This window comes from Oryza brachyantha, chromosome 12 (genome assembly GCF_000231095.2).
Source record: "Oryza brachyantha chromosome 12, ObraRS2, whole genome shotgun sequence".
Lineage (NCBI taxonomy): Eukaryota > Viridiplantae > Streptophyta > Magnoliopsida > Poales > Poaceae > Oryza > Oryza brachyantha.
This window is the reverse complement of record NC_023174.2, coordinates 3472380-3543970: the sequence shown is the minus strand read 5'-3', so window position 1 is coordinate 3543970 and position 71591 is coordinate 3472380. Positions and strand designations below refer to the sequence as shown.

Genomic DNA, 71591 nt, shown 5'->3' with positions numbered 1-71591 from the left:
TCTAATGGCTTCCATGTCAGTTATGCACATCCTAGAATTGATTCTTCTTATTGGGGTGTGTTTGCTTAAATGTCATGTCAGAGTGTTTTTTTTTGTAATTTAGGTGGATGGTTTTTTACATATATTATCCTAATGAGCATTCACATCCTTACATGATATGTAATAGCTATTATATACATTAATTGCTGTAACTCCATCTAGAACTATGAAACACAGTATCTAGCTATTCTATGCATGAAAGAAAGTGTGCACATATATCTGTCACATTCTCTAGAACAAGATAACTAATGATCCCTATACTAATAACATGATGCAGTAAGTTCTAATTATTCTATTAGTACATATATTCCCTTGGCAGACAGTGCCACACTGAGTGGACCGCACAAAGGTCGTGTCAAAAACTTCTTTTTTTCGTTGTAAGAAGATTTGTGTGTGCGACGAGTCTCCCCTGCGTAATATAAACAATCCTGTCATGCCGGTCACATTATTTATAATTCTTCAGTCCCATTTAATTTTAATTTTGTAAATTAAAGAATACCAGATTCCCTACTCTTGGTCTCCAAAGAGTCAGTGATGGAAGAATATCCCTGTGTATATATGTTGATGGTATGAGTTGTTGATACTTGATACTCCATGATGCATGGATCATATCTAATCTGACATAAATATGATCCATGTTCTGTACTGGCTGCCTATTTAATTTATCAAAAGTTCAGCTGTGTTCGGCTTCTCTTAATTAGAAACAAAACTAACTTTGAGCTAATGTTTCTTTCCTGAAAATAGATTAAAATGTGTGGTGTATTGTAAAAAGGTAGAAAATATATGACAAAACATTTAATGTTAAAATTAATACGAAAAAATTTCGCAAAAAGGTAATATAGAAATCACTATACCCGAAATATCCGCATTTTTTTACTGTTATATTTGTGCTAAAAAATTAGTGTGGCCACATTTCCAAAGGATGTTTTTGGTTAACGAGTCAGCAAGGGAGCATGCAGTCATGCATGAGTCAAATCCGTGGTACTAAAGTTAATTTAATTGGAGAGATAAATCAGTGGACTTCATAAATGGTGTTATATATATTTGAAGGAACGTGGTTGAAATTATGAATTGATGTACAAGTTATAAGACAAAACAAACAACCAAAATCAACAAACTAAGAAAAAAAGACAAGTAATTTTGTTGGAGATATTGGAAATTAGAATCCCCAAATTAAGTGTATATATGTTCATATTCATAATTATATATATACATCCATCCATGCATATAGAACACTAAACACTTCTCTCATCTGCATTAGTGCATCAGATCAACTTGTATATATAGAACACCTAGTGAAAAGGACCATATCACTACAAGAAAAATTACCTTTTGTTAAAGATAGGCATATCCTACATATAGACACTTCCAACTCATTTGCTAGCGGTTCTGGAACGCATAGGCTTGCTACAAAATTAAACTCCAACTTGTTTTGTTTCTTAAGGTATATATGATCAACCTAACAATTAAGATATCTGACAGGTGAATATCATTTACATGCTTAATTTGATAAAAAAATTGTTTTGTTCCATATTGGTTCCGGGACGAATATGTAGTTGCCTACAAGTTGTTTGATCAGTTTATAATGGAAGCCATACATGTTGTTCAGTTGTTGGAAGAAGAATCTTTTCCCAAAGCGGTGCTAATTGAGAATATATTGATATTCTTTGTTTTATTCTTTGCCAGAAGTTTGTTCTAGCCAGGCAAAGGTGGACATGTGTTTTTCCTGGGATTTTTTCTACTGCAGAGCCTGAAAAGTATATAGCTGTGAGAGATGCCTTTTAACTTTAACAGCGATAAGTTTCACTTTATCTCTTAAGAAAAAAAGCAGTGAAAGGATAATTATGGATGGGATGTACACAAACAATGTGGGTGACGATATATTTACAAATAAAAAATAATTTATGAATAAAATTTTTATATGTCTGTACTTAACGATCTAAAAGTCAAGATTGAAAAATAAATTATGACGAATAAGCCCAAGAATCTACTTTCAATTTAAGGGTGTAAAAATTTAAATTTTGGCATATAAGTATAAGCAGAGGTGGAAAGATAGTGTTGAATGTTTGTTTGAGTTGTGCACAATACATGCACCCTTATTTTTTACGTCAATAACGAGTGACGTGGTGGAAGCTTTGTTCCTTTTCTGTTTCTCTAAATTACATCAAATAATTTCCATGCCTTTTGTTTTGACTTAGCAAGCATGTAGCGTACCTTACTCTCTTAGGATATAGTAGGAAAGACGCAACAAAACTACCACACTGTCCATATATACTCTACAAAAGGGGAAACTGTAAAGATCTCGGATCATTTTCAGTTACAAATAATGGTGTTTCAATTACTCAAAACTCAATAAAGTTTACACTTTTGGAGGAGGATAGAAACCACTCCCACACATGCATGCTTGCATCAACCAACTTAACAACACAACTTAAAGGAAGATAGGTATCCAACAAAACAAACAATTCATCATAACTTCTATCCATATATATCTCAAATACGACAAATAGCAAGCTTGTTAGCAAGCAAGGATGATCAAGCAAACCTGCATTCTCTTCTCCAGCAGCAAGCTTAATTAGCTGATTACTCATAACTCACTCACTCATACTCTCTCTCTATCTAGGCATACGTCGTTGATAAAAGTCGATTGAGACAGCACCCCTAATCTTCTCACAACTTTGCAAATTATTCACTCTTTTTTTTCTTTCCATTTATGCTACAGTTCTAGTGAGAAAAATAGATTAAAAGCTGCCTAGTTTTTGCCTTTCCTGAGCTATATATATTTGGGTGGCTTGTGCATCGGCAGGCACTCATCTCACTCAATCTTGCACACTCACTTAGTGAAGGGAGAGAGGTGAGAAGAGTAGTAGGAGAAAGAGGGACAATGGAGAGGAGATCAGTAGTGTATGATGCTGAAGCAGTTGATGCTGATCATGAGAGGCAAGGTATGTGATGATCACCAAGCTTGCTAGTTTAATTTACTCTGGGCACCTAAATTGATTGACGTAATATTCAGACCCAATTAATTAATTGCCAAGAGTTTCTTTAAGTTATAGCCTGAGTCCATGTTTTCATATGAGTGTGTGTGTGTGTGTTTGAATGTGTTTTAAAAAGAAGTCTTTGCATTTGTTTTTGAAGCATGCATATATGTAGGGTTTTGGCATGCATGCTTGTTACTTTGCACAACATAACAGAATTTCAGAGGGATGCTAAACGACAGACAAGCAACCTTTCTGTTAGCAGTGACATGCATGCATAAATGATGCAGGATTATATTCCTGTCAAAGAGGATGTTACAGAAAGCTGCAGTTCAAAACATGGTCCATACACACATACACTACACCATCATGTCCTTTTTAGCTACTAAAACACACCCATCCTTATGCCAAAACCTGACCCTACCTGGCACATATATGCAAAAAGATTAATTAATGAACCTGCTTGAGCTAGCTCAGCTAGATGATCATACAGTTAATTAACCAAGCAAGTGATCAATTAAGTGTCATCGATGTGGTGATGATGACGTGGCGTATGCATGCAGGGACGGTGTGGACGGCGACGTCGCACATCGTGGCGGCGGTGGTGGGCTCCGGCGTGCTGGCGCTGGCGTGGACGGTGGCGCAGCTGGGCTGGGTGGTGGGCCCACTCGTCCTCGTCGGCTTCTCCTGCGTCACCTACTACACCTCCACCCTCCTCGCCAATTGCTACCGCTACCCCGACCCCGTCACCGGCACCGCCAACCGCGAGTACATCGACGCCGTCCGATGCTACCTAGGTAAGTAGCATCCCACGTCGTCGTCAAAATTTTACGATTTTTGAGAAAGTACGTGTCTCGAGTTAACGGTCGGGTTCGGGTTTGCTCCATGTCCAGGCCCGAAGAACGTGATGCTGTGTGGGTGCGCGCAGTATGTCAACCTTTGGGGTACACTCGTCGGGTACACCATAACGGCGAGCGCAAGCATGATGTAAGTCATTAGTATATATAATAAATTGAAAACATTTGTTTCTTGTATATTCTTTTTTCACATTTTCATTCTGATTGTCCGGTGCTTAATTCCTTGTAATTAAACTTTGTCTCGATCACACGGCACGTGGTAGAAGGGCACCGAAAAAGATGGCAGGAAATGTGGCTTTAATTAGCAGCCTACACAGGGTTAGCTTAGCTTAATATATAGCAAATACAGTATAAACTAGGAGCATAACTTCGCCCTGAAACGAGGACGAGAATCGGTTGCAAGAATGAAGAAGAAGAACCACCATGGATGGATCGATTTGGATGCATATTAACACGCTTAATGCGTGACGCTTCCTGGTTGGCTAATTAGCGGACCTCTGCACCTACGTACTAGCATGCACGTTTTGCGTGACTCATAGCCACCTACCTACAACACTTCATATTATTTGTAATTTCTGCTAATTAATCCTGCCAAAATCTGTTTGGACGTACTGTATGCGAAAACGATTTTTTATAATTCAAATTTTAACTTATAAGCATAAACAAAAGATGGTGGTGAATGTGTGTACCTCTTAATTATGCTATTAATCTTGTGATTAATTTTGATAGACAATATTCATTTTTACTTGTAATGGATGAATGAATTAATTTTATAATAACTAACTAACTAACTATATATATATATATTGATGAAAAGTTTTAAATTTGGCTCCGTGAAGTTTGAAATATGCCTATTGTGAAAACTGAACGTAGAGAGTGCAGAATCATGCATGTGGTCAGTGAATAAGTTAGTTTTGAGATAGAGATTAATTACTAGTGAAATTAATGGCGATCGATGTATGGCATGCATGCAGAGCGGTGAAGAGGGTGAACTGCTTCCACCGGGAGGGGTACGGCGCCGGCGACTGCGGCGCCTCCGGGAGCACGTACATGGTGGTGTTCGGCCTCTTCCAGCTCCTCCTCTCGCAGCTCCCCAGCCTCCACAACATCGCGTGGCTGTCCGTCGTCGCCGTCGCCACCTCCTTCGGCTACTCCTTCATCAGCCTCGGCCTCTGCGCCGCCAAGTGGGCCTCCCACGGCGACGTCCGCGGCACCCTCGCCGGCGCCGCCGTCGATGTCCCCAGGGAGAAGGCCTTCAACGTGCTCCTGGCCCTCGGCAACATGGCCTTCTCCTACACCTTCGCCGACGTGCTCATCGAGATCCAGGACACGCTCCGCTCGCCGCCGGCGGAGAACAAGACCATGAAGAGGGCGTCGCTGTACGGCCTCTCCATGACCACCGTCTTCTACCTCCTCCTCGGCTGCACCGGCTACGCCGCCTTCGGCAACGACGCGCCGGGCAACATCCTCACCGGCTTCGCCTTCTACGAGCCCTTCTGGCTCGTCGACCTCGCCAACATCTGCGTCATCGTGCACCTCATCGGCGCCTACCAGGTCACGCTCCCACGCTGTCGATCGCTGTCCGTCACGTCCTCCATTAATGGCCGGCGGCGAATGAAGCTTGATCTCTTTGCGTGCAGGTGTTCGCGCAGCCGATCTTCGCGAGGCTGGAGAGCTACGTGGCGTGCCAGTGGCCGGACGCCAAGTTCATCAACGCGACCTACTACGTGCGGCTGCCGGGGAGGTGGTGGCCGGCGACGACGGTGGCGGTGGCGCCGCTGAAGCTGGTGCTGAGGACCATCCTCATCATGTTCACCACGCTGGTGGCGATGCTGCTGCCCTTCTTCAACGCCGTGCTGGGCCTCATCGGCGCCCTTGGCTTCTGGCCGCTCTCCGTCTACTTCCCGGTCAGCATGCACGTCGCCCGCCTCGGCATCCGCCGCGGCGAGCTCCGGTGGTGGTCGCTGCAGGCCATGAGCTTCGTCTGCCTCCTCATCTCCATCGCCGCCAGCATCGGCTCCGTGCAGGACATCGTCCACAACCTCAAAGCAGCTGCACCCTTCAAGACTGTCAACTGATCGATCACCACTGCTTGCTTGCTTGCTTAATCATTCAGTTAATGATGGTTTAGTTATTGTTAACTGAGCATCGATCATCTCGTTTTGCTTCTCCCTTTTTTGTTTTAATTTTTGGTGAATGATTGATTGATCTCAAATGTACTGAGGTTGATTTTTGTTTTCTCTTCTTGCTGCTGGCTGATTTGGGCTTAATTTGGGTTTTGGAGTACCTAGTTGACATGTAATTCATCATGTTGAGGATGAGCAATGCAAGAAAGAAAAATAATTATTCGCCAAATCATGCCTGTCATTTTCTTTCTTTTCCATGGATAATCAAACTAAGGTCCTGTTTGAGGGAGCTTCTGGCAGTTGAAGCTTCTCGCAGAATGTTTAAAAGACAGAAGCTCTCCCAAACAATACTTAGTTTCTAAAAATCTAGAGTTACAAAATCCAGACAATAAACTAGAAGCCAGAAGGTAGGTTTTCTAGCTTTTTCAGATTCCGAGAAGTTGGTTTCTAACCAGCTGCTTCTCAAAATCTTAAACTCTCCCAAACAGACCCTAAAGTGTGCCCAAAAAGGCATGCAAGCTAGAGAGCTTAATGCATAATGCATCTCTATAAGCTATCTCAACTTGTGGTTTGTGGCCTTCAAGTAGCTTCTCACTATCATCTCCAAAGATAGTGTTAATTTTACCATTTGCAACAAAAATATATACACATTGCATTATTGCCATGACCACTAATTGTTGTACTTAATTGATTCAGGAAGAATCATCTCCACAATGTGGGTCATCATTGCTCGGTAGTACACTTGCTTTCCATTCCATGATATGTATATGCTGCAATTACACATGCCATCTACTCTTTAAGCAAAAGCTGATTGCTTCACTCCACATACATTGGCAACACAGTGGCGATGCAGAAGAATATTGTCCTCAATTTTCCTCATTTGATGAGCCCCAGAGGGAACAAAGTGCAGACAGATTCAGATGCATTTCATGATCATCATCAACTACCCATGCTAAACTCCCAATACTGGATTCCAACTAAGTTGGCACATGATAAAAGTAGCTAGGATCAGTCCATCCTTGGTGTACGTTGATTCATGCTGAATTGCTGACAGGTGCATTAGTGCATGGCTGTCACTGTCAGTGTGTCACTTATGTCTGTTAATCTGTGCACTGTGTACATCAGAAATTCAGATGTAACAATGATCAGTGCCGACTAATTGCGTTCTGTCTTTCTGTGTTCATCCAAAATGGTTGTATGCATCACCACTTTTCTGAACACTTGTTCTGCTCTAGCACTGCTTTCATACGTGGGGCCCATTATCTTGCACATCTTCAAACTTATTTGGAGGAGAATGACATGGGCGAATCTAAACCACGAATTCCAAAATTCTACCATGCTGTTATAAAGGGATAACGTCAATGACACGTGGGTCCAGTACGACCCACCTATGAGAGAACGTGGCGGTAAATAAAATTATGTATACACTTAATTTGCAAAAAAATCGAATGAAAACATTTTATATAATTTAAATCGAACGATCAAATCTATACCACTGTTCCCATCCCAATTTCCATTTTGTTTAGCAGAGATTAGAGTTGAAAAAAGACTATGAAGCCCCTTAATAAATGAGATTGTTTGGGGCAAAGAGTAGATGGAGGATAAAATAAAAAATAATTGATGAGATAACTAATAATACGAATAGTGAAAATACTTATATTTTAACATAAGATTTAAATAATGCAAATGATTATACGTGAGAACAGAGAGAAAGAGTACTATCGGTGGTAAGCATTGAATTTGTCATCACTGCCAACTTCTCAAAATTCTAACACGTGGGACTACCGTCCATCCTCTCTCTCTAAACCAGTTATTCGAGTGAACAATACGATATACCATAAAACTTTAAGCCGTATGATGCACGACTACTCCATACCGTCGCATAATTTTGGTTGTTTTAGATAAGAGTGTAACCAAATTAACTTTTAAAACTTTAACTATTGTTTAAAATATTTAGTTTGAAAATTATAGGGAAAATATATATATGAGTCATAAAGATTACTTTAATAAAATAACTAAGTATTTATCTATATTTTAACATATATACTCATGGTCAAAAGATAAATTTAGAAGAGCTTGTCATCGTTTAGAGCGGTAAGAATATCAAACTAGAGGAGTACTACTTTTATCCCAAAATGTACCTTTAGCATTTAATTTTATCCCAAAATATACCTACTTTTTTTTATCTCAACCAACCACAACCATCACCTATTTTTTTTATCTTAACCAATTGCAATCATCCACCACTTTACTTTACTTTTGTAATCTCCATGCATAACCCTAAAGGTAAATCTGGGAAGGAGTCACGCAACACCTAGTATCATTATTTACGGCTAGGACTACTGTAGTCTCTAATCCCATTTGCTCCCCTAGCTTTCAGCTTTCGTCTCAGTGTCAGTGTCGACCCAGCCAAGTGCTTTTGCTGTTGGTGGAGGGAGTAATAATAAATCAAGCTTTTTCTCTGGAAGGAAAAACCTGGCAAGCATAAATCTCCGATCAATTCTAAAATTAAACTCTAAAATTCTATTAAATAATCTGTGCACTGTGTACATCAGAAATTCAGATGAAACAATGATCAGTGTGCCGACTAATTGTGTTCTGTCTTTCTGTGTTCATCCAAAATGTTTGCATGCATCACCACCTTTCTGAACACTTGTTCTGCTCTAGCAGTACTGCTTTCATACGTCCCCCCCCCCCCCCCCAATTTAGAGGAGAATGTATGACGCGCGAATCTAAACCACGAATTCCAAATTACTACCGTGTTGATACGAAGGGATAATGACAATGACACGTGGGTCAGTACGATCCACCTAGGAGAGGACGTGGCGGTAAATAAAATTATGTATATACTTAATTTGCAGAAAAAATTTGAATGGAAACTTTTTATATAATTTAAATTGAACGATCAAATCTATACCACTGTCCCTGTCCCAATTTCTATTTTATTTAGCAGAAATTAAGGTAGAAAAGAAAAAACTATGATACCCTTTAATAATGGTAAATGATAGATGAGGATAAAACGAGAACTGATCTATGGGACAACTAATACTATCAATAGTAAAAAAATACTTATATTTGATATAATATTTAAATCTTACGAATGAATATACCATAGAACAGAGAGAAGTCGTACCATTAATGAGAGTATATACTTAAGCACTGAAGTTGTCGCCACTCCATCACTGCCAACTTCTCAAAATTCTAACACGTGGCACTCCCGTCCATCCTCTCTCTCTAAACCAGTTATTCCAGTGAACAGTACAAGTCATGGATATACCATAAAACTTTAAGCCGTATGATGCACGCTACTCCACACCGTCACATAATTCTGGTTGTTTTAATAAGAGTATAACCAAATTAACTTTTATAATTTTAATTATTAATAACTTAAAAATATTTAGTTTGAAAATTGTAGGGAAAATATATAGATGAGTCATAAAGAGTACTTTAATAAAAATAAATATTTACTTTTATATATATATATATATATATATATATATATATATATATATATATATATATATATACTCACAATCAAAGATAAATTTAGAAGAAATTGTCATCGTTCAGAACGACAAGAATATCAAACTAGAGAAGTACTACTTATCCCAAAATATACCTTTAGCATTCAATTTTGTCCCAAAATATAGTATTTTTTTATCTCAACCAACCACAACTATCACCTATTTAATTTGTCACCTATTTTTTGTCTTAATCAATTGCAATCATCGACCATTTTACTTTACTTTTGTAATCTCCATACACAGCCCCAAAGGTAAATTTATAGCTAGGACTACTATGGTCTCTAATCCCATTTGCTCCCCTAGTTTTCGTCTCTTAGTGTCAGTATCGACCCAGCCAAGTGCTTTGGTAGAGAGAGTAATAATAAATCAAGCTTTTTGTCTGGGAGGAAAAACCTGGCAAGCATAAACCTCTAATCAATCCTAATATTAAACTCTAAAATCCTATTAAATAGATTTGTTACCAACGTGATTCTTTTAATTCTATAACAAAACACGGGTATTTTGCTAGTAACTTGTAAAAATACATTAGCGCTTGTGCACAACTGAAGTAAGATATTCTTATAACAACTTGTAACCTTTTCTCCGGTAACAAACACTGAATTAAATTATACTCCATATTTCATCTGTCTAATATTCCCACAACAATCCTATGTCTATATGTTATATTATCATCTCTGAAATCGAGGATCAATTAGAAATAATCAAAGTGAAACAGATATAAATTAGAAACATGCCATTCGTCGAATACCATTTCCTTTTCATATCCTGAAATCACAGGTCAAGAGGGTGACTAATTATGCAAAAACAAAGTCATCAGAGACAAAAGAAACCAAGTACATGGACATAATACATCCGCCTCTAACTGGGAGGAAAGGACGCCATTCCTGAAGAAGTTGCATGAGCACAACAGTCAATTTTTCCTTTTGCTTGAAGATGAGATCATGAGCACATTCTGTTCCATTTTCCCTCTTTTTGCAAGAAACATACACTTGCAAATTGTTAATATATTTTGCTTGGACGGCAGCACCAGAAATACATCCTTATCTACAGAGGAAAGCATGAATAACTGGTGAAGAAAGTTTATCAAAACTTGCTTGTCACCCAAAGGCCAAAATGAAAGAGGCCATGGCTTTTTGTTGCGTAAGGTTTCTCATCTCTGCTCAAAAGGTCTAAATAATGTAGCACCATACGCAGAAAGCACACACATGTATGTCCTTTCACCATGTGAATTATTTTTATCTTGTTCTTTGCCTTTTGCTTGTTGGTCGATGGCATCGCAAGATTCATCTGATCTTGTCTTCTTCTTGTCCTTTGTTTTTTTTTTCAGGGAAACTTTCTCATGGTTTTCCTTAAGTTTTTTGGCCTTTTTCTAACAATGCAGCATGGAGTGCATGTTTTCACGATTTTTTTTTTTTAAAAAGAGCTTAGTTTAGAGCTGAAATTTTGGTCCTCAACGAACTGACCATAGCTTAATTGATGAGAGGTATACATGTACGCAACAAATATTGCACTATTAGTATTTTTTTCGGCTTAAATTGGGTGTATTTATTTCATCTCAATTACTCCACAAATGGTTTCTCACATGCATTCTAGAAACAAGTAGAAATAAAATTTTAAAAACTAATTTGTGGATATATAACTAGTTGATCTTAGTGTGTACTAGTTATTTCTTTGTTAAAAAAATAAATTTAGTTCATGCATGCACTCCCGGAGCAACTGCCAGCCTCGTCTTTAGGCTTGTATTAAGCATGAGCGAAACAACTTATTAATAATTAAAAAATAATTAGTGAGTAAACTTTTATGTACGTATTATCTAAAAGCAAATGATAGAAAATAAATTATAATGAGAAAACCTCAAAATCAATTCCAAATTTAAGTTTTTTAAATCAAATTTTATCTTGTAAGCATAGGCATAAGCGAAAAGATAAGGTTTTACAATATATTTTTTAATAAAAAGATTATAAGCTTTTTTTTGCAGTTTGATGTATTATCCAACTATTAGTCAGTGTGGGATATGTATCTCTTTTATTTAAAAAGAAAAAAATGCCTCACTTACCCTAATCAAAAGCCAAAGATGTCTTGAAGCAATGTGGCAGAGGTCCTCCACTGAGCAAGACCCATGTATTTCCATTGATTAGTATTCTGGGACTATTATATTTCTGTAGTTAGACACGAGGGAAGGGAACAACCACAAATTAAGGAGCAGCCAGTGGCCCATACAAGTTTATAGAAAGTGGGCTGTTGGGCCTTTAATGTAGAGATGCTGACCCGAGACGGACTATAACATGAATGCTCAAACACTAATGCTGTGCATTTCGTTTTGAGCTTTATTTATGCTCTTAATCTGAACTGTAACTTTTGACATGCAAAAGTGAGCATAGTTGTGTAGCACATTAGCAGAGGGGAAACACAAGTGTGTTTATTACTTGAGGACCAGAAGACAGTAATAGGAGAATCAATCAATCTCCAGAACCGGTTAATGTTGAAGGTTCTTCAAGAAACAGATCAACAGGTACTTAAACTTGCAGAGTACTTTTGTTGATTTTACAAACAGATTGACGGATGATTCAGTTTCTCATTCGAGCCTGATTCTTTTCGCTCCCGCCTATGCTGGTAAGCCAAAATTAAAACTTTTAACCTTAAATTTAGAGTTGAGTTTAAAGTTTTTTCATTATAGTTTATATTTCAGTCTTGGTTTTATATCACAAAAACACATATATAAAAATTTTGTTCATAAATTATTTTTATTTGCAAATATGCTATTTGACTAAAAAAAAGTCAATCGATCACCCCTTGAATCGTCATCGATGCAGCTTTGGAAAACAATGGAGCTACAGGTCTTGCCGTCTTGGAGTTCTTATTTTTCAACCATGAAGTATCAGACCCTGCTAAAGAGAACTGCAATTCTGACAAATCAGAGCGATGGCAAGATAAGTCGCTTCAGTTTTGCAGACTGTTAATACCCTTTGTCGAGGTTGCAAACTGAAACTCTTGCTGCTGGTTGTCTAACCATTTTGAAGGACCACACATAACTTGCAGGATTGCGCCAATACGTTTCATAAAATCATAGGGGACAATAATGATCTTGTTCAAGAACTGAAATAGAGGAGACCTTCAGATACCCAAGTAATTACCTACATATGCCCGACCTCAAACTTAATTTATAACTGTACTTCACCACGTATCTAACCTAAAGTGTCTCGGATGGTTTTAATCATCATCATCACGTGATACATCTAAGAACTGAGATCCATCTTTATCGAAACGAGCAGCCCAGATCAACACATCCTAGACTCTCTTCGACCCGTCCTCCTCTCCTATAATTATACACTATAAAATTAACAAAACAAATTTTCCATATATTAGAGACTTTCTACAAAAATAAAGCATATAAGCTTGATTTTGTAGTTTTCACCCAACACACACGTAGAAGAAAAATATTAGGTAAGAGCCTACATTATTTCCTCTCCTCAAAAATAAATTAAACTTGCATGTAATGTATCGTCATTCGTCCATAGTTATGTTGCATTGAACTGCAGTCTGTATATAACATGCAAAAATGAACCTGAAACTGCTTGAATTTGTGAAATGACTAAATAAATATTCAGTTTGTGGAAAAAAAATTTGTTGTGCACATGACTATATATTTATGCATGTCACAACTGGTAAGCACATGGCAGAAGAAAATTTAACTTTTTGCCACTCTTACGAGTGGTCAAAACATATTTGTCACTCGCTGTCTATAACATATGTGCCTTCATGAGTCTATGACAGGTATGTTCAGTGATAAATCTGTTATGAACATTTGTAAGAGTGACAAAAAATTAAATGCCCGATAAACAGATGCTCTAACTGTTGAAACTTTTGTATGACAAAATGAGAAGCTGCTAACAACGAGAGTACGGGGAGTAAGGCCACTAGTGATAAATATATTGATAATATCTCTATTTAAAAGCGGAGTCGTCTATCCTCCTCTCACATTCCACGTCGTGAAAAACCATCACTTTCAAAAAACCATCGCTTCCCAAGCAAATCAGACGATTTCTTTAGAAAAAATCATTTCTTTTCTTCATAGAGCTTGTGCAGTCCACCATGTTTATATAGATATAGATAGTATTATTTTTCTTTGAGCCAGTCCATCATCAATTACATGGGCCTATTGTAATATGTGGGTATATTACTCGTGTTTACAGCACACACCACTATTTTAAGCCTTTACAGTCATAAGCTTTTATAACAAGAAATACGATGGTTCCTAATGTTCTAGGTGCCTCGTGGATATCACAGTGTAAGACCGATGTGCACTGCACTAAAAATCTGAAATCAAACCAATTTAGGAACTAGTGTAGATCAAGAAGCCGCAGCTTTTATGTCATGTGTGTATGATTATTAGTTGATACTACCTCCTTTCATATGATAAGACTAGAATACCTCTATTTTATATGGTAAGTCATATTTAAATTTATATGGATGGTAATGAATCTAGACATATATATAAATTATATGTCTTACGTTGTAAAACGAAGGGAGTAATGATAACTCTAGGTGCTTGACTGGTATAATCAGGTTTCAGAGTTTCAGAAGTGAAGCTTCAGACTCTTGCATTGTACATCAGACTTTTGTATTGTACATCGGCTTCTCGTCTATTGTATACTATCCAAATAGTCATAAAAATATAAAAAAATTGTAAAGATAGATTAATATTTGATATATCACCACACAAACATACAAGTTAAAGTATGACTTGCATAATCCATAACAAAAATAACAAATTAAATTGTGAATAGTATACACATACTCATAATCATATTTTTGTTATTTTTGCTATGGATCATAGAGGTCATATTTTAACTTATGTTTTTGTGTAGTGACATATCACATATTAATCTATCTTTATAAAAATTTTAATGACTATTTAAATGATATGCAATAGACGAGGGGAGATAACCCTTATGAGTTTAAAACAGTTTCCCATCAGCCCCTAGGTAAAAAGACTGATGCTCTGTTTCCTGCATGACCTTGTGATCACTTAGAAGGAGTGATGCTATATTGCTATATATACCACATTATTCATACTAATATGACATTTTAGTACGTACCTGTAGCTGTTTCCTTTTAGAAATCTCTAACAGTTTACATATCCTAGACTATTTGTTTAATATAACCCCATACAGTTAATGGCCTGTTCGCATCCACTAGTCTTATTTCCTCAGGTTTACTTAATTGCATGTCAGCCTGTTTAATATTTCTAAGATGAAAAATCATTGCCCAAAGCCACAAAATCGAATTACAATGGATGCAAGCACTATTCATAATCATCTGCATTAGCAACAAGAACTCCCTATGCAACTTTCCACTGAAAACCATTGAGCAGAGCCACGATATTGTGTTACAGATGCAGGGAGACACTTTATCATAAACACAGACATTGTCAATAAAAACATCTAGAACAAATAATGAGAATATATATCTATATCTATATATATGAGTAGTGGTGGTGGTGGGTGGTGGTGAATCTGCCACCTACCGCACCACCAACTTTCTCCTATTTTCTATACTATATAAAGATGAGTAGTATAAAGATGAGTAGTGGTGGTGAATCTGTCACCTACCCCACCACCAACTCCCTCCTATTTTTTAAATGAAAAAATAATTAAGACCTATATATCAAACCACTTTTATTAACTTTACATATTAACATGCTAATGATATTTGTGAATAAAATTCCGTTGCAACGCATGTGCGATATGCTAGTGTGTATATATATAATTAGCACATAAATAAATGAATTTAAATTCCTACTTACTCCATTCGTTTTCTTTTATCTTATGTCGTTAACTTTGAAATCTTCGATTGACCATTCATTATTTTAAAAGAATATAATTAGGATCCGTTGTTGGATGATAATCTGAAAACGTCCACCCGTAAGTCAAATAGCTCATACACACACCCTAGCCCTGTGCATTGCGCTCGTGTTTGACAGAAGAAAAAAAATCAAACGTTTGATCAATAGCAAAAGTGATATATTTATTAGTTCTTTTGTTATGACTTATAATTGTATAAAAAAATTAAATACAACAAACGGTCAATCCTAAATTCAAAAGTTAAGCACGTTAAATTACAAAAGTGGATGGAGTCATGGAGTAATTAGCTACTGCTACTAGCCGCTGAAGGGGCGGAACTTGTTGAATTCGCCGACGAAGCCGGCGACGGATCCGGTGGTGGCGGCGACGGAGACGATGAGGCCCAGGGCGGCGAACAGCTTGAGGCCGATCCACAGCGCGCTGCCTCGCCGCACATTGCGCTGCGCGATGTACATCTCTGAGGGGAGGTAAACGGTGAGCGGCCAGAAGGAGATGGCGCCGAGGAGGCCGACGACGACGCCGAAGAAGGGCAGCGCCATGGCGACCACCGTGGTGAAGCACACGAACAGCGACCGCCACAGCAGCCGGAACGCGCTGATGCAGAACGGGCCCAGGCGGAGCTCGTTGTTGACGAAGCCGCTGTCCGGCCACCTCTGGGACACCCGCCTCTCCACGAAGGCGAAGATGGGCTGGACGAACACCTGGTAGGCGCCGACGAGGTGCACGGCGATGGCGACGTTGGCGGCGTCGACGAGCCAGAAGGGCTCGTAGAAGCCGAAGCCGGTGAGGAGGTTGTCCGGCGCCGCGTTGCCGAACGCCGCGTAGCCCATGAACCCGCACAGCGCGTAGAACACCGACGTCGCCACGACGCTCATCCTCGTGGCCTTCTTCATCACCGCCGACTCCGACGGCGGCGGCGCCTTGATCGTGTCCTGGATCTCGGTGAGCACGTTGGAGAAGGCGAAGGCGAAGGCGATGTTGCCCAGCGCCTGCAACGACCGCCACACCTTCTGCATCGCGGTCACGTTGGTGGCGCCGGCGATGGTGCCACGGAACCCACCATTGGCGACGGTGTTGGCGATGCCGATGCCGAGGCCGATGCTGGAGTAGGTGAAGGACATGACGGCGGCGACGATGGACAGCCACCAGATCTCATGGAAGTTGGGGATCTGCGAGAAGACGATCTCGAGGGCGCCGAAGACGAGCATGTACGGGCTGCTCGAGCAGCGGCACGGCACGCTGTGGCCATTGGTGTGGAAGCAGCCGGCCCTCCTGATGGCCTGCATGCTGATGGACGCGGCGATGGTGTAGCCGATGGAGGTGCCGACGAGGTTGGCGTACTGGATGATGCCGCAGAGCTTGACGCTGGCGCCGCCGAGGATGGAGCGGACGGCCTCGATGTAGGTGTAGTTGCGGCGGCCGGACTCCTGGTCGCCGGTGCGGTAGCACTCGGCCTGCATCGCGGAGGTGCAGTAGGTGACGCCGGCGAACACCGTCATGACGATGGGGCCGGCGATCCACCCGAGCTGCGCCGTGGCCCACGGCAGCGAGAGCACCCCGGAGCCGATGACGGCGGTGATGATGTGCGCGCTGGCCGTGCAGAGCGTGCCGGTGCGGCGCGGGCGGCCGTCCTCGTCGAACAGCGCGGGGTCGGGCCGGTTGCCGGCCTCCAGGGACACCTCGACCGGCTCGATCTTCGCCATTGCTGCGGCGGCGGCGACGACGAACAGGAGCGCGCGCGGGGTTGTTCGTGGAGTTCGTCGGCTGCAGCTGCAATGCGCTCGCTCGATCTGCCAATGGCGTGAGAGAGCGGGGAGGGGCAGTATAAAAGAGGCGGGAGGGGCGGGCGTTCCGATCCGTCGCGGGAACGGAGTTCGAATACGCGTCCCTCTCTTCCAACAAAAAAAAGAAAAAAGATCGTCGTCATGCACGTGTGCTTTGCACGGGCGGGCTGCGCGAGCGAACGCATCGTCCTTCTACCGCTCTTCCTATAGGCCCACACGCCGTACGGCCCAGTGAAACTGACAGGCCCACCGTGCACCGGCTGCTCTTTTATATATATATATATATATATATATGAAAATTAGATCCTACCACCGGGTGCAGCTACTCCCTGCGCGCATACGTTTTCTTGCTGGGTCGGTTTGCTTTTTGGGGTGGGGCAATAAGCTTGCTTCTTCACAGGCTTTTCCCCGTTCATGATGAAAAACATTTTCATAACTATTTCTGTCCACCCAACAGAAAGTATGAACTATTATATCTCATGTGAATGATATAACTACGTGTACAGAGTTTGTACTTTCTGTTGAAAAAAAGCAGAAATATATATGGAGGTGTTTCTGCACCTTAGACATGAAGTTAGTAGCTACACCTGGTAGTATGATAGAGGTTTTACGTGTCACGTCCAGAAATTCCTCACACGAATTTCTGAACTTAATTGTGTATTAAAATCCCTGTCCAGGACCAGCCAGGGTACACAAAAAGACAATGTTGATTATATTACCATCGTTCTTAGAAACAACTAAAAATAATACTTATTCTAACGAAAATGCAACGGAAAGAAAGGTAGACTAGCTCCAGCGGGTCCGGCTCCAGTCCACAGGCAAAGCTTCGACGGTAGACCAGCTCACTCCTGAGAGTCCTCTCCACCAGACTCAACTTCTAACTCTGAAGGGGGAAATTAAGCAAGGCTGAGTACAAACCACCGTACTCAACAAGTAACACGGAAAAGGGGGCAATAAAGGATGCATAGGGATCGTCAAGGGCAGGTTAGGGTTAGTTGCAATAAAGCAGCAGTTAAACAAATAACAGAGATTAAAAAGAATAAAGATAATTGAATACAATAAAGGATAAGTAAATAACAGTTGTAAAATACCACAACACTGTCCAACGTTACACCACGTTGCAACAGACCCAACCACTACTAACCGTTACACCACGTTGTAGTAGTTCCGAGTAAAAACCAGTTTACTCAAGTTATTAAAGGTTCACTAATCACAGTGAAGCTGGGAGCTCGCCCGTAACCGTGGGCACGGCTATTCGAATGGATTATACTCTGATCAGAGGTGTACTACTGTACCCACAAGACACGACTCCACTACATTTGAACGTGCGCCGACATACCACCACGGTATACCGGAAAGGAGACCGTGATAGGACCCGTCACATAACCCTCTCTATTTAATCGTACCGCACTTCAGGTTTCACCCCCTCCTTTACACCAAGTCGAGCAGTCCCCTCTTGTGCCTTGGTAGATCCGGAAGCAGCAGAGGCTTTCGTTACACCACGATTGCCCGTCCATACTCCATCACGCCTACCCTTGCCTTGGTACATCAAATAGTTTGAAGCCATGCTTCAAATCCCACCTTACCCATTTCGGCATGTGGTTAGCACTTAATTACTTCCAGGGTTTCCCGTGAACCGGTCCTTAATTGCCATGGGTGCGACTCTCAAAACCATGCACCCACAGCCCACCATTATCAGTATTTTAGTTGACATTAACCCAAACCGGGTACTGAATCAATATTACAGCTATTCAGAACCAAGCGTGATTAAATGTGATCCCATGAGCTACTTGTTCTAAGCACGGCTAAGCATTAACCTAGGCCTAACTCTAATCAAGTTACCCTTGGTCTAGCAATGAATAAAGTTGGATAGTCAAGGGCATAATAATAAGGTTTACCCGAAAAAAATACAGTAAATACTTTAATTAAAACAATGCGTATTTGAATAAACAAAGCGGGGAATTTGCAATAATAGGTTCAATATGATCAAAGATGAGTGCCACTTGCCTTGCTCTGGCCCATGGGGAACTTCGGCGACGATCTCGAAGTAAACCGGCTCTTCGGCGGGGTCCGAATCTAAGCGACAAAGCACAAAAATAAATAAAACAGGCACAAACTCTACTGAAACAGCAAAAGAAAGTATTTTTAATGGATTCTTGGCAATTTTATGAATTTAATGAAATTTGAATGGACCTAAATGGAGACTAGATGAATTACTTATGAATTTTAGAAGTTTTCTGGGTTTTTTAACTAAACAGAAAAGTCCTAAATCAATTATTGCGCAATTAATGGGGCTGCTGATGTCAGCGAGGAGAGAGGAGGCGCTGACGGGTGGGGTCCACCTGTCGGTGGGATTGAGGGGAGAGGAGAGGCTGACAGCTGGGCCCCACGGGAGGAGAGAGGGAGGAGGGGCGCGGCGGCGGCTGACGGGTGGGACCCGTCGGTCAGAGGGAGAGAGAGCAGGGGAGTGGGGAGAGCGGCTCGGCCGACGGCGGCAGCCAGCGGCGGCGACAGCGGCGGCGCGCGGCGACGGCGCGATGGCGACGACCGGCATCCGGCGACGGCGCGCGGCGCACGACCGAGACGGCGGCGCAGCCGGGCAAAGCGGCGGCGACGGACTAGCACGGCGACGACGACCGGGCGACGAGCGCGGGCGCGTACGGGTGCGGGTGGCGGCGGCTTGACAACGGCGTCGCGAAGGCGACGACGACAACGACGGGCGGCAACGACGACTAGCACCGCACACGTCCGGCAACGGCGTGCGGCTCGGTGGTGGTCGGCCGGGAAGGAAAAGAGAGAGGGGAGGAGGAAGGGGGCGCTCACCGGCGGCGGCGACGGTGCGGGTGAGTCGGCGAGGTCGAGGCGGAGGTGGTGACGTTGGTAGGCGCGGTCGATCGGCGATGGCGGCGGAGATCGATCGGCGACGGTGAGGAGGTCGGGCGCGGCGACGACCGGGTGGCGAGAGGATGCACGGCGCTGGGGATGCTCACCGGCGACGACAGGGGCGGCAACCAGTCGGCGACGGCGGGGCGGAGGTGGTGACACGGCTGGACGGCGGCGAAGGGCGTCCGGCAGCGAGATCGAACAGCGGCGGCGAGGAGCGGCAGCTGCGGGAGCTTCGGGCGGAGAGGGAAAAGTGGGCGACGGCGCGGCGTCGGTGGGGATTTATAGCGCGGGGAGGCCGGCTAGGGCGGGGCGGTGGTTGGAGACCGAGTCGGGCGCGGCGAGGACTGGGCGGCGGCGCGGCGGTTGCGACGCGGTGGCGGCGCGGCGCGGGCTCGGACTCGGCTGGCGCGGGCGCGGTCGCTGGCGCGGTCGCTGACAGGTGGGCCCCGCCTGTCAGCGGCACAAAGGCGGAGGGAGGCGGCGTGGGCTTCGCGGGCGAGCGCGGCGCGCGAGCTGGGCTGAGCGGCGGCCCAGGAGAGAGGGAGGAGGCGCGCGCGGGAAGAGGCCGGCTCGGCTGGGCCGGCCTGGAGGGGGAGATGGGCCGGCTCGGCTGGGCCGGCCCGGGAAGGAAGAGGGAAAAAGAAAAAGAAAAAGAGAAAGAAAAAGAGAGGAGGAAAATTGGACTTTGGCCCAATTTGAGAAGGAAGGGAAAAAGAAAGGAAAAAGGAGGGAAAATGTAAAGCCCCACTTTTGCTGAGTTTTAAATTAATTTGTTTGGCCAAATTTTATACTTCTGCAGTTTGAGTTTAAATCTGTTAATTGATTTGCGAACCTCAATTTAATTAAATTAAGTTATTTTAGAGTGATTTTTCCTGAGTTAATTAAGCCAATTGTTATTTACGAATTTCTTTTTACGATTTTAGGCTTAGGACAAAACTCCGGGTGTGACATTACGTCTAAGGTGTAGAAACACTTCTGTACATATTTCTTCTTTCTCCAACAACAGAAAGTACAAACTCTATACATGCAGTTATATCATTCACATGAGATTTAATTAGTGTACATACTTTCTGTTGGGTGGGAGAAAAATAGTTATGAAAATGTTTTTCATCATGAACATGCAGGGAGTAGCTACACCTAGTAGTAAGATCTAATTTTCATATATATAGTTTAGCTACGGTGAGTTACATCTCATGGGCTGCTTCATGAGTCGGGGTCCAAAAACATATCAAATCACCTCTAAATTTTGATTTATATGGCTCACTAGATTCTTCATATCAAAATCTTGTAGCACGCAAAAAATTTTCAGTTTTGGAGATTTTTAAGTATTTGTTTGAGATTTTTAAAAGTGATGATACTATATTAATAAAATAATCAATGTGTTATGTATCGCTTTCAAAAATCTCAAATAAATACTTAAAAATCTCCAAAAATGAAAATTTTTTGCGTGCTATAAGATTTTGATATGATAATCTTGTGAGCCATATAAATTGAAATTTGAAGGTGATTTGATATGTTTTTGAACCCCGACTCACGGAGCAGCCCGTGAGTTGCAACTCACCGTAGGTAAACTCTCTATATATAGAGAGAGTTTAGCTATGGTGAGTTGCTTATATATATAGTTTAGCTACGGTGAGTTGCAACTCATAGGCTGCTCCGTGAGTCGGGGTCAAAAACATATCAAATCACCTCTAAATTTCGATTTATATGGCTCACTTGATTCTTCATATCAAAATCTTGTAGCACGCAAATTTTTTTTATTTTTAGAGAAAGTATTTTTTTTGAGATTTTTAAAAGTGATACATAAATTATTTTATTAATATAGTACAGTCACTTTTAGAAATCTCAAAAAAATACTTAAAATCTCTAAAAATAAAAAAAATTTTGCGTGCTACAAGATTTTAATATGAAGAATCTAGTGAGTCATATAAATAAAAATTTAGAGGTGATTTGATATATTTTTGGACCCTGACTCATGGAGCAACCCGTGAGTTGCAACTCAGCGTAATTATATATATATATATATATATATGAAAAATTAGATGTGTAGCTACTCCCTGCACGTCCATGATGAAAAACATTTTCATAACTGTTTCTGCTCACACCCAACAGAAAGTATAGACCATATTAAATCTTATATGAATGATGCAACTACATGTATAGAATTTGTACTTTCTGTTAAAAGAGAGAAGAAATATGTATAGAGGTGTTTCTGCACCTTAAGACGTGAAGGGAGTAGCTACACCTGGTAGCAGGATAGAGCCTTCCTATATATATATATATTATGTATAAAATTTAGACATACAAATTTTATACATAAAAACTTTATACATATACACTTTATACCTATAAATTTAAGACTCATATTTGCAAAGTTTATACATATATGAAAAAATATTTATACATATAAACTTTATATATACAAACTTTATATACACATACAAACTCTCCATATAAAAAAATCTACATAGATATAAAATATTATATATACACAAAAACTTATAGATATATATATGTATTATAAAAAATATTTATACATATAAATTTATACATGTAAACTTTATATATATAAAGTTAAAACCCCTATTTGTAAAGTGAAAAAAAAACAAAAAACAGTGTCGGCCAAGTTGGGCCGTAACAGTAGATGGGCTGTGTAGTATGGGCCGGCAGTGCGCGCGCAACGTGCCGGCGCGCGACCGCGTGCACATTAGCCTTTTCGGAATTTGTGACCATTAGCCGGCCATGGCCACCGACTCCGACTCCGACGAGGAGATACTTCAGGTTGTCGGATTAGATTGACATTTAAGGCTCCGTTTAGTTTATAAAATGTTTTTCAAAAAACATCATATTAAATATATGGACACACATTTAAAATATTAAACGTATTTTAATTACAAAACAAATTACAGATTCCGTTAAGAAACTGCGAGACGAATCTTTGCCTCACAATTTCCTCCGTAACTATGTACATAATTTTAATGTCTATGTATATTTAATGCTCTATTTAGGTGTCCAAAAATTCGATGTGATTTTTTTAGAAAAACTTTTTGGAAACTAAATAGGGCCTAAACGTAGTTAAGGACCTACTCATTCCATATTTTAATAGATAATACTATTATATTTTTATCATGTATTTGATCACTCTATCTTATTTGAAGAATTTGTGCTAATACGTAAAAGTTGAAGTTGTAACTTAAAAAAAATGCAATCACAACAAAACAAACAAGATAATTACATATTTTTTTGAATATGACAATAATCAAATATGTGCCCAAAAAACAGCGGAGATAGTATTTCATTTGGATTCTTTACAATTTAGTCATTTTTTTATAAACTTGCTTTATAAATGGACCCAAAACAACTTACTCCATTTTGCAAAATAAGTCTTTAAAAAAAGGCTAAATTGTACGCACACAAAAAAAATCAGGAAATGCCCCTTCTTAGGAAGCCCCTTCTTAGGAAAAATTGCTTTCGTTTTGTAGTACCAACTTTCAACAAAATTGTCGAAAGGATAGTCAGATACTCACATGTTGGATAATTTGCTCAAAAGATGTAAAGGAGTGAATCTGAACATTTTCCTTTGCAGCACAGATGGTTTCGATCAAGCATTATTATTACAAGAAATTCCATCTGATTACTGAAGTCAGGAACATCTCTTTATTTTGACAAACCTATTCCTCTCAAGCGTCGAGAATATTGTCTCTCTAGGCTCTGGAGCAGGTGTTGATTAACATGGATTTGAGGCTTCTTGTTTCGGTTGCCACACACTGACGGTCAAACAGAGCAGAGACTACTGCGACGCCTTTCAGATTTGGGAGGCCAAGCTCCATCACTGAACCTGCATTTGAAGCATTGATGCCACCAATAGCCACCACAGGCAATTTTGAGGCCAGGCAAACTGTCTTCAAGCCATCAAACCCCAACGTAGGATTGTTCGCCTTTGTCGAGGTAGGGAAAACACCACCACAGCCAATGTAGTCTGCCCCATCATTCCAGGCCTGCTGGGCTTGAGCAGGGGTCTTGCAGGAGACGCCTATGATTTTACCTGGGCCTAGGAGCTCCCGCACCTCGCCTGCTGACATGTCCGACTGACCAACATGGACACCGTCTGCATCGCATGCCAGGGCAATGTCCACCCGATCGTTGATCAGCAGTGGTACTCCACTGGACTTGCAAATCTCCATGCAAGCTTTGGCAGCTTCCAAAAACTCTCTTGTTTCGGAATCTTTTTCTCTGAACATCAGAAACAGGAAATGCGTCAGCAAACTACAATAGAGAAGGATTGCATTACAGGGGAAACCATGATTGTTTCAATAGGCAGACCTCAGTTGCACAACGGTAGCGCCACCTTCGATGGCAGCTTGCACGGCTTCTTTTATCGAACGCCCCCACTTTTTGTTCATCCTAGAGTCTGTCACAGCATACAGGAATAGTTGGTCTGGTTTGAAACTTGGCTGTGACCCAACATTGTATGGAGGGCACTTTAGCTTGAAAAGGTGGTCAAAAGGTCCTTGAGGTCCATTTCCAATTATAAGATCTCTACTGTGAAGCAGAGCAGATTCTACGAAGTTCTTGGCCACCTGGATAGTTCACATGTGCAACAAAGAACACAATAAGTCTCTACTGTTTTGAAAAGAACATGTGAAAATATGCATATAGCGCCAACTGTTCAGGAAACCAATGTTCAATGGAATTGATTAACAAGCCCAGAATGGTATCTATTAAAACAGGGAAAAACAAAGTCTCAGGAAAAGTTTGTTCTGATAATATGGCAAGATGTGTGTGTATACACATTTGATCACACAACTAAACAAATCACTGTTCTTTCAAAAAAGCAAGTTCTGCCAGAAAATAAGCCAAAACAGGCCTTATTCAACATACCATTGGCTGGTTTCTAACCAAAATGTTTAATACAGTAACATGCAAAAGTCTACTAAAATGGATACAATGCTACTTACTATAGGTAAAGTAATACTCTAAAGTAACATGCATTACATTAAATGGTCAAAACATCACTACTAAAGAATCACTCATCCCTTTCTTAGGTAGCAGCTTTTGTAACACAACAGTGTAAAGTAGTGTAATATAATAATAGCAAAATTGTCAGGGGAACTGTTTCAAAACCTTGTGCCACAGTTACTTCGCTATATGAAGGTGCAATGTGGAAAAAGGACTGGAAGACTAACCTGAACGGCATGCAGCATTGTTGCACCTTTTGCTAATTCAGAAGCTATACATGACGCTAAAGTGCAACCAGTTCCATGTGTGTTACGGGTCTGTATACGATGCCCATGGAGCTCAACGAATTCCTTACCTGATGAAAATAGTTCAGAATTTCAAATGAGGTTGCAAAAAGTCAGGAAGGAGATGTGACAATGGACAATGCCATAGTACTATGATACTCATACCATCAAAAAATATATCAATTGCTTCTGAAGATTCTGGCATATCCCCACCTTTCACAAGCACATATCTGCATAATCAAATTATTTGCATCAGTAAATAATTCATTAGCAGATTTACAGTTTAATAGGAATGTAAAGATTGCATTCTTGCATAATACATTAATACTGCATTAGCAATGCCAAGGCATAGTTAAAGCTGCAATGGTTTGGCACTTATCCAAGAAAGGCCTAAGAATACAAAATGCACCATTCACTCTCATGCAAAAACATATGAGTATGGCCCAAAAGGTAAGGACAATCAAATTCTCCTTATGCCGGAGTAAATCTATACATGAAAAATTAAAAATAAAATTTCAAAGTATATCAACAAGATTGCTTCAATAGATGGGATCATACCCGTAGGACTTAGTTAACAAAAATGGTTACCAAGTCTACATTACTCAGGCAGGTGTAATATCTCGATGTAATAAAACAGGATAGTGCACATGTAGTAACTAAAAAGGCAAGTAAGATGGAAGCACTTAAGAACAACATCATAATATTCATGAAAACAGGACACACATACTTTGGACCAAATTTGTAAATGGATTCTGCTGCACTGCGCATGTCAGAAATAGTATGCAATGGTACATTCCCAAGTAATCTCGATGCTTCTTTGACATTTGGAGTGACTATATCAGCCATAGCAAATAATTCATCCCTGCACCCAAAACAATTGTAACACTCACATTGAAGTTTTGTGAACTAAGATGTTAAGTAAAACACTCCAAACAGAAGTTATAAATACAAATAGCACAAACCAAATATTAATCATGTACCTATATACAGAAATAGTAGATGATTCTGAAAGAGTATCCCCACTTGTGGACACCATAACTGGATCCACCACTAAAGCTGCCTTCAGAAGCACAAGTCATATTGAATAAATATATGGGTTGGAAATCTAGCATAGATAAGTGATAATTGAAGACGTGCAGATATTTTGCCAGACCTTTGACTGGAAACTTCTTGAGACTCTCACATAACACCTTAACTACTCCAATTGAAGGGAGCATTCCTGTCTTCACCTGATCAACTCAAAAGGTAATAATGCATATACTGTATAAGTTACAATAGCACCAGCAGCACTTAAATACACAAACATAAATCATATTACTCCCAAATTCAAACTTTAGATTAATATCTTGGCCTCTCGAAACACTGCTAAAATCAGAAATATTTCTGACAATAAACCGTAACACATTAACAAAAACGTCAAGTACTTCAGAACAAGTTTCCCACCTTGCAATCAAGGAATTTCTACCTGCCAGAGCTAAAAAAACACACAATCTTCCATCTGTAGACTGTAGGTATACAGCCCGCTAGCTGTTTGTAGTTGACAGTGCCGAATGACAATTGAAAAACAGTCCAATTTCATGAAATTTTATTCCAAGTCCAAACACCAAATTCATTAAGACCCAATCTATCTCACAACCATCCTGGAAACTCTTTCCAAACAGATTGCCAATACCTATGTTTCGGGTTCTGGCCCAAGTGATCTTGCAAGTCATAAATATCTAAATGCATATCGTCCAAATTCACAGACACACACACTAAGCTGCACTAAGATTGTGAAAAAGGCAAAGAGGACTCACCACATCCACCGACATGTCGGAAAGAACCGAGTTGAGCTGCTCCCGGATGAACTCCTCCGGCACAACATGGATCCCCTACAGCACCGCCCAATCATTTTCCTCTCTTTAAGGCTCAAGCCATTGCCGCCAACAGGAGCGCAAGAAATCAAGAGACAAGAGGAGAAACCTAGTGACGTACCTGGACGCCTACGGTGTTCTGGGCGGTGACGGCGGTGACGACGGAGGAGCAGTAGGCCCCCCGCGCGGCGCAGGCCTTGATGTCGGCCTGGACGCCCGCCCCGCCGCCGGAGTCGGAGCCGGCCACCGTCAGCACGTGCGGCCAGGGCATCTCCCGCGCCGACGCCGCCGCGAGGAGCCTGTACGGGCGGCGGCGCCGCCTTGGAGGAGGGCGCGGAAGCCGTCGGGAGAAGAGGAGGAGGGTGGAGGAGGGCACGCGGCCTGGGTGTACTGCTTGTGGTGGTGCTGCTGCTGCGGATGCCATTGCCATCCTGTAATGGAGGAGGAAAGTTCACGTCACGAGTCAAACTTTACTCCACTTTCCTTTTAGCAATCAAAGAAAAAAAAACACGCAGCCTCGCTTATCCTAATAGGTCCTAAATTTAAATTTTTTTGTTGAATTTATATTTAAATTTAGGTTTTTCTAATCGTGGTTTATTTTTCAGTTTTGATTTTTTATCATAGTTTATTTTTCAGTCTTGGTTTTTCATCGTATATAACAATTTTATTCATAAATTATTTTTTTATAAATATATCCTTTTGGTTTTTTTTCAAAAAAATTAAACAATCACCCAATGGTATAACCATGTTGTAGTGCTATGGCTGGGTAGTAAGGAATAAAAAAAATATTGATTCTCTCCTCTCCCTACGCTATATTCCTGTGTGTCGTGTGGCCACAGCGATAAATATATACGGTTATGTTTCATATTGTTTACCGCTTTGCAAACATACATCGCTGATGCCCTAAGCAGACAATCTGGCCGGTGAATTGGATAGAGAATGTGAATTAGATGGTAGGAAACATAGTAGACTAGAAATAAATTGGGTACCTAATAAGTAGATGTAAGGTCGTTTACATATTTATTTCATTGGGTTTTTTCAATTTGTCACTGAATTCTTATATATTACAAGGATATCGGTTGAATAATAGTTCTGGTGGCAGTTTTGTAAATAAGGCTACACTTGACAGTACATAATTCCCATGCTTAATTTTTTTCCTAAGTCTAATTAAACGTATTACAAGGTGTCACATGGCTATCAAAGATCAAAGTCTCCTCTGTTGCATGGCTGTTCGTCAGTACCAGAAGCCACACAAAAACATATTCAAATGACTTTTCTGCTGGATAGCATAGAACTCATTAGGAATTAAGATGACCATACAAATGCAGACCTTCTGTTATAAAGAACATATATACTTCTGTCAACAGTGAACAAATCAAAGCATTTTTAATTAGATAATGAACAAATTAAAACATAAAGTGTGCAAAACTTATGTTATAAAGAACATATATACTCTCCATGCATGCCATCGGACATTATTACTACACTAGTTCACGTCATCTCTGACGGATTCATACTCTTACCTGTGACGGGTAAAGTGTTTGGTCACAGATTAGTGGTCACTGATGGCATTGAGCCACCTGTGACGGATAAAGACCCGTCAAAGGTAAAAGTCACCTTTAACGGAGTACAACTAAAATCCGTCACTGATGATCTTCACCTGTGACGGGTAAATATATTAACTCGTTGATGGCGATCCTTATCTGTGAGGGGTCTCAATTGAGACCCGTCCCAGACCTAAAGAATGTGGCAAAAAAATTATAAGCCCAGCTAGTCGCAGACTTTTATTAGGCATTAATAAATCACAAAAATAATCACATTCACAATTATTTTGACACAAAATAGAATCACAGGAAACATCACAATCACGTTTATCTAGCCAAAGAACAAAATCACTTCACATTCACAATCATTTGGGCACAAAAAAATCAAAAAAATCATCACCACGGCCAGATCTGGCGGTTGGGGCCGGATCCGCCCAGGAGCTCCAGATCCGACCGACGCCTGCAAGCTTGGGCCAGTGGAGGTGTAGGCGGAGACGTGGGCGGTAGTAGAGACGGCAAAGCCCATGGTCGGAGGTGGAGTCGGCAGAGCCCGCGAGTGGTGGCATAGGCGGCGGCTGGAGCTCGAGCTGGCGGAGGTGGAGGGCGCTGCGATCAGGCCGCCACCACCTCCCCTCCCGCCCTTGGCTGCCACTGCGCCACGGCTCTAGATCCGTCCGGTGCCATCGCGCCTCCCCTCCCGCCCCTGCTGGATCTAGCGGAGGGGAGGACGTCACCGCCCCTGCCGGAATAGCACGCTACCCCTCCCGCCCCTGCCTGGCCGCCGCTCACATAGAGAGAGGCGGAGATAGAGAAATGGGGAATGGAAGAAAGAACCGAGAGAAATGGGGGAGAGAACCGAGAGATCGGTCGGTCTTATCTCCTCCCGTTGTGGGCCTCGCTGGGAGAAAATAATATCTCCTCCCTCACCTCAAACGGGTGAGAGCTTAAACCCGTTTGAGGTGAGGAAACCTCACCTCTGACAGGTCCTACTGGGAGAAAATAAAATCTCCTCCCTCACTGCTTATGACCTCATCTGTGACGGGCCGGAAAATAAATCCGTTACAGGTGATGGCCCATCACATGTGACGGCTTATAAAGCCATGACCCGTCATAGGTGAGAGGATACCAGTGATGGGTCGGTCAAGAAATTCGTCACTAAGTCATCTCTGACGGGGTTTTCTTTAGGACCGTCACACGTAAGGGGATACCTGTGACGGGCCGCGGCCGGATGGCTCACCGATGACGGCAAACCGAATGACCCGTCAAAGGTGATGGGCATCTCTGACCAATCCATAGGCCTGTCACTGTTATCCCGTCACAGATGTAGGGTTTTGGCGTAAGTGTATTTGAGTTCTTTTCCAGCCTTTCAGGATGAAATATAATCTTCAATCGTTCGATATAACGTGCTCTCACTTTTGGTATACTTCCATGCACTATTGCTCCAATTAATAGGATGGTTAGGCGAATTATCAAGTTGTTCCTGAAGTATCGACACATGGTTTTCTACATGTGTCCTGAATACCTAGGATCAGTACACCACATGAAAGCTTTGCACACCATGTATGTTCAGGCTTCTTCTTGAAACAATTAATGTTCAGATTTAGTTAAATTAGTACAAATCAGTACAACAAACCAAATACTAGTATGCACATGCATGCGAACCAGGCCCTAATGTAAGCACAATCTGCCTTCCTGCCTAGTGGCGGAGGATGAAAAAAAATAGAATAACGGAGAGCTAAGAGCAACACAGTATAAAAAAAAAATAGTCCACAGTGAATTAAATATTCTAGGTGATTAAAATATTATGAAAGTAGTTTATAGAAAACAAATAGCAAAAGTTACCATAACACCATGAACAATCAATAGACAAAAAAAATGTTATTTGCACTATATATCTAACACATCACACTAAACATCTACCGTGGATAATATTTTTTTATTTTATCCCGAGACCTACTCCTATAGACTGCTTCAACCGGATACATTATGTCTTATAATTTAGCTACTGTCACCAGGGACTGGACCGGTTTGGTTGTTCTAAGTGTAATACTAAGTGCATACTAAAAATTTCTCGGTTACATGAAAATATATAAAACTAATTATACCAAGTGTTACATTTAAATTAAAAACACATAAACAAGTATTAAAATTGAATTATATCTTAAGAAAACGAAGATTCGAGGATAGAGCTAGAGGAGGGGAGCATAGTGCATAGATAATACAGATATGAATAATCTGCTATTGCTCTCTGTAAAACAAAAATCAATAAAATATTAGTAAATTGACAATGGAGATAGATATACTGTGATTTGGTACATCAACAAATAAAATCAGAAATTCACTGTAACGGAGGAAAGTTCACGTTACGAGTCAAACTTTACTCCACTAGGAATAACATCGTTGTCAAATCTACATCAAATTCAACCAACCTCGACCTTGCCGTCTAAACACTTCCGGGTCTTCTTTCTGCTTTGCTTTCGGACTTGTTTAGTTCCTAAATTTTTTTAAAAAAATATCATATTAAATTTTTGGACACCTAAATAAAGCATTAAACATAGATCAATTAAAAAACTAATTGCACAGTTACGAAAGAAATCTTGAGACGAATCTTTTGAGCCTAATTAGTTCATGATTAGCCATAAGTGCTATAGTAACCACCATGTGCTAATGACGGATTAAGTAGGCTCAAAAGATTCATCTCGTGATTTCCAGGCTAGCCATGAAATTCATTTTTTCATTCGTGTCCGAAAACCCCTTCCGTCATCCGATCAAACACTAACGTGATACTTCTTTAAAAAAATTTCACTATCTAAACAACGTGAGGTTATTTTCAAGAGCCTCCCACCCAGCATCAGCCGAGCAGCCGCTTATGGAATTTCGGAAGCTACGCTCTGGAGCGAACGGCTACCACCTCAGGACTCCTAGCTGCTTGCCTCTTGGAAGCACTTCTTTCTCCAAGCTGTTTAGCTATAGCCATTCTGTGCTGATCTTTTCTGTTTTGCCGCCGCTGGGCCGGGGCTTTCTGTTCAGGGCTTCTCTCTCTTCCTTCGGTTTAGTTTGTCGGATTTTTTTCGTTACTTGGTCCTGTTTCCGTTTTGTCTCTCGTTTAATGTTATGCAGGTGGGGAAGCTCTCCCCCGGTGATTTCTCAAAAAAAAAAACAATTTTTATGTAATTTTTCTTTCTTTTTTTCGAAACTGCTCCTGGCTCCCTGTTTTTTTAGGTATCAGTTTGGAGAAAAATTTGCCTACCCACACGTGTGTGTGCGCGTCGCCGGAGTTGGAGATGGCAACCGCTACGGACGACCCCTCACTGTGCCGCCGCCCGAGCCCGTCCCGCAATAGTCAGGCCTCCTTAGCCTACCCACATCACGTCTCGGCCCATCATCCTCCACCGCGCCGCCGCCTCTGCCCACCCCTAACCACGCCATCGCGAACGCCCCCTCACCGCATCGCTGCCCAAGCCCATCCCCTCTCACCACGCCGCCGTTGTTACAACGTCACCTCGGCGTGCTATTTTAAAATTCAATTCTCTTCTACTCTCCTAAGCCAAAGCGGGTCGGAAGGAAGCCAATCCCAACCCATCCATGACGAGACCCAGGGCGACCACCGCCGTCGTGCGAGCTACTTCCGGAGCCGCGGTCTCCAGGCCTAGACGGGCCAGCACCAGGCCTAGGGCACCCTCCTTCCTCTCCCCTGTCGCGCCGCCGCCTACCGCTCGAGCGTGCACCGAGAGGCGCACCAGCTCCTCCTCACTGTCGTCGCATGACACTTCGACAGTAGCGGGCCTTGGCTCCCTCTCCTCCCCAGCCTCCTCCGCCTCCCCGAACCCCGCGCAGCCCAGGTCTATATCGTCGAGGCTGTGGCCCACGACACCTTCTAGCGACGCGCGCCAACATCGAGTGATATGGGGATGGAGCCGACGCATTCGGACCAGGAGGTTGCACCGGTAGAGTGACTGGATCTAGTCTAGTCTTTCTCCGCTTGCTGATTGTAGTCGTCTCTATCTCACCATGCGATTCAACACGTTGACCCAGGGGTACAAATGCATGAGAAAGTGTGTAATTGAGGAAAAATAATTTCAAGATACAAGAAACCATAAAAATGGCAAAGTAGCAAACTAAACCATGTATGGATGATATTTTAGCGAAGCCCAATCACTAATGATATTATAGCGAATCTATTCTTTTGCAATATCAGATATGCAATTTTCTCCATTACAGGATAATAATTTGTAATTTGCTCTTCTCAAGGCCTTTTCTGTTAAACTCGGTTCGACCTGGGGGTCATCTTTTTTATCTTTTAGAGAAAAAGTCAAACGGTATATTTATAAATAAAAAATAATTTATAAATAGGACATTTATATACTTATTCTCAGTGATCTAAAAACTAAAGCTAAAAAATAAAATATGATTACAAACTCTAAAATCAACTTCAAATTTAAGGTTAAAAATTTAACTTTGTTATTATAAGCATAAAGATAAGCAAAACGAAAAGGTGCGGCCAATGCGCTTTACACTGCTATTCATGTAGCATTGTAGCTTAATCTTCGCCTAACTAAAATACAAGTCTTTAAGAAATGTTTTAACTAAATTGCTAAAGTGCACCATGATATAAAGCGCGCGTGCTAAAACCCTCAAAATTACAAATTATCTACCTTGTAGAATAGTGTTGTATGTAAAAAAATCAAACCTCAAAATTCTAAGGATATTCAAACTTTTATTACGAGTGATAAACCAAACAAGTATAAATTTCAGCTTTGGAGTTTGGACGTGCGAACCAACAAACGCCTCGCCGTCGCCGTCAGCTTAATGGAAAAGAAAGCCAGCATTTTCTGTTGACCCCACATTTGCGAGATCGATCTCAGCATCTTCCCCAACTCCGGCCAATATGAACGATCTCATGACCGACTCCTTCGTCAGCGCGGCGGCGGCGGCGGCGGCGCAGGGGAAGCAAGGCGGAGGGTCCGCCGATGGTGGAGGCGGCGGCCCAGGCGACGAGAAGATCCAGGCGTTCTTGCGGGAGGCAGAGGCCGCCAAGAACGAGATGGCCGCGCTGCGGGACGAGCTGTCCCGCCTCCAGGCCGCGCACGAGGCGTCCAAGACGCTGCTCCGCCCCGGCGCGCCGCGCGCCGCCACGCAGGCCGCTCTCGTCCGCCTCCTCGGCTCCGCCCGCCGCCTCCGCGCGCGGCTCGCGTCCATGGACCGCCGCGCCCCCGCCCCGGCGGCCGCCGCCACCACGGCCGGCCTGCGCGGCCGCCTGCAGGAGCTCACCGCGGGGGTCCAGGTCCTCCGGCGCCAGGTCTCCGCGGAGCGACGGGGCGATGCGGCTCGCTGCTACCTCGCCGTCGCCGGGGAGGCCCCGACCGATGAGCAGGTGGACCGCCTCGTCGCCGCAGGCGGGGCCTCGGCTACCACCGACGCCGAGGCGGCGGTGCGGGCGGCCATGCTGTCCTCCTCAGAGGCGGAGGAGGTGGAGGGCGGGCTGCTCGAGCTGCAGCAGCTGTTCCTCGACATGGCGGCGCTGGTGGAGTCTCAGGGAGCGCGCGTGGACGACATCGAGCGGCACGTGGCGGCGGCTGCGGGGGACGTGGGCGCCGCGGAGGGGGAGCTCCGGGAGGCCCAGCGGCTGCGTGCCGCCGCGCGGAGGCGGCGGCTGTGCCTCTCCGCTGGCCTCGCTGTGCTGCTTCTCGTCGTCCTGGCCGCGGCGGCCGCCGCGTTGGCGCTCGCTCTGGCGCGGCGCAGCTCGCGGGCGATCTCTCCGCGTGGTGAACCACCAAAAACATCGCAATGCTCTTTGGCGTGTTGGCTGCAAAGGCTTTGTGTTCTTGTTTGATTTTTGTTCGACTGCAATGCTGCAATTGATTTGGGGTTTTCTATATGAATTTGTACTGTCAAGTGTCAAGCGACTAAACAGGAACAAAGCATAAAATGTGATTGTTGGGGTGTTTCATAGATAAAACATTTGCAAATGAAAAATAGTTTGTGAATAAATATTTTATACATCTATTCTCAACTATCTAAATGGTAAGCCTGGAAAATAAATATCGGTGAAAAAACACCCAAATCATCTTTAAATTTAAGGTTAAAAATTTAAATTTTAGCTTATTAGTATAAATATAAGTGAAAAGATTGGCATGGCTTGTTTGGTTTAAAGCGAATTTTGACCTTACCGGAATTTTGGAACCTTAGTAAGTTTTAACACTATTAAATTTGGTATTATAGAAATTAAACAAGTGTTAGTAAAATTTGGTAGCAAACCAAATAACCATATGATACTATGTAGGTCGAAACCAAACAAGCCTCAAATCCAAATGTGTGATTGCACGCCTCGTACTCAAAATTTGGTTGCTCGTCTCAGTTTCGAATTGCAAACAGTTGAAAGAATAAACATTTCAAATAAAAAAACAATTTACTAGTGGTTACAGGAGCTTCAGTAGCATTTGAGTTCTCGGTTTGGTTTGACTCCATGTAGAAGTGGATATTCCAGGATTCTAACGGTTTTAAGATATGCCGACCAGACTTCGAAGATGCTCATAGGGATAGAGTTTGTGTGCGTACGTTTTTATGGAAGAGTGTGCATATATTGTGAGCGTATGCGTTATTCTGCGTTTTACAAAAATAATTTACAAAGAGCTAAAGAAACATGTCAGCTCAGTTTCCAAGTTACAAACAGTTGACAAAAAATAAAAAGAAACAACTCACTTTCAAGTTACAGACAGTTGAAACGCCAAACATCTCATATTAGTTTCGAACATATCAGGCACTCATCTCACTTTTCGGTTTACAAAAAGGTTGAAAAAACAAACAGATCAATTTTTAATAACAATATGTTTATAAAAGGTAGGAAAAAAACAAAAAGCACAGTTTCGAATTAGTACCAAAACTTTGAAACAACTCGTATGAAAAAAAAGGTACAAAAAGGTTGAAAAAAACAAACAGATCAATTTGTAATAACAATATGTTTATAAAAGGTAAAAAAACAAAAAGCACAGTTTCAAATTAGTACCAAAACTTTGAAACAACTCGTATGAAAAAGGGAAAAAGGTGAATAATGGAGATGCGGGGGATCGAACCCCGTGCCTCTCGCATGCAAAGCGAGCGCTCTACCATTTGAGCTACATCCCCTTTCTAGCTGGTAATTCATATATTTTTTTAATTATTTGAAGAATCACAAGTTGGGCCTAGGCAGAATCGGCCCACGAGGAAATGGGATGTTTGGTAGCGGAAACGGAGACTTTGAGAGGGTACGATCGGTTTAGTCCCACCTCGGCGGGAGATAGCGAGGAGGCATCGGGGCCAGGCTATAAAAGGAAGCGGATCAGAGCGGGTTAGGGCATGATCCTTCAGGCAGTTAAAGGGAGATGAGGAGTGGTAAAATCTCGCTATTTTCCGCTGCGAGAGGGGTGCCCGCCCCAACCAAGCCTGTTACGACAATTGGGGCATCCCCGTGTCTACCATCTGATCCCGAAAACTTAAATTCTCAATGTTGTGAAGTTTGTTTTGAACAAAAATTTTCATCGAATTTCACATTCTATTATTCTTAAATGTCTCGGAAGCCTTTTTTTGATTTTCTAATGTTTTGAATTCCCTTTTTTTGTTTGTTTGGTTTTCTAATGTTTTGAATTCCCTTTTTTTGTTTGTTTGGTTTCTGTGTGGTTTTGCCGACGATTTTATTTATTCTTACTTTGCCCTTATGTCATATTGAACTTAAATCCTCTTCGACACAATTTTTTTTATATTAAAGACTTTTGTTTTGATTTAATTTATTTGTGTTCTAATAAGTAATACAGAACATAGAAATCAATATGGAAAGGCAGTAACAATCATGATAAAAATATGATAGGAAAGACGGTTATTGTTATGATTAAAATATAAAATATGATAGGAAAGACGGTTATTGTTATGATTAAAATTGTGACTGTGGAGGTATTTATTCTATGATGAATAGAGGTATGATTCAACGAGCCTATGGAAGCCAATTCATATCACAATTTGTACTTGTTAAAACATCAGTATTTTTTGTTTCAAAAAATATGTGTTTTGCATCGTACTGACCACCCTAGAATAAGCATATGTTAAAAGACTTCTAGTGATCAATTTTTAATTTTTAAATTGTTTAGATTTTTATCAGTACTAAATTTAAATTATTGTAATATTAAAATCTCGACAATTATATTGTGGTACTGCGAGTGAACAATGGAAGATTAATGAAAATAAATTTTATTTTTTCTAAAACCAGTAAAGCGCCGACCGTGGGGATCGAACCCACGACCACGTGGTTAAAAGCCACGCGCTCTACCACTGAGCTAGGTCGGCTACTGTTATTTTTTCAAATGAAACACTTTATAAAAAAAAGTCGCGGCCTCACATCGATGGGGTAGCGCAGCTGTGCAAATCAATTTAAAGGTCGATGGCATGGAAACCAAAGGCTCCTATCGTTTCGTATTTTAGAAAAAAATGAAACCGTATTTTTTCAAATAAAAAATAATTTGAAGATAAAACTTTTATACAAGTGTCCATAACGACTCAAAAGCAAAAGTTGTAAAACAAACCACGATAAAAAAGCCATAAAATCAAACCCAAAATTAAGTTTTAAAATTTAAAATTTGGATTATAAACGGTTGTAACTGCGAAACGATAGAGGCCAAAGACTTTACGAACAAATCAATTTCTATTTTGAAAATAAATAAACTTCGATAAAGTAAAAGAAATTACCCTTTGCAGAGGAGAACTAAAATTGAGATAAAATCCACGAATTTGAGAACTTCTCTAATTCTCCTCTTCTTGGTTCTCTTCCCTTTCTTCCCCCTCTGTTCATTTGCAGCAGAAAGAAGCAGCATGCAGCAGGTCAGGGAAGGAGCAAGCCACAACAGTGCAAGAGTAGTGCTGCTGCTGCTGCTGCAGCAAAGTAACAACAGCTGAGGCAGCGAACAACCGCCGGCAACTAGGGCTGATGAAAGAAACGGCTTAGCTGGCTGCTATTGGTCTGATCTGAGCTGCCTCCTTTTGTTTTTCCTTTCTATTTATACTAGCAAATTACACGTTCTTTTCTATAGAAATATATTACAAAATCTGGAGAAATTTTTATTGACTATACTAATATCACTTGTTTGAATCAAATATAGAATACCATAAAATAATAGGGCTAATTTATAAAAAAAAGAAACTATAGATAATAGTGGATTGATAAATTCACTGCCACCACTAGACATTTAAATAGAAAAACTCTAACCAAGATCTAACAGGCGAGATTAGGGTTTGTGGGGTTTGTGATTGTAACAAGAATTTTTAGCACCGCCCACCAGTAGCGCGGTTACCGTGAGAAACACGACAAGTTTATTTCAAAAAAAAAAATAAATTCACACCCCACAGTTTCTCCGTAGTTTTTTCAGCCAAGCCATGTGGTTTTAGATGACCATTGAGCGGTTTGGGCTCAAAATCGTGAACCGTTTGAGTCTGAGGAAGATATAAATGAAAAAAAATCCTACAAAGTTTTAGTTACGTAAAGAAAGAAAATAAATATTATGATATATTTGGTACATGTAGGCCATCTTAGTTGGTAAATAGAAAAGTTCACCTTTGCTAAAAATGTAACATCCAAACACAATTCCCAATTGACCAATAAATATACAACACAACTAAAATTTTATAAGTGCTATAATGCAATATCAATTAGTAGAAAGTTTATGGTGTCCATTATACAAAATAATACTACTGAATTTTCCAGCATATGCTATGTTCAACGAAACTGATCTATTGATACTACTGCAAAATAATACATTCAACTTATGCAAATAACACTACTGACGAAAACATGTCTTCGGAATACCAAGGCCGTGTTCGGCATGCGCATAAATTAACTAAGCCTCCCGCGTTTTTTGCGCGCATGTTTTCCCGAACTGCTAAACGGTGTATTTTTTGTAAAAATTTTCTATAGAAAAGTTGTTTTAAAAAATCATATTAATCTATTTTATATTTTTTAATAATTAATAATTAATTAATCATGTACTAATCTATTACTACGTTTTCCGTGCCAGGGTATAAGTTAACTTATGCCCCTACGCCGAACGCGGCCTAACAAACCTCGTCTTCAGATCTATTAGCATCACATCACTGCAAAGATTATTAGTACACTATTACATCACTATAAAATAATTTAACTAACTTCGTTTAAGGATTTTTCCATCACTGCACAAATAGTTAAGTGCATGAATAAATCATTTTTTCATTTTCAAATATGCCGCGATATCACAGTTTTTTTTTTCTGAAATCTGAAAACATGATGGGAAGTTAAGTGCATGAATAGTGTTTCTATAGCTCCATTTTGTAACTGAAAGTAATATATGGTATTTGTAGGAAAAACGTAGATGTTCCAATGCTCTGTTTCTTCAGCAAGCAAATATTGGAAGTTTCACATTGCCTAGCAATCAGAAAAGTTAGGACTTAATTGTACTAACACGGACGTGTTTGATCATGAAAGTACATTTGGAAGATGATAAACAATCATTGAATTATCTACAGACTACAGGCCCAGTACCAACTACTGGGAGCCATGCCTAGCATTTGTACCGAGGCATCAATAACAAAATCAATATTTTAACTTAAATGAAATCATCTACAGTACTGTTTACTGACATATGTGTCAAATATTAGGTGGGACTCATATGTTAATAAGCAGTAACGCAGACAATGTGGTTATGTGGACTCATTTTAACTAAGCCACGTCATATTGCTAAGTTCCTTTGGAGGACTGTACATATCACCTTCTTTTGAATCCGTGAAGGAGTGTTCAAATTTGTTTGGGGTTGGTATTGTGGTTTTGATCCTAAATCATAAAAAAAATATGTTAGTAGAAGCATTTGCTTTATATTGGGTTCTTTGGCTAACTATAAATGAGATAATTATTTACAAAGTTACAATTAGATCTTATATGAAGGTAATTTTCAAAGCAACTCATTGGTTTTATTTTTGGGCCCAAGTACAGATGTGTGATGATGATAAAAGATTTAATTCTACAAGCATTTTGAAGTTTAGAGACTACATTAATGTAGATTTTCGCTACTTTAGGATGCTAACTATAAATGAGATAGTTTTTGATAAAGTTATAGTTAAAACTTATAAAAGTTTGCCTCACCTTCTAGTTTGGTCAGGACCGTCTTTAGGAATTGGAGGCCCGTGAACAAAATACAAATCGAGACCTAAAATATAAATAGAGGTGATATATGTAGTGGCGTAGCGGCATGGATAGACATCGAAGCAATTGCTAAGACGTGGTGTTTTAGTTGTCACCAGCTGATATGTGCAAAATCTTAGAAATTTGGGCCCTTATCGTTTGTCTTTTTACCTGAAAAAACTAAACAACATAGTTGTAAATGAAAAATAATTTGTGAATACAACTTTTATATACGTGTTCTTAACAATCTAAAAGCAAAAGATAAAAAGAAACTACAATAAAAAAAACCCCAAACTTTCATATACATGTTCTTAAGTTTGAAAATTTAAATTTTTGCTTACCAGCATAAGTAGAAGCAAAAAAAAATGGAACCGACTGAATCTTCGTTGTAGACTTTGGGGACCCTTCAATTTAGGGGAACTTTGTAATGTTGCTGTGCTAAGTGTTGGCTTCAAAGTCATCTAATAACTGGTAGTAGCTTTGTTTTAAGTAAAGGCCGGGTGTTTTTTATCCATTATCTAAACAAAACGATGCAAGAACGGCTTGAGATTATTTTACCTGAATCATCAATTCATTATCATCCAGGATTCAGAAGTATGCCGATAACAACAAACTTCTTCCTGGCAATCAGGATTTCAGTAGCACCCTCTGTGAATTGGCATTAACGAAGTTAATAGAAATACAAGGAGAATGCAGTGGCACTGACATCCAAATCATGTACTCCATCTATTTTACATTATCTATCGATAGCACAGCATGCAAACAAATCAAGAACACACTAAAATCAAATCAAAAGTTTGCAAGAGAGAGAGAGAAAAAAAAGGGAGAAGTGATAACACATATAAAAAAGACATAACAAAACCATTTCACCTTTATTTCCACCTATTTTGGTTTCCTCTATAAAAAAAAGACAAACAATTTAAAACATTGACTTGCTAGACAATGGACAAACACTGTGAAAAACACATGATGAGTAGGTAAACAGCTCTATCTAGCTTCCAATATTAACCATGCAACTTTTCTGGAGTGGCAAGATGACGGCCCCATTAACTCTGTACTCTTTCCTTGCATTTACAAGCCTCCAAATCAACCCAGCTGTTCCAACACACACATGGAAAAAGAGCATGGTAGTACACAAATGGATGGTACTTTGGTACTTTCAGACAGGCTTGTAAAAATTGTAATTTTGGTCAAGGCAAGCATCAAGAGCTACATGGATCAAACTTATGTCTACATCTATGTGGTTATCCTATCTTAGTATCTTATTATCTTATTGTATGTGTTGAAAAAATATTCTGATTACCGAAGGAATCAAACTATTTATATATCGTTCTGCAGAACCCATATAAAATTTTCTCCGTACGAAGGACTTTTGTTCGTTATCATGAGTAGCATATTGTCCGTGCGTTGTAATGAGATTTAATTTAATTATATATATATATATCATAACATGTTATTAACATTATTATTTTATTGATATATGGGTCTATTAACCTCATGGTTCTTTTTTTTTATAATAAGTAGAGTTAGTGAGAACAGTTAATATATGAAATCCATCATCATTTTTTCTTTTAAAAATAGAGTATAGATAAAAAAAAACAATGAGTTGGTAAAGTTCACTTCCACCACCACTAGCAATATTTATAGTAGTACAGATAAATTACTAGATCCGTCACCGCCATATAACCATAGTATACCGTAGATACTCTGGCCGAATACAGACTTAATGTAGAGACAGGATTGAATACCATTATCTGAAAAAGAAAATATCTTAGGAGCTCCATACCCATGCTGGCTGCCACTCACCAAATTATGGATTATGGGCTATAAATACAACTTTGCCATCTTCATTGATGCAAGGCCCCATCACTTGCAAGCTCTTGGTGTTGCTGTGCCCTGCAGAAATGGCCGTCATCGTCGTGGCGCCCATGGCGGCGGCTGCAGCGCCACTGACAATGGCGTTCTTGCTGCTGATGCACGCCATGAGCGTGTCCCGTGGCCAGCTCCAGGTCGGGTTCTACTCCGACTCCTGCCCCGACGCCGAGGACATCGTCACCGCCGCCGTCCAGGACGCCGCCGGCTCCGACCCCACCGTCCTCCCCGCGCTGCTACGCCTCCAGTTCCACGACTGCTTCGTCCGGGTAGGTTTGCGGCGTGCTGTTTCCAGCCGCGGGTGGCGCGCCGGAGTCCCGAGATCGACTGACTGGGGGGTGGTGTTTGTTGTTCCGGCGCCGGCGACGGGCGGACGGGGCGTGCAGGGGTGCGACGCGTCGGTGCTGATCCGGAGCGCGCGGAACGACGCGGAGGTGAACAACAACAAGCACCAGGGGCTGCGGGGGCAGGACGTCGTCGACGCCGCCAAGGCGGAGCTCGAGGACCAGTGCCCCGGCGTCGTCTCCTGCGCCGACATCATCGCCCTCGCCGCGCGCGACGCCATCGCCATGGTAAGCTAAGCATTGTTTGTTTTTTTGTTTGTTCGTCCGTCGAGGCGTGGCGTGGCGCACGCCGGTCGCCCGCCGCGACATTGCTGGGTGTTTTGATGGCAAGCGTGTCGTCGTCAGACGGGCGGGCCGTCGTTCGACGTGCCGACGGGGCGGCGCGACGGGCTGATCTCCAACCTCCGCGACGCCGACGTGCTGCCGGACGTCGTCGACTCCATCCAGGTGCTCCGCTCCAGGTTCGCCGCCAGCGGCCTCAACGACCGCGACCTCGTCCTCCTCACAGGTATGTACCAGTACTGCTGCGTCCATGGTTATCTTCACCTTCACTGACGCCACCAATGGCGTGCAGCGGCGCACACCATCGGCACAACGGCGTGCTTCTTCGTCAAGGACCGGCTGTACAACTACCGGCTGCGCGGCGGCGGCGTCGGGTCGGACCCGTCCATCCCGCCGGCGTTCCTCTCGGAGCTCAAGGCGCGGTGCGCCCCCGGCGACTTCAACACGCGGGTGGCGCTGGACCGCGGCAGCGAGCGCGACTTCGACCTCTCCATCCTCCGCAACATCCGGTCGGGCCTCGCCGTCATCGCCTCCGACGCCGCGCTCGACGCCAGCAACGCCACCCGCGGCCTCGTCACCGCCTACCTCGGCGCGGCCTCGCCCAGGTTCGCGCAGGACTTCGTCGCCGCCATGGTCAAGATGGGCACCATCGGCGCCCTCACCGGCGACGACGGCGAGGTCAGGGACGTCTGCTCCCAGTTCAACACCGACTGATCCGATCACTCCCCCCCCCCCCCCCCCACACACTGTACATTACATCCATTTCCTCTTCACAAATTAAGCTCAAATCAATTTTCAAGAATTCAACAAAAATTGACACACTACACTACACATTCAAGAATTCTAATTACAAATTCGGCAGAATTCGAGTGATTAAGCTTGAAATATATATGCAATGCGACTGTGTGCGGATTAATTGGTGTTTTGAAGGGCATTAATCTCGAGTGTTAATTCGGGTTGTTGAGCTATCTGATACAGTGATTATATATATGTACCCTCGTGCACTGATGCACACCATCAATTGCTGTCAAGAACAGTTGGAACTTTTAACAAAATGTCAGTGATATTCTCTGGACATTGTCATGACGTTAATTACATTGTCATCTGTCCTTGTCATTTTGCATGTAGATCATTAGGCAGGCATCCTGTAGCCATGTTAATGGTATGTATGATGACAGTACGTTTTAGCAGATGTACGTCTCAACGTCGACAGTTGCAAGGAGGACAAAGTCGATTGATCTGCACATTAACACATGACAACTAGCCGTTAATTCAGACCCCATACATTGTGACAAATAATTGATTCGGGTAAACAGAAAAAAAGATCAATATTCTTGGTGATGAGACCAACAATTCGTAGGATGTTGGGCAGAATATTGGGTATGGATTTAGGGATGGACAGAGCTGAACGCAGCGTGCGATTGCTGTATATAAACTCTAGTTCAATTAAATAGACTTTATGACTAAAGTTTAATTTACTTCTACATGATTTTTACGGGCCTCCAATTACATGCCTTTAGAAACCCATTTCAATGACATACAAAATTGAACATCAAACCTATACCATCCGGGAAGGATCTGCCACCCGAGCTGGGATGGCTAGAGCCCTCTATCATATCCGTATCATTAGAGACCTCCTCAGCCATCCCAACAAAATTTGTGTCTTACTGAAGGGAAAAAAGGGTTGGAGGCAACAGTCTAGACAAAATTTGTGTCTTACTGAAGGGAAAAAAGGGTTGGAGGCAACAGTCTAGACGAAGATTGAAGAAGACATTAGTCCGTGCTAATATTTTTTCTGTATCCATCATTGTATACCATCAACAACTCAAAGATGAAAAGTAGCCAAGTGGAGATAGATACGCACGGGCAACATCTTGGAACAGCTATAGCATTGATGCCAACTTCCATTAGAACGCCCATACACATGACAGTGCAGCAAGTGAGTCGATCCAGCAAATTCAGACAAGGCTAATCTCCATGAATTTGCATGCAGCCCATGATCCATAGTTCCATGATGCTGTGGCCCCTATCAATAGGTCTGGAGCTTAAATACTTCCCCTGTAGATAAAGATAAAGCCAGGAGTACGTACATAATCTGTACATACATCGTAAACATTAATTTTGTCGACATTCGAAGAAGAATGGAGTCCATTTTATCCCCTGACTGTTATTAAAGTCTAAAATCAACCTTCAACTGTAAGGCCAGATTTAACTTTTACACCTTTCAACTATATATCAAAACCGGTTGAAATATCCCCAAAGAGCAATACCACCTGATTTGAACAGTGGTTTTTACTATTCATTCAAATAATTTGTTTTTGGACATGTATGGTAATAATTTTGCATCTATTGTTAAAAAATAATTAATTATAATGCCAAGATTAAAAAATAACTTAAAAACTTGGTAGCACTGTTGTAGGTATAGATGGGTTATTTTTAAGGATTAATTTGATCAATATCGCTGCAAATATACACTGTTCTACAAAAATATCATTACTATTAATGAAATCTACTACGTACCACTACAATTAGCAAAATTGAAACTGTGTCGGTTAGGTTACAACGCGAGAAGATCCAGCAACGGCGGCGAGCTCAGTGTAGCTCTGCGCGGTGCAAGCAGATCTGGCGCGCGCGGCGGCAACGATCAGGGTGAAGTTGGAGAAAACCATACTTGTAACGGTCGGTGATGCCCTGTGTGCATTGCAGAACGCCAGTACTTAATTTCTCAAAATATTGTATTGGGTTTATCAAAAAAATATTGGATTGAGAACATATATTTTTTTCTTCAAATTTAGAATACAAGAGAATTGATTTTAGACATGCGTAACTATTCAGAAACCTGTTGTGCACATATTTTATAGCATAATTCTCAAAATTCAGTTTTAAAGATTAATTTTAAACAACACTCGGAAATACTCTAATATGGCACAGTTTGGATTTTCCAAAATTCCAGTGCTACGTACTATATTTCCTAATAGTGATAACATATTTTATTTCAAAACAATAATTTTGAATGGCACGAATCAACCCAACACTTGGCTTAACCGGTTTTGGTTGTCGAGATAGGTAAAACATCTCACTTCTGGTTCCATAGTTAAGGGTTGCTTTTCAGATCTTAATAGTAACAACTAAGAGGAGATACATGACAGTGAATTTTAAACTCTAGAGAGTACATCCCTTATCTATTGCATGCTATCTAAATAGTTATATAAATTTTTTAAAAAATTATAAAGATAGATTAATATGAGATATATCACTACACAAACATGCAAGTTAAAATGTAACTTCTACAATCCATAACAAAAATAACAAATTAAACTCTAAATAGTATATGTATACTCATAATCATATATTTGTTATTTTATTATGTATTATAGAAGTCATATTTAAATTTGTATGTTTGTGAAGTTGCATATTAAGTATTAATCTATCTTCATAATATTTATAAAATTTTTTTATAACTATTTAGATAGCATACAATATATAAGGGGACGTCCCCCGAGAGTTTAAAACGCTTTCCCGGAGATACATTGGTAGTATACTGGCCTTGTTTAGTTCCCAAATTTTTTCTCCAAAAATATCACATCGAATTTTTAGACACCTGAATAAAGCATTAAACATAGATGAACCAAAAAACTAATTGCACAGTTATGAAAGAAATCTTGAGACGAATCTTTTGAGTCTAATTAGGCCATGATTAGCCATAAATGCTACAGTAACCAACATATGCTAATGACGGATTAATTAGGCTCAAAAGATTTGTCTCGCGGTTTCTAGGCTAGCCGTGAAATTCATTTTTTTATTCATGTCCAAAAACCCCTTCCGACATCCGGTCAAACATTTGACGTGACATTTCTTCCAAAAATTTTCTCAACCTAAACACCACCTGAATAAGAGAACGACAATGGCGGCGTCACTTCTCTCAAAAATTAATAATTCATTAGCATATGTTGGTTACTATAGCACTTATGGCTAATCATGGACTAATTAGGCTCAAAAGATCCGTTTCAAGATTTCTTACATAACTGTGTAATTAGTTTTTTGGTTCATCTATGTTTAATATTTTATTTAGGTGTTCAAAAATTCGATGTGATATTTTTAGAAAACAATTTTAGGAACTAGACAAAGCCTAAAAGTCTGTCTGTCTGTATGTGTCTCATTATTTGTACTTGTCTGCCATATTCAGATTGGATAGTGTGTACTGTAAGGTGTGTGCGGTCGCATGGGTGGTTACCTCGTTCGTCTTCGTCTTCGTCCCCGCGCGCGCACCGGTGCCGGTGTTCTCACGTTCCCCGGCCGGAGCTAGCGGCGGCGTCACTGACGGACGCATGCACGCGCAGCTCGGCGCTCGAGATCGATCGACGGGGTGGCCGGGTCACTGACGAGACGGACGAAGAGAGCGACAATGGCGGCGTCACGGGTGATCTCTCTCTCTCTCTCTGTGCCGTGGATGCGTGCATGCATTGGGGGGGTCAGGGTCACGGGGCTGCGAGATCGCAAGCGCAACTTGGCAATTTGCACGTTGGTTTTGGAGCCGTCTACTACTATCTGCTGCTTCTCTTTCTTTTTATCGATCAGTTTGTTGATAGATGAGATGGTCAGGGTCTGTTGGGGGAGCTTTAAATTTTAAAAAGCAGCTGCTTGATAGATAGTTTCTAAGAATCTAAAAAACTCATAAACTCAGCTTCTCTAGATTCTGAAAAATTCTAAATACCTAGTTATAGATTTTTAAAAATTGTAGACCGTTTGGAGCAGCTTCTGGCAGCAGAAACAGTTTTTATGAAAAGGTGCAGCGGAGAGAAGCGCCTCCAAACAGCCCCTCAAAGTCAGATGGGCCTATGGGCTGTGTATCTATCATTCATAGCTAGATAAGGCTGGATCCAGATGCAGTCCTTCGTATATAGTCACACACACCGAAAAGGGTTTTATTACCATACCCGCCTTTGGTAGTTTAATGTTTGCCGTGCTTATCGTACTTTTTATTTTGCTTACTGTCAGAATGTAGGGAAATGGACCGTAATCGTTTTTTCATGCCATATAGTTGTGATATAATCACTCCATAAATATACATATCCAAATTCAACATATATAGGTTATAAAAAAATTAACAAATTAACTCTAATTGTTATATTTAGAGTCTTATTTATTTATTTATTTATTTCAACTTCTACAGGTCAAATTGATTTTGCATATTTTCAGTGATATATCACAAATTAATCTATTTTTTTATTATGATAAAACATGAATAATACTTTATACGTGGCTAATTTTTTAAATTTTTTTAAAATCTTTCAAATAAGACGAATGATCAAATGTTGAACACAAAAATCGAAAAATAAAGTTATTATAGGACGGATGTAGTAAATATCTAGGGATCGAGAGTGTGTTACCTGATAAAGAGTTTCCCCTCTAACTATGAGAGAATAAATCTAAGTCGTATATCGTCACTTCAAAATTCTATTCCTGTCTTAGAGCATCTCCAACAACCTCTTTAAATTCGACTAAATCAATGTCTATTTGGTTACTCTCCATTTTATTTGTCAAGTCAAATTTATTTTTCACTCCAATAACTCCTCCATACCTCCTCTCTATTCTGAGTCTATGATGTCAGCCTGTGTATCCATTATTCCTCCTCTTTCTCTCCCTCTTCCTCTCTCTCTCTCCCTCCTGTGTCATAGCTGGGGACAGCAGTGGACGGCGATGGTGACGGCCTCCGCGGTGGGCAACGGCAACGGCAACACACGCCACCATGGGCTTCAGTGTCCTCCCGCTGATGGGCAGGCAATGGTATCGGCCGGCGGTGGTCTTGTTGGCTAGGTTGGGTTGTGAGTTAGCATCCGTGGGAGATTGGGAGGAGAAAAGGAAATGGTGGGTCTACGTGTGGGGCCCATGTTTGCCAAGTCTCTTTTGGCTAGCCAACTTTGGCCAGCAGTGGGAGTAGTTTGGCCAGCCGGATGACTTGTCATCCAGTTGGCAACTCTGTTGGAATATAAATTTTAGGCACAATTGCTAAAATTTAGCTTGAAGAGTCAAATAGCCAAGCTGTTAAAGATGCTCTTCTCTCCATAATATCCTAGTATCTAGTTTCAGACAAATAAGTGTAGAAAAAGTAAAACTCCTATGCCCAACCCTTCCATCAACTCCCCTAACTAGGCTCACAATCTCCTTTCTAAAAATTGCCAAACAGGCTCAACGCCAAACCGTAATAAGTCATCCCAGGCTCTCGGTTCGACAGTAGAGCTAGGCATATGCGTCTCGTCCGTATTGGCCGTTTCTTCCAGATCGATTAATTTCTCATTTGGCCTTAATCCCGAACAGGCAGGCAGATACAGAGCTAGGGAAGATATATTGTTCCGATAAATCGCACTCACTCCGTTTCATATCTATTATAAATGTGAGGACGTTCCAAAGCCTAGGTGGTGCAATGCTCCGAGACATGTCAGCGCGAAATATCTGGATGGATGGGGCCTCAAATTTAAACCCAAATAATTACGGTAACCATCCAACCTCATCGCAGACCCTGACATGTCTTGAAGAGGGCACTACAAAGGCTCTAAGCCATCGGATATGAAATAGAAGACATAACCATTGGAATAGCCACGCCAGTCATCTACGTCATACGCCCGTCAACCACTCGATGGTGGCAACTAAAAGCGTACCCCAGAGACTCGATCTCAACAAAGGCATATTCCCCGGTTATCTCAACCATTTCAAACCCATCCTCATGTGGGACTAGTTGCCCAGGAATGCAACATAGTCTCACATAACTCATCTCAAGCACGATATCCGAATCATAAGTGGTTCTAAGCATAAAGCATAATAGTCTTAATAAGTTCTAAGTAGTACTTGGCGACAAGCCATACATATTGGTTCATACGGTAAGCGTGCTACCCAAAAGCCCATAGGCAAACCGGCTAGGGTAAATCCCTAGTTAGAACCATCCTGGAAATCACAAGCTGCATCAAACTCCTCATCCAAACAGTCAATACCTGCAGCAGGGTCTGAACCAAAAACAAGTAAAAGAAAGCAAGAAATCAGTACATTAATCAAATTAATGTACTGGCAAGTCGGTGGCAACCCTAGCATGCTACATGTTGGCCGTATTCAAGGACAAGCTGAGTATAGGTTAATTTGCATAAATGCCAGATTTAGTTCACAACATTTTCTCAACGGAATTTTTTTTTACAATAGTATAGAGTTAGTAAAACTTGTAATGTAAATGAATAAATAACACGCATCTACCCCTCAAGGTAGATCATCACCACTTACCATCATATCATCACCATTCACCGAACTTTACCCAAGTTCACCAACAAAACATTCCAACCATTTTTCAAGTTCATAAAGAGTTTATCAAAATCACAAACTATACTCATGACACTTCACCATGCCGCTCATGACCGTGAGCACGGCTAATCGATTAGTTTTAGACTCTGCAGAGTTTGTACAACTTTTAAACCCACATGATATGGATCGCTCTAGTTTGTCCGATACCCGTCGGTATCACCACACTCTACACATTGAGTGTGATCTAGAGGTCATAACAAAACCGTTACATTGTTTATTGTCTAGCCTTGCACCAGCCCGATGTGTGTTTTACCCACGCTACTAGCAAAGTAGCGCCACTAGGTAGCGGGCCCACGCTTTAACCTAGCGCCGTAAGGAACCCTACCCGGAATCCCTCACGAGGCACGGCACCGTTGTATTGGACAGACTGCCCGCTCAAATCATCACATACCACAAGTCATTAATAAACTTCATCACAAACCATAGGAAGTTCTGATAAGTTACCAAAACCCGGTAACTCATACTCTTCGGCCTACCAAGATGCAAGGCTAAACTCTAAACAACTTAATAGGTTATGGCCAGCCCATACTTAGCACATGTGGTTTGTACTGTTTTCATTAGTTGGTGACATAGAGTGAGGTCCTTAATCGACCCGGGCGAACGCTCCCCCTATCGGTGCACATCTACTACCATATGTACACCACTCGCCGCCCAAGTCAAAAAAACAAGTTTCCTCCATTTTCTATTCACAATACTCACACATTTAAAATTCTGTCCAGCAGCATCAAAATAACCTTTTTCACATATAACATTTATCAAAAATGAGTAATTTGTAAGGCGGTAACCGAATATATAAGCATATAGCGGCAATATAAGCATAGCATAATCCCAAATAACACAATAATTGTATCCAAGAGCACCCTATGGTTACAACCAGCAAGGATTCAATATTTCAAGGTAGGTTATGCAGCAATTTGGTCATATCTACCATTCCCATATTTATAAAATTTCTTTTTCTAAAATTAATACTAGCTAACGTATGCATGTTTGCAATAGAATCATTTAGCCCATTAAAACATAGGATCAAAGTGGTCAAAGGAGGGGCTGACTTGCCTTCGTCCGCAAACACCTGAACCTGGTCTTCAACAAACTCACCCTCTTCTTCTTCGACGTATTCTTCCTCTATTCAAAATACGCGTATACGATAAATACAAAAATGCATAAAAACCAAAAATGCATGAAAATGCATGAGACTTATGCCGTGAGTGTGTGCTGGTCTCAGGTGGCCTCTAGTGAAGAAATTTTTATTTTATCACTTTGTTTTACAGAGATATGCATTTAATAATTAAAAAGGTTTAAAAAGGGCTAAGTTTTATTAAGCAACATTTTTGTACAGAAGTGAAGAAAATTACTTTTACAAAGTTACAGAGCATGATTTTATAAAATTAACAGAAGTGGTTTCACAATTTTTAGAGCTATCTTCAATTTGTTATGGATTTAACAAGCTCTAGGAGACATTTAGGGAAAAACAAAAATAAAGGAAAAGTTTGTACAAAAAGTACCAAGTTTTATATTTTTCTAAAATAGTTCACAGTTCCACGGATCTAACAAAACTGGTTTCACAATTTTCGGAGTTAAAATGAATTTTCTACAAAATTTTGAAGTTCTGCTCATTCTCAGCTTAAAAAAATATAGAAATCAGTTTTCAAAATTTAATTTCAGCCGGGCCCACATGTCAGTGAATGGCGTTTTCTGAAGTGAGGGGCGTTTTGCAGAAAGGCCCTCGTAAGATAGGAAATCAACCCGCACTCCCTTGCTACAGTAATATGTGTCTAGGCAGTTTTCGGATAGGACCCTAGCTTTAGTCGAATTCTCCGAAGGAGGTCCCTGGTCGGCTCAAACAAGGGGCAGCCATGGGTGAGTTGGATTTTCAGCTCGCCGGCGACGATCGGTGGCCCGAATCAATTCGAGCGCAAAAGAGAAAATGTAGAGGGGGTCCTTGTGCATCCGTGAGTGGTGGTGGTGAGGGAAATGGTGGTCCATAGCCCATGGAACACGAGCAACAGCGACGACATGTCTAGGTATGGCCATGCATGTGCTTGTAGTGGCTTGGTTAGTGCATGCAAGGGCTCGGTTAGTGCAAAATAGTTAGTGCCAGAGATGTCTCAAGGTACTAGGGTGCTCACCAAGCGAAGAAACGGACGAAACGATGTCCACGGGAGCGGTGAAGACGTTGGCCGGCGGCGAGGTCGGTGACGCCCACCACGTGTTCGATAGATTGCTTCTTGGGCAAAAGAGGCACGGATGAGCTCAGCGTGATGTTTCGTCTGAGCACAAGGGTAAAATGGGTTCACTGAGGGATGCTAAGAAGGATGACGCGGACGGTTTCTCGTGAGACTCACCTAGGAGAGATTAATGGCGACGTGGGCTCGCCGGCGCCGACATGGGCGCTCGCGTTCCGGCCATCCCAAGGGGTTTCCTTCCCGGAGTTCGCTTGGAACGTGAAGAGGCGAGGTAGGAGAGCCTGCTGGCGCGAGGGCTGGTTTAAAGGTGGAGTTTGGACGCGGTGCCCGTGAGCTCGGTCCATGGCCTAAGCTCTATCCCTGCGTTCTCGAGCCGTGCGACGATGGAACAGGGCGGCTGGGCGCGTCAGGACGTGTGCAGCGTGCCGTGGAAGAGTAGTGGAGGAGGAGATTTGGTCTAGGCGCGGTGATTTGGTCGGAACGGCCTCGTCTACCTTCAATGGAGTCGTACCCGGGTGGTGATTGGGGAGAATGGCGCGAGGTGAACGATGGGTATGGAGACACGGTGTCTAGACCCATCAGCAGCGTCGGCTAACATCTTAGCTTCGTGGAGAAGGCCCGACATGGCATGGTGGGAAGCTAGGGGTGCTGTTTTCTCCACTCCAAGGAAGACGCCCGCTAGGTGTTCGACGAAATGCTTACAAAGACTGAGAGAGGGAGAGAAGGTGGCTGGTGCTGTGATGGGATTTCTTGGGCTTCCATTGGCCATGGGGGGCGGTGGAGGCTGTGAGGAGAGAGTGGGAGGCTGCCATGTGGGTCATAGGGGTGTGGAGCCCACTTGTCATTGAAAGAAATTTGAAATCTGGCTTGGAGGCTAAGTCAAGTAGAGTTGGCTGCAAAGGATTTTTGGAGGATGAGAAGAAATGGTTAGATAGCGATCCAGCGTGTGCCACTCCTCTTGGTGTTAGAAGAAAGTTTGTAGAAGACTTTGGCTGAAACAAAACTTTTAAAAGAGGTTTTTAGATAAATTTTTCGAAGAGAGCAAGTTTGAATCTACTAACAGTTTTTTTTCAGGTTTTTGGAGAGATTAAAATAAATCAAAGAGTTATCAAACCTTAATTAAAAATTATGAAAATTTGTGGGTTGGTTTCTGACATATCAAGGTATTTTTCAGAATTTTTGTAGAATTTTTGGATGCACATAAATACCAAATTAATTATTTTTGTGAAACTAGGTCTATTATTGCATGTGATGATGAGATGATTAAGATCCAAAAACAATTAAAATCACTCCCAACCACATGATGCATTTAAGTTAAATTTAGTTCTCGGGTTTACGGGCTTGGGTATGTTACAATAAATCGATTTATGTTTGTCTTAATTCAAACATATTTAAGTTGAATTAAGTTATAGAAAATATAGTAATATTTTAACATAAAATAAATATTCTATAAGTTATATTTAATAGTGGATTGAATAAAATTTGGTGTTATGGATATTAATATTTTTGTGCTACAAAATTAGGTAAACTTAAATATATTTAACTTAAGGTCATCCTAAAGTGGACTTATTCCAATTAGAAGGGCCCTAGTAATCGATCCATGGGCCACAAGATAGTGTTCTACATGCTGCACCAGCCCAAGAGTCCCCACATTAAACTCTCCAAGAAGCCACATGGTACTGATGAGTAGTATTCGTGGTCGCTGCTCCCTCTATTTCCTATATTTCCTATCAAGTCGCTTTGGATTTGTTTTGAGTTGAACCACATTAACTTCAATCAAGTTTATAGAAATATACTAATATTTACAACACCAAGTTGTTTTCATCAAATATATTTTTATAGTGTATTAATTTTGGATTGGAAATGTTACTATATTTTTCTATAAACTTAATCAAATTTAAATAGATTTTATTTGGATAAACCAGAGTGACTTATTTGATGAAATGGAGGGAGTATCTTACCATCAGCTATGAACAAAATTATTTGTTTTATTTGTTTATTTTATTGTAGTACACGTTTCAAACATGACTTTAACATGATGCTAATAACACTACCATAAAAGTTGTGTCTATTTCTTTTTTGTTTCTACCTATATTTTGCTATGATGTGACAATGGCTTATTTGGATACAACCAATACTCGCATCATCATTTGTCAACAGGAAGACCAAGTCCATGAAGTTCTGAAATCCAGTTTGGCTTTCAGAGACAACGCTAAATTTAAACAGCCGCTAAATTTGCAAATTGGCTCCATTTTGGGCACATGATTAATTGATGGAAAGCTCTTAGTCTTTTTTTCCAGATGATCTAGTCTCGTATCCTAAATTCCATCTAAGTTAGCCAGAGTTAAAGAGCACCAACTATCTTGGACCTAGCCCAATAGTACTATAAAAGAATGATGTAGGAAGTTCTAAACAAAACAACCGATCGAGGACATTCTAGGAAGTACTAGTTGATAGTATGGTATGAATAACTATAAAAGAATGATCTCTCAGTGGTATAAAAGTTTACTTAGAAAGTTTCTCGAAAGCTAAAGTCAAAATCAGTGGGTGTCATAGAAAACCAAAGACAAAGGCCTTCTTTAGTTCAAATTTTTCATTATATAGGTTGTTGTTTGATATTGTTAGTAACACTATTCAGACAAAAACACGAAGCATGTCAGTAGATAGGAGTTGGATGCACATGAATAGGGCAACTGTAGTTTGGCAAAACGGGTTGCAAGAATTTTTGGATTTTGCATTTGAAGATGGTAGTCCTGAGGATAATGCCCCCCCTGTCCATGCAAAAGATGCCTTAACATGGTTCATAAAACACGACCTGAAGTGCAAAGTGACTTGTTTAAGAATGGTTTTGATGAAAGTTACACACGATGGGTATACCACGGTGAAGATTCAGATGACGATGAAACAGGGGAAGAGCCAAATATCGTTGGCTTATGGCAAGCCACTCACATGAGGGATGGTCAATGGTCCAACACTGCATCTGAGGATATCTATGTGAGAAATATTTTTTTATGAATTAGTCTATTATTCTGCATTTTAGTGCAGTATATTTTGTGAATGATATGTATTTTTTTTGTCATAGAAAAATGGTCACAGTAAAATTAGTGAAAGAGAGGCAGAGTTAGGAAGTGAAATACCGAATGAAGAGCAAGACGTTGTTTTTCATACATGCTATAGGGACTCTACAGGATGTAAGACATCTCAAGCTCGAGGACAAGGTTACATGGCTAAAACCCTAACTAGTACTGCAATGTTGCATGCTAAATTGGATGAACAAGCTCGTGTAGCATCTCAGACTCAACAAAAAAATGATAAGCTCTCTTCTGAGGTTGAGGAGTTGAAAGCAAAACTTGCACCTCGAGAAGAAGAAAGTGATAGGGCACTTCAAGCAGAGCGCAATGAAAGGATTCGATTCGAAGAAGAAGAACGAAATGCAAGGCTTAAAATGAAAGAAGAATTGCACAAGGAAAAGGAAATGTTCAAGGCGGATGTGCTCAGAATGATTACTGGGCAAACAATAGCATCATCACAACAGGTGATTAATGCCAAAGTTTTTACATTCACCAATATTTCATATTTTATATATACCAAATGTCTAATCATAATGGTTTACTTTGTGTTGTGAAGTTTGATCCAATATTGCAAATTCCAAGCGGTAACACAGAACCACATGACACAACAATAAAAAACCAAAGCATTCAAAGCAACACAGTTATGCGTGCTCTTTTTGGCAATACAATTCACAAGGGACAACAAGTAATGCGCGGAAAACTATTTCCTCACACTGTCTTAGAAATGTGGCTAACAATATTGTACGGTCCCACACTGATCAGGTAACAAGAAATCTTGATAGTAAGCTTCTTGTGTCGTCTATATGATCTTGAGCAAATTTACTTTATGTAGTCCAGATTGCTTGCCTTGGATAGCGCATAAATTTCTAGAAACATCCTAAGGCTCTGTTTGGTTTAAGTAACTAATCCACTTTAGTCTCCTTTAGTCCATAAAAACCTAAACAAGAGGGACTAAAATTGTATTAGTCTATTAGTTTCTTCTAGAGATATCTATTGGGACTATAACTTCCTTTCACACCTGCCCCCTAACCTAAATTTCTATATATAATACACTTTTAGTCCCTTTAACCAAACATTAGGGACTAAAGATTTTAGTCCAAGGATTAATTTTTAGTCCTAGGACTAACGAACCAAACACCACCTAAATTATTTTCTTCAAACATATGATTGTTTCTTGTAACAGATTAGAAGAGACAACTACAACACGGGCGGTAAAAATTAAAATTATGCTTGAGGTTTGGTCTGGCCATCCAGGTAACAATCTGGTACTTTTGCTACTGCACTACTATTATATTAGTGGTGGTGGGCATTATTGTTTAATCTCACCGAAATAGGGTCAACTGTGTTTCAAGATCCGTACTGTTATATTAAAAAGATAGAGTAAATTACAGTTTATATTGTCCTAAACAACCCCACATTTATAAGAGCACATAGCCCATGATTATTACCTTCCAAACTATATTCTGATTGACAATGCCTGCTAGCATCCAAGGATGCAGAATTATGGATGGCAAGAAAATTTGCATTGTTCAGTGCAATACCTGACCAATTACTCCGTTAGTAGATATATTTTAATTTGTGAGTTGTGACCATGTCAAGTTTCCTGATGTGCTGCCTGTGATTGACAAAAACATAACTTGGCTGCTATTACTTAATGTTACCGATCATGATTTTTATCTCAATCTGTTAATTTGCCCATGGTATTCATGGATTTGCCCAAACAGAATTACTTTATTTAGTTAAATAATGTTGTCATGCGTGGTTTTATTCATAATTTCAATCATATCTTACCATGATGCATGTATATGTAATATGTTAAAACAATAATTTGACAGGCATCTTATTGTAGTTGATGACCTGTGGAAACAAAAACCATGGGATATTATTAGTTGTGCTTTTCCAGAAAATGGTAATGGAAGCAGAGTGATAATAACCACATGTTCATGACTTACTAAATAGCTCTGCTTTTTGACTATGTGACTTAGATTGTTCTTTCCAAAACATGAGTTAACTGATATGTCTATGTTTTTGTACAGGAGAGGGGTACAATCAACTTTATCAGTGTTGAATGGTTGGAGAAAAGAAATATATATTCAAACAAGTGATGCCCTTGACTAGCTAGTTTCAACAATGATGTTACATTTTCATTACTTCCAAACTTCCAGTTTCACTGGATAGTTCCCTTCTGTAAACGCATATTTCAGCATTTAGAAATTTAGCATACTCATGTATATTGGACACTATGGATATTTCAAATATTCTGGCTTATTCGTGATAATATATCACATAAAAATATTGTGCTCATTACTTGCAATAATTAATTTTGGCAATTTACATGTATTGCTGGTAATCCAACTGATCCATCTAATTACTTATTTAAGGATTTTTCTATAAGAATTACTAGAAATTCATTTTATTGCCATGAAAATGCTTTGGAGACAATAACCCATATGAATGTTGCCACGATTAATACTTTTGTGGCAATAACATTCATTTCTTATTGCAACGAACTTTTTTTGTGGCAAGGAAAACTAATACCATAGATGTAGTGGTGGCAAAAAAATATTTATTGCAATGAGAGTAATAGCTGCAATATGTTATTTTTGCCACATCCATGTTGTGGCAAATCTAAAATTTTTAGCCACTAAATAAAAACCGTGGCAATAACCTATTACTACTATATTTATTACCACGGTGAACAACGATTTTGAAATGGTGGTAATATGCATCTATTGCCACCATTTCACCCTTGTTGCCTCGATTTTTTTCATGGTGATAAACCATTTTCCTTGTAGTGTATTTTCTGCAAACACAATTCTGGGGAACAATTGCAACTGTACTCTAAACCCATCAATGCACTTTGTAGGGGCAGTTATCATCAACAAGATCACGCCGGTAAATCACCATACAATGCACATACTCTATATGCCAAGAAAGCTAGCATTATAAGTAAACCATCATTATACATGAAAAATAATAATGTCGGGGTCTATTTCTTCAGGAATTTTGATAATCTGCTGGTTGATACTCGGCAAGGAGAGGGCAATCTTTTTGGCATTCTCCAGATAAGTCTCGAATTTCGTTTGATTAGTCTCGAGTTTATCATTGTCCAATTCATCATCATCTTTGAACTGTATATCTTCAGCTAAAAGTACATCAGTGGCAGCAGATAACTCCTTTGCTGCTGCCTGTTTACTGAATGTCCAGTTACTGCTCCTCCAATCGAACTTGTAAAACACGAGGAAGCGATGGCCATATGCTGCTATAAACTCGATGGCGTCGAGGATGAATTTGAACTCCTCTTGAGAGAGGTAGTAAGCAAAGCTCAACCTGGTCCATCCTGGCTTGAGTCCAAGATAGCCCTGAAAAATCATGACCATGAACAGTAGATTAGTCCTGGTTGTACCATCTCGTTGAGGTTTAAAACATTAGCAACTCTCCGGTGCATTTTACTATTAAAACATTAGCAACTCTCCGGTGCATTTTACTAGTAGTATTATACTAATAGTAGAAAAATGGTATTTTGTACTTTGTTAATTACTTAATTAGTAGTATTTTATACTTTTGTCTTTTTGCAATAAAGATCACAGTAAAAAGGACGATATTACCCTTCAAATTTCTATTACACCTAAAATTGTTGGTAGTATAATTTATTCACAGCCGTCCGATCAAAATAGATCAACGGTATGGATTAAATTATACTACTAGTAAAATGCATCAGAGTCAGCCCTTACGAGAATATTCACTATATATAATTTTGATGGTATATATATACCTCATGAATTGCAGAGCGGATGCGAAGAGTTAGATCATGGTTAATATCGAGAAAGATGTTGCCGTAAGGGCCTGCACAAGCGCAACCTCCCCTTGCTTGGATGCCGAAGAGATCGTTAAGAAGCTTGGTGACAAGTCGCCCATGGAGGGGGAGTCTATTAGAGATATGATCCGAATTATTATCTATAATATATTTAGATTATATTACTAGTTTTCTAATAGGTTTCTCCTAACCGTTTCCTACTTGGAGTAGGAGTAGGATTAGTTTCCTAATAGAATTCTGTCAGCCTTTTCTTATTAGGACTCTTTGATTTCCCCTTATATATATTTCTTGTAAGCTGTACGGGAAGGGTGTGATAGGCCGATGTATTCCTCTACATTGTAATCACACCTCATAGTGGTTATTGCTGGTTGATGTCCGTAGTTTTCTTCCGTAAGGGTTTCCACGTTAAATCTGCTTCTCGGTTATCTGGCCAATTTTCCTAACAGAGTCTTTTGCGCCTCACGATCGCTAGTCGATCATCCACATCGGAAACTGAATCTGGCACAGGAGGGTAGACGAGGAATGAAAATATTGGCAGCCGGTTGGTGGACGTGTTTCCTAGCACTTTGACATTTAGAATGTTGACGAGCCTTTTCATTGCCATCTCAGTATATACATGCTCTTGTAGGGCCATCGTGTCGTGCCCAATGTACTCTTTGATCCAAAATGCAAGGGATGCACGGATTTTTTGTACTATCGCTGGTGTACCAGCGTCCTCTCGCTCCTCAATATCATCATAGTACAGTGTATCCTACATGGCATGCACCATTGAATGGTAGATCAGTGCGAGTTAATACGTATTTAACTTGATAATTTTTTATTTCAATTCTCACCTCCTCACTTAAGCCTTTGACATAGTTCACAGTACCACCCCCACATGTTGAGGGAGGCTGAGAACGGAGACGGTATAGTGCTTTGTTCATAAGAAGGATGCCGGGTGTGCCAGGGCCACCGATAAATTTGTGTGGGCTCAAAAAGACCGCATCATAGCCATCAATTTCACCGGATTTTTTGTACTATCGCTGGTGTACCAGCGTCCTCTCGCTCCTCAATATCATCATAGTACAGTGTATCCTACATGGCATGCACCATTGAATGGTAGATCAGTGTGAGTTAATACGTATTTAACTTGATAATTTTTTATTTCAATTCTCACCTCCTCACTTAAGCCTTTGACATAGTTCACAGTACCACCCCCACATGTTGAGGGAGGCTGAGAACGGAGACGGTATAGTGCTTTGTTCATAAGAAGGATGCCGGGTGTGCCAGGGCCACCGATAAATTTGTGTGGGCTCAAAAAGACCGCATCATAGCCATCAATTTCACCGGATTTCACGTCAATCTTCACATAAGGGCCACTACATAAAAGTTGTACATGTACGACTAGTTAGAGTTTACAGTACAAACATGACAAACAATATTTATATGTTAGAGTGAACTTATTATATTTTACTGTCTAGTACTTATCGTGTTTCCGACAAGTACATTGTCTTAAAAAAACAAACATGGTTCATTATTTTCAATTACAATATATATAAATATCAACACAAATATAATTATATTAATGAACTTTAAGCATGAGTTATAATTTTATATGCTTGTAAATAGTTTTGAATATAATAAATAGCCAAATACGGATCAAAAAGTTAACGGCGTCGAATAAAACTACGTGGGGCCCTACATGCATCCACGTCATATTGCAACATTTTCAACCAGAGAGGTAGCTGAGTCTCATCACGGTCTCTCACCTGGCGGCGAAGTCGAAGCAAGCGAAGGCGCCATGCTCATGCAGCACGCGCGCGATCTCCCTCGTGTCCACGACGATGCCGGTGACGTTGCTGCACGCCGAGAAGGAGCCCAGCAACGGCTGGTCCGCGTACTCGGGGTCGCCGAGCGCGCGGCGGAGCGCCGCGACGTCGACGAGCCCGTCCTCGTCGAGGCCGATCTCGACGACGTCGGCCAGGCTGCGCCGCCAGGACAGCAGGTTGGAGTGGTGCTCGTAGGGCCCCACGAACACCACCCACCGCTCGTCCCGCCGGAGCTGCGCCGCGAGGCGGCCGCGCGTCTCCCAGCACGGCGCCGCCAAGCTCATGACCTCCTGCAGCCGCTTGATCGCTGCCGTCGTGCCGGCGCCGCAGAACAGCAGCGCGTCGCCGGCGCCGCCGCCCATGCAGCGCTTCACGTACCGCGCCGCCCTGTGCATCAGCCGCGTCGTCTTCTTCCCGACGTGGCTGTCCTCCGTGTGCGTGTTCCCTAGCAGCAAGCAACACCTCACAAAATTTCACGTGCCATTTGGATCCGCCATGGCTACCTAACCGAAGCTAGCTAGGTTGATCAGCTCACCGTAGAACGGGAGGACCTCGCTGACGAGGTAGTCCTCGACGTAGCGGAGGCTCCGGCCGGACGCCGTCTGGTCGGCGTAGGTCAGCAGGCGGCGGCCGAACGGTGTGTCGAACTCGACGTCCTCGCCGATGAGCTGCGACCGGAGCCACTCCATCTTCTCCTCCGCCACCGTACCGCGCTTCTCGGGCGACGTGTCCTGGAGGAGAGCCAGCAAGGTGGTAGGGGTGGTGGCACCGCCCCCCTTGCCGGAGCTCGCCGCCGCTTCGTCGACGGCCGCAGCCGCCGCCGCCTGTAATGACGGCATCCTAGTGCGTGTAATACTGAGCTTGATTGCCATGGCATGTAATATAAGCATGTGCGTGTGTGTAGCCTTCCCCAAGTAGCAACCGTTGACTAGCGTTTTGTTTAATAATGAGTTGACTCAAGTTCTTAACTGTAGCCTTTGACGAATTCGTATCGATTAATTAATACTCCTACATGACAGCTGTAACTACAGTAGTATATACTCCCATAATTTTTTTAATTAACGTGGTTGACTTTTGCATCAATATTTGATTGTTTATCTTATTCAAATTTTTTTATGAATATATAAAATTAAAATTATTTTAGTAATAAATGAATCATAACAAAATAATTTATGAAATATATATAGATAATGGATAGAGACCTGGCCTCTATATCCACAAGTATATATAGCCAGCCCAAAGTTTATGAAATACTTATATATATTCCGGGACTCTCGTATACAAAGAACGACAAAATAAAAAGGGATATAAGACTAAGCTCTTTAATTCTGTCTGATGAGCCATTGTCACACAAAACAACCGACCAAGTCAATCTTAATATACAACTCCGTTTCAGCCCCTTTTCCATACGGCGTGTACCATCGACCGGATCAATTGATCCACCATAGCTACTCTGGTACGTATTAATATATAACTCCGTTTCAACCCTTTTTCCATACGGCGTGTTCCATCGACCGGATCAATTGATCCACTATGGTTACTCTGGTACATATAGGCATTTAATTTTTTGCCACTCTTACAAATGTTTATAATAGATTTGTTACTGGACTCATATGTCATAGACTCATGAGGACCAACGTGTCATAGATAACGAGTAACAAATCTGTTTTAACCACTGGTAAGAGTGACAAAAAGTTAAATTCCACTGGTACATAGGCTGCGTTCGGACGAAGGTATATTTTTCTGGTGGAAAATATAATAATAAATTAGTACATGATTAATTAATTATTAGTTATAAAAATATAAAATAGATTAATATGATTCTTTAGAGCAACTTTTCTATAGAAATTTTTTCACAAAACGCACACCAGGTACTTTGAAAAACATACGCGCGAAAAACGAGAAACTCTGCATTATACACGGCCATAGTGCCTTCGCTTGCCAACACCATCGGAGGAGAAAAGGCCTCTCCGACGTAATGTACCATTTGCACGAATGGCTTTTGATACAAACATTTAGACCACAGATCCAACATTGCATCAAGCTGCCTCTGTTGATGATTTGCGTACCGTATTTTCGTTTTTACTTATATTTATAGACCGAAATTAAAATTTCAAACATTAAATTTAAAGTTAATTTTGATTTTTTATCGTAATTTATTATTCAGCATTCGCTCTAAATCGCTAAAAATATATATGTCGTTAAAAAATTACACTTCATTCGTAAATATGTCGTTCTGCTTAGGTTGCGTTCGATATATGGGGGTGGTAAGTTAACTTATCCGACACGGAAAACGTAGTAATTAATTATTAAAAAATATAAAATAGATTAATATAATTTTTTAAAACAACTTTTCTATAGAGAATTTTTATCAAAAATACATCGTTTAGTAGTTTAGAAAACATGCGCGTGAAAAACGAGAATGCTAAGTTAATTAAAGAGCACCTGCGAACGCGGCCTTAATCACCCATGGCCACTAGGCCGTCAGTAGAGCAGTGGCGAGAGACGGCAAAGGGAAGGGAGGGAGGGGTCGGCGATTACTGATCATTAACTTGTTAGCAAGGAACATTATGTTTTGAAATGTTTTAGAATATAAATTATGGCATAATTTTATATATGCGCAAGTTGTACTCGTGTTTTGACTATTTGTTGGTCAGACGCACAACGTTTGTCACATTCCGATATTACTACAAAGTAAACTGCTACTGTAATTAATTTAGTACATACATTTTCTTTTGCGATTAAAGCATTTGGTTATCATCAGCTAGCTCAAATTTATCGTAGTTTAGCCCCCTTTTTACTGCTTCAATTGCGTGCATGCATGCATGTCTCTTGACGATTGGATTGGCCAGATCAGAATTACGACACGACAGGCTAGCTCGTAGCTCTTCGATTTGACCATATCATAGTTACGTGAAAAACCTATCATTTTACTCTTGAATAATGAATAAAATGGCCATTTTTTTAGTCAAACCTGACACATAAAGATGATTCTTAAGAACATGCATGCTTAACCAGCTTAAGAAGGAAGCCCGTGGCGGAGATTAATGAAGCGCGGGATGAGAAGCAACTCATCCACGAGCTCAGAATATTTCTTCAGGATAAGGGACTTTGTTCAGTCTCCTGTCACATCGGATGTTTAACGTTAGTTAGAAGTATTAAATATAGACTGATAATAAAACTAATTGTATAAATAAATGCTATTCCATTAGATAAATTTTTAAAGCCTAATTAAGCCATGATTAGCAAATGTTTACTGTAGCATCACATTCACTAATCATGGACTAATTAGGCTCAATAGATTCGTCTTGCGTAATAGCTATTCAGAGTATGAGGTGAGTTTTATTAATAATCTATATTTAATACTTCTAAATAGTATCCAAATATTTGATGTGACAGAAAAAAAAAGTCATAAGGAAACAAACACCCCCTTAAAAACTTAATAATTTCTACTCCATATGTCGTCGTAACATGACAATGGTTTTTAGAGTGAATTTATAGCATGTATCACCCTATATTATGACATGTGGGACGAATCGGCTTGGAAAATTATCCGATGTGTTTTTGCTGATGGAAGTGCAGGTAGCCGTGTACTGCCTCCATATTTTTTATATGACACCGTTGACTTTTAGGTCCACATTTGACCTTTCGTCTTATTTAAAATATTGTATAATTATTAATTATTTTGTTATAATATGATTTATTATTATAGGAACTTTAAGTATGTTTTATAATTTTGCATATTTAGATATATATTTTAAATAAGACGAACGGTTAAACGTAGATTCAAAAGTTAATGGCGTGATATAAAAAATATGGAGGGAGTATTAACGACCACTCGTAACTTTGATGTTGCTGAACATATAAGCGGTGTATACAAGTTGAATCGGCTCTCCGATGATTTCTCCGAGCAACTGTTTTCTAAAAGAATATGTGACACTGAAGATAATAGAATATGTCCTCCTGAACAACCCTAGAAAATTCTCAAATCAAATCCTGAACAAACATTGTCCATGGGCTCTGTCGTTCGTAGGCCGTATCGTGAGTGGGCCTTAAACTCAGTGGGCTCTCATCTTCCATGGGCCATCCCTTAGTTGGCGCTATGAAATATACTCTCTCTGGTTTCAAATAATTAACACCTGTCCATTTAAAAATTTGGACCATTCATCTTTTTTAAAAATATTTTGTATATTAAAAAATATGTTATATTTGTAATATATGACATATAAATATACAACAACACAACTTTCACTAATCATCAATTGACGTTTAATTGTTATTAATGATCAAAGTTGAAATAGTAATGATCAAAGGTGACAAGTAAATAAAGACGGAGGGAGTACGTAATTGGATCATGTATTGCTCGCACGTAGTAATAATAGGGAAAAATTGTGTGACACTTTTTCCGAGGTTTGAGTAAGAATAGGGATGAAGGGTGGTTCAAACCGCCAGGTGAAAATAAATAACACCGGGTCCAAAGTGATATTACATTAATTAAGAATGGTTCAAAACAATACTATGGCCGGTGGCCGCATTTGTTTTGGATGGGTTTGGAGTAAGTTATCTGGCATGAAAAACATAGTAATATTCTCTATATACACTAATAATATATGGTCTATAACCCAATTTGCTTAAACTTTTTATTAGGGATTTCTTATCCCTGTGCTCTCTATTATTTTATTATGCTTTTGGTGAGGCAGAGATTTGTCCAATCTCAACTTGATTTAATTCTATTGTCATATATATTGTCATATATATATATATATTTAAAAAGGCCAATTCTGATGGACATCCTTGGACCTTGCTCTGTCCATTTCTTTTGCCGTTTGCTGTGTGGTTGGCAGGAGCAGAACCAGAAATTTGGCACGAGGGTGTCTCAAGAAAATATTATAGTAGGACAAAAAATAGAAAACAAGACATTTTCTTGTATATCCAAATGATCAAATGTAAGAAATGCAGGTATGTTGGTACAAAAGAAAGTGACGTACACATTGTCGATGAAATTTACGACCAATAATCTAAGTTTCACATCAGAACGTCGATTTTTTTTCGAGTCACTAAACATTAGAAACACATATTTAATGAAATTTATCACTAACCAATTAATATTATCCTGCATCACAGCGAACATTTCTTGTGCAACTTCTTTTTTTTTTTTTTGGGACGAACTACTTAGCACAAAAGATTTATTTTTTAAATTTGGGTAAATTGCACTTTGCGTCGAGTAAAATACACAATGTTTCAATTCACCCCAGGTTTTGCACATACTTTCACTTTCACAAGGTTGTATTGCAATAAGTTTTACTTAATACCAAGATATATTCTCAATCCTATGAAAATTTATAAAATTTCTAAAATCCGAACGAAACTTTGTAAACTTGATCTAAATTCAAGAAGTTCCATAAGATCTATCCATATTTTACAAAACTTCCCTTCTATTATATGATACAGCCTAATAATATACTGTATATAAAGCGAAACTTATTTTAATATACCCTTGTGTAGAATACACAGAAGTGAAACAAGCCATTCTAACTACCACAGTTTACACTTTTTAATTTGTTGATGTGAATTGTTTCCATAATTTATTGTTGAATATTGCCCCATTTGAATGTTTAGGGTTGTTTTTCAAATTTTTAGTAAAATTTGGGGTCGTAAATAAGTCATCTTTAAATATCTATTTTATTCAATAGTATCATATATTTTGATTATTGATAAAAGCTCTTCAAAGCTATTTTGAGAAGCAATATTAGCCATATCTTGGTGGTGTGCCATAACAGGGCTGCACGCAGCAGCAACACATTGTTTGCACTAAAAAAATATGGATTATATGAATCTGTCTGCGAATTAGTTTTTGTTCCTAATTAATAGATTGTATTTAGGACAGGGAAACCATTACCTTTAAAAATAATTGTAGTATATTTGGTTTGGAGGCAAATTTTACCCTACCAAAATTTTGGTAGTGCAAAACCTTGGCAAGATTAATTAGGTGCTACCAAATTTTGTTGCATAAAATTTGAAATGGTTTAAAAAAATTAATAGCAAAGCAAACATCTATATGGCATTATTAAAGTTGCCAAAATTTTGGTTGGGCAAAAATTGACTCAAGCCAAACAAGCCCTATAACCGACAATAATTATCAGAGCCAATTGCTTCCGGTTTTTAACTTGGCTAATGAGTAACTTATGTCTGAATTAAAGAGACCAATAACAGTATATTGCCTAACATAATTTTTGGCTAGTCGAAGCAGGTCCCCAAATGCATACTTAGAAACTTGTCAATTCGTCAGCCCACCATTGTGAATGTGCGAATGCGACCAATGGCCACGCCGTGGTCAAACTTTTACCATGATATGTACTTCCTCTGTTCTGGAACTTACCAATTTATAAAATTCAAAGTTGTATCATAATATAAGTAGTTGCAGAAAACTAATTCTAATGTAAAAAAATTCAAAGAATTTTCTATCAATTAACTACTTGCTAAAGGAATATAAGAAACTAAAATTAAAAAATTTAACCATTGAAACAACTTAAAGAGAATAGTTTATCTTAACCTTAGTACTACCTCCGTTTCATAATATAAGACTTTGTAGTCTTTCCTAAATTCATCAATTGATGAATGTATATAATTTATATATATGTCTAGATTCATTAGCATCTATATGAATCTAGACAATGTTAGAAAGTCTTACATTATGATACGGAAGGAGTATTTATTATTTTTTAGTATTGTTTTGAACATTTTTTATTTTTTAATTTAAAACTAAACCGTCTTAAAACTTATTTCTGTACTGGAATCTTTTGACCATGCCACTCCGCATGACGTACTCAAATAATACTATCATTCCACGAGGAGCTACCTTGATAGTGTTCTTTTGTCACATAAGTTTCACTGGCAAGGACGCACGAGGAGGTACGTTCTTTTGCCAAGCAAGTTTCACTAGCAAGACCAAATAACGTTGTCATACCAAGTGTTGATAGTGTAATCAAGTAACGCTATCACACCATCTAGGTTGCCATGGCTAGTGTTGCTTACCACACTAGATAGACTGGTGTGACCAGAAGGTTTCAAATCTGAAAAATGAGTTTTGTGAGAGTTTAGTTTTAAAATTAAAAAAAATATTCAAACAACAAAACAAATTATGTATTTACTAAACAAACTAAAAATAACTATATTATTTTTATTATAAAGCAGATTGAGTACACGCCTAGTAAACTTGTCAATTCATGAGCCTACCAACGTGAGTATGACCAATCGAAATGTCATGCATAAAATTCTTGAACAACTTGTTGCACATGCGTAGTAAACTTGTGAATTCAACATCTTGCTTATGTGAGTCTCACCGATGTAATGGATGTCATCTCGAATTTCCACGACAATGATTTGTACAAGCCTAGTAAATTAACTTGTCAGTTCAACACCTTCCTTCTGTGAGTCACACCGATGGATATGCATGTCATGGTGAATTTCTATCACATGCCTAATAAATTAAGAGCAATGCTATGCGTACGATGTTTGTACGCACGATTTAACGGCAACAAACAGCAGCAGCAAGTCGAGGCGACGGCGTTGCCGCGGAGATCAGTACGCAGCAGAAATTGTGGCGACGGCGTGCAAAATCGTAGACGGCTCGTACGTATTTTATCGTGCGCAGAGCGTTTTCCGTAAATTAACTTGTCAATTCGTCAGCATGCCAATGCATTGTGAATTTCACCAATGGCATGTCATGGTCAGCTCTACCAAACTGACTTGTTATATATGCCTACTAAACTTGGTCAATTTTTCGGCCTGCCAAAATAAATCATGTATGGTTATGTTGTCTAATGGTAGAGGCTGAATGGATGTAGACCATTTTCATTATTAAAAATGGTATGTCAGATGAAATATGCCACCACCTTTTGTTGTACATGTCTAGTTGCAAACTAAAAGTCATTGTTGATAACCAAGATGTGGCACACACATGAGCATTTATAAACCATATTATGTAGTGTCAAGATGCTTCCTGAAGCATGTGAGGTGAAGGAAACTACTTATTATTTTTCACCAATATTTGAACTTTGATTAGTGAAAAGGATAACTCCAACTGATGAGGACAATAATGTTTCCTTGGATACAAATATATCACGAGCTAATGAAATGAGCATGCAAGGACAGATAATCCATGACCCAGGGTGGAGCTACAGTACATCCATCGGGGTAAGCCAACCCCGATAACCTCCAATGAAATCCATTGTTATATTGTTTAGGCACCTAAGATAATACTAAAAATTAAGTAAGATTAGTACATTCTAACCCCGGTGACCCTAGTGAATTAATTTTATAGCTTCGCCCTGGCCTGACCACTTGATCTTCAGATCAATGCATGCTTTCTTAGGTTTACATACAAATATATGTAAGGATGGTATACTATTTCATACTTGATTATTTGATTTTACTAGGAACCTAGGAGAATACCATGGAAGGGAGCATGTGAATGCAAGTATAAAATAGTAGGCATCAAGTGCAAAGCAGTTTTTGTTCGCGCGTTCGAGTGTTCTGATAGCACCAAATTCAACTGGACTTTACCGCTGATAGTGAAAGCTTCCCGAAGTCCATAAGTATTTGTTAGAAAGCTTATAAAGCCTAATTTAATATGTTTTTGGAACCGCATTAAAATTATTTCTAAAATATTTGAAATCAGTAAAATAAGTCACATATTTTGCCAGGACGAATCTGTTTTGGGCTATGGGACATGTAATTGAGCCATGTTTGGTTTGCCCATGTTATAACGATATCCCATGAGCAAAATCTTCGAGGTAAGATTGATTACATGAGAGGTGGTCGATAACAATTAGACTTGTGGGTGCAACAGTTGCGAGGTGACAATCGGCTGATTAGAAGCCTCAAAACATGTACATCTTCACATCGCCAAATCAAACCTATTAAATGATTGGGCATCTAAATCCACTATCGATCCAAAGTCGTTTTCCATCAATATCTGTCATGCATGGTTGTATTTTGTTACAAAACTTGTATTTACGCAACTTACTTTTAGAAGTGCACAGGTTTGATTAGATTTTGTATGTTGAGTCGATTAGGCCGAAGATATATTTGGGCTTAACAATAATTCTTGCACAATTGTACGTAGTTTTGCGATAATAATAGGGTGCTAAATATATAGTATAAAATATGTGGGTAAAACTGGACCTCCAAATAAGCACCATGCACTGTCTCTCACTTTTGGTCCACAGTCTTCCTCCTCGTCCTCTTCTTCTTCTTCTTTCTTTTTTGAGAACTCACATGTGACATGCTGATATGCATATAATTGGCGAAATTTTGGTAACTTCTATACCTTGCAAAGAAAAATCTCTTTTGCTAAAAAAAGAGAGGAACTTTTCAGTATTTGCTAGGTTATTGTGTGTTTGTGTGTGTCTATATATATATATATATATATATGGTGAATGTTGATGCTAGTAGCAAGGCAATTTATTTCTTTAATGGTTTTTTGGAGATATTATTTCTTTAATGTTTTGCTACTTTTATGCAACAAGTAATCGATCATTCAAAAAATTTCAAATTTGTCTTGAAAATTTAGTACAAAATAAGCAAAACTTTTGAAGTTTCGCTGATTTTGGTATATTCATGTCAATTTCTATTGCCTTCGTCTCAAGCATTTAGGCACATGAACACAGCATTGCAGCTCAAGAGATTCGTGTTTAATTTCATTCCAGGATACAGGTAGGGATATTTCACCTATACTAATCAAGATGAAAATAAAATGCATGCCAGCAATGTAAACACATCGACGTGCCATGGACGCATGCAAAAATTAAATCTCACCTGTCTCCATATTGATCAATTTCCACGGGAGTTAATTTTTCTTGGATCGATGTGGTTTCTGATGTGAAATCTGGACTCAAATTTCTATCAAAATATATATGCATGGATTCTCGAACTGTCGTTCATGTGTAGAAAGTCCTTTTTTTAAAAAAAACCCCATGCCCATCTATTTTTCTTGATCTTTAATTCGACCATTCCTAACTATTCTTCTCAGTCGTCGACCAATCGAATGGAAATGAATGAAATGTTGAGTAGTTAACTAGGTGAATGGTTCGAGGTACGAACAAAATAAAAATAGATTTAAAATAAGATTTTACAAAATTTATATGTAGAAATATTTTTTTGAAAAATATCATACTCCCTCAATTCTGTATTATAAGACTATCTGGGTTTACCTAAATCCATTCATTTATCAATGTATATATTTTGTATATCTGTCTAGATTCATTTGCACGCCAGAAAGTCTTATATATAGAATATTGAGAAAAACGCATATTGTTATTTTGCATCCTACTGCTGAGAAAATTATACACAAACAGGATTATTTGTGTACAAATTATCGTCGTCAATCTTGGCTAGTATAGCAGTAGTATATATAGCTGTTGTCCTGATGCGGACCATCCGGTCATTTACCGTATATACGTATATGTATACGGTATACCAGTAGCATACTGTATCTAGCTATAGGCAGATCGAGACGTAGGTATACATCCATCCTGGCACCGTACGCACACGCCTATATATGTACGTCTCGCTTTCATTGAAAAAGCAAAATTGACCGTATATATGCATATGCATACGTACGTGGTCTTTGGACTTTTGGTATACCGTATACGTATAAAATTATAGAGTAAATTACCTTGGCGGTACACAAACCTATTAGGGAGCTGTTCTTTTTCTCAGGTTAAGTAACCCAGATTCCGTCGTTTTCATATGCACGTTTCCTAAACTGTTAAGTGGTATGTATTTCGTAAAAATTTTATACTCCCTCCGTATGTAAATGTTAGACGTTGGTTAGTTTAAAAAAATAGAAGAGAGTATAAGAAAGTTGATTTTAAAAATCTAATCAATCTATTTTTTAAGTTTTTTAAGATAATAATTAATTAATCATATGTTAATTACTGCTACGTTTTATGCGTTAGTTCGTTACCCATACAAGAACATGACCTATGTATGT

The 71591-nt window shown here is 40.2% G+C and overlaps 6 protein-coding genes and 3 non-coding genes across 9 annotated transcripts; 4 read left to right on the top strand and 5 right to left on the bottom strand.

Annotated features, from left to right (window-relative positions):
• The first annotated feature begins 2834 nt into the window (after nucleotides 1-2834).
• Nucleotides 2835-6250, top strand: LOC102720099 (amino acid permease 6-like). Its single transcript, XM_040529845.1, has 5 exons — nucleotides 2835-2984; nucleotides 3581-3814; nucleotides 3911-4004; nucleotides 4849-5428; nucleotides 5515-6250. Exons 1-5 carry the CDS (start codon nucleotides 2924-2926, stop codon nucleotides 5950-5952), a joined length of 1407 nt encoding a protein of 468 aa, XP_040385779.1. The 5' UTR covers nucleotides 2835-2923; the 3' UTR covers nucleotides 5953-6250.
• Nucleotides 6251-15658: 9408 nt separating this feature from the next.
• Nucleotides 15659-17091, bottom strand: LOC102720381 (amino acid permease 2-like). The gene has a single exon (XM_006663811.3). The coding sequence runs from the start codon at nucleotides 17089-17091 to the stop codon at nucleotides 15685-15687; it is 1407 nt and encodes a 468-aa protein (XP_006663874.3). The 3' UTR covers nucleotides 15659-15684.
• A 6607-nt stretch (nucleotides 17092-23698) lies between these two features.
• LOC102701683 (probable thiamine biosynthetic bifunctional enzyme, chloroplastic) lies at nucleotides 23699-27598 on the bottom strand. The gene is made up of 9 exons (XM_006664346.3): nucleotides 27276-27598; nucleotides 27098-27172; nucleotides 26455-26530; nucleotides 26282-26357; nucleotides 26029-26163; nucleotides 25467-25531; nucleotides 25245-25372; nucleotides 24382-24638; nucleotides 23699-24291 (listed from the first exon to the last, which is right to left on the bottom strand). The coding sequence occupies exons 1-9, from the start codon at nucleotides 27582-27584 to the stop codon at nucleotides 23763-23765; spliced, it is 1650 nt and encodes a 549-aa protein (XP_006664409.3). The 5' UTR covers nucleotides 27585-27598; the 3' UTR covers nucleotides 23699-23762.
• A 5887-nt stretch (nucleotides 27599-33485) lies between these two features.
• LOC121055990 (syntaxin-related protein KNOLLE-like) lies at nucleotides 33486-34638 on the top strand. The gene has a single exon (XM_040529512.1). The coding sequence runs from the start codon at nucleotides 33587-33589 to the stop codon at nucleotides 34529-34531; it is 945 nt and encodes a 314-aa protein (XP_040385446.1). The 5' UTR covers nucleotides 33486-33586; the 3' UTR covers nucleotides 34532-34638.
• A 1112-nt stretch (nucleotides 34639-35750) lies between these two features.
• On the bottom strand, nucleotides 35751-35823 carry TRNAA-UGC. The gene has a single exon. It is a non-coding gene; the product is annotated as a tRNA-Ala (tRNA).
• A 231-nt stretch (nucleotides 35824-36054) lies between these two features.
• Nucleotides 36055-36164, top strand: LOC121056075. The gene has a single exon (XR_005812978.1). It is a non-coding gene; the product is annotated as a small nucleolar RNA Z279/snoR105/snoR108 (small nucleolar RNA).
• A 778-nt stretch (nucleotides 36165-36942) lies between these two features.
• On the bottom strand, nucleotides 36943-37014 carry TRNAK-UUU. Its single transcript has one exon. It is a non-coding gene; the product is annotated as a tRNA-Lys (tRNA).
• A 4713-nt stretch (nucleotides 37015-41727) lies between these two features.
• Nucleotides 41728-43438, top strand: LOC102720656 (peroxidase 43). Its single transcript, XM_006663812.3, has 4 exons — nucleotides 41728-42012; nucleotides 42130-42315; nucleotides 42433-42595; nucleotides 42662-43438. Exons 1-4 carry the CDS (start codon nucleotides 41776-41778, stop codon nucleotides 43081-43083), a joined length of 1008 nt encoding a protein of 335 aa, XP_006663875.3. The 5' UTR covers nucleotides 41728-41775; the 3' UTR covers nucleotides 43084-43438.
• Nucleotides 43439-57930: 14492 nt separating this feature from the next.
• Nucleotides 57931-61434, bottom strand: LOC102701406 (probable cysteine desulfurase). The gene is made up of 6 exons (XM_015843128.1): nucleotides 61131-61434; nucleotides 60536-61040; nucleotides 59944-60145; nucleotides 59232-59538; nucleotides 58746-58927; nucleotides 57931-58332 (listed from the first exon to the last, which is right to left on the bottom strand). The coding sequence occupies exons 1-6, from the start codon at nucleotides 61432-61434 to the stop codon at nucleotides 57931-57933; spliced, it is 1902 nt and encodes a 633-aa protein (XP_015698614.1).
• Nucleotides 61435-71591: the final 10157 nt, after the last annotated feature.

Coding starts and splice junctions, on each gene's coding strand:
- LOC121055990 (XM_040529512.1), top strand. CDS start 33,587: ATGAACGATCTCATGACCGACTCCTTCGTCAGCGCGGCGGCGGCGGCG.
- LOC102720656 (XM_006663812.3), top strand. CDS start 41,776: ATGGCCGTCATCGTCGTGGCGCCCATGGCGGCGGCTGCAGCGCCACTG. Junction 42,013..42,129: donor TCCACGACTGCTTCGTCCGG/GTAGGTTTGCGG, acceptor CGGGGCGTGCAG/GGGTGCGACGCGTCGGTGCT. Junction 42,596..42,661: donor CGACCTCGTCCTCCTCACAG/GTATGTACCAGT, acceptor AATGGCGTGCAG/CGGCGCACACCATCGGCACA.
- LOC102720381 (XM_006663811.3), bottom strand. CDS start 17,091: ATGGCGAAGATCGAGCCGGTCGAGGTGTCCCTGGAGGCCGGCAACCGG.
- LOC102701683 (XM_006664346.3), bottom strand. CDS start 27,584: ATGGCAATGGCATCCGCAGCAGCAGCACCACCACAAGCAGTACACCCA. Junction 26,358..26,454: donor CAAGAAGTTTCCAGTCAAAG/GTCTGGCAAAAT, acceptor TTCTGAAGGCAG/CTTTAGTGGTGGATCCAGTT. Junction 25,373..25,466: donor AATTGATATATTTTTTGATG/GTATGAGTATCA, acceptor TATTTTCATCAG/GTAAGGAATTCGTTGAGCTC.
- LOC102720099 (XM_040529845.1), top strand. CDS start 2,924: ATGGAGAGGAGATCAGTAGTGTATGATGCTGAAGCAGTTGATGCTGAT. Junction 3,815..3,910: donor CGCCGTCCGATGCTACCTAG/GTAAGTAGCATC, acceptor CTCCATGTCCAG/GCCCGAAGAACGTGATGCTG. Junction 4,005..4,848: donor ACGGCGAGCGCAAGCATGAT/GTAAGTCATTAG, acceptor GCATGCATGCAG/AGCGGTGAAGAGGGTGAACT.
- LOC102701406 (XM_015843128.1), bottom strand. CDS start 61,434: ATGCCGTCATTACAGGCGGCGGCGGCTGCGGCCGTCGACGAAGCGGCG. Junction 61,041..61,130: donor CGAGGTCCTCCCGTTCTACG/GTGAGCTGATCA, acceptor GCTTGCTGCTAG/GGAACACGCACACGGAGGAC. Junction 60,146..60,535: donor TGCTTCGACTTCGCCGCCAG/GTGAGAGACCGT, acceptor ACTTTTATGTAG/TGGCCCTTATGTGAAGATTG.